Source organism: Lygodium microphyllum, chromosome 30, assembly GCF_053477565.2.
Source record: "Lygodium microphyllum isolate KBCC chromosome 30, Lygodium_microphyllum_v1.1.10, whole genome shotgun sequence".
Lineage (NCBI taxonomy): Eukaryota > Viridiplantae > Streptophyta > Polypodiopsida > Schizaeales > Lygodiaceae > Lygodium > Lygodium microphyllum.
This window is the reverse complement of record NC_141164.1, coordinates 7445653-7517741: the sequence shown is the minus strand read 5'-3', so window position 1 is coordinate 7517741 and position 72089 is coordinate 7445653. Positions and strand designations below refer to the sequence as shown.

General features: G+C 40.5%; 1 protein-coding gene across 2 annotated transcripts; it reads right to left on the bottom strand.

The window, feature by feature from the left end:
• Nucleotides 1-13682: 13682 nt before the first annotated feature.
• LOC148009527 (uncharacterized) lies at nucleotides 13683-66159 on the bottom strand. Of its 2 annotated transcripts, XM_087673242.1 has the most exons (3): nucleotides 65915-66159; nucleotides 18560-18610; nucleotides 17476-17612 (listed from the first exon to the last, which is right to left on the bottom strand). In XM_087673242.1, exons 1-2 carry the CDS (start codon nucleotides 66092-66094, stop codon nucleotides 18581-18583), a joined length of 210 nt encoding a protein of 69 aa, XP_087529368.1. In that variant the 5' UTR covers nucleotides 66095-66159; the 3' UTR covers nucleotides 17476-17612; nucleotides 18560-18580. The 2 variants fall into 2 exon arrangements, with proteins under 2 accessions (XP_087529367.1, XP_087529368.1); XM_087673241.1 differs by lacking the exon at nucleotides 18560-18610 and having other exon boundaries at nucleotides 13683-17612; nucleotides 65915-66150.
• Between the last annotated feature and the right edge of the window lie 5930 nt (nucleotides 66160-72089).

Sequence of the window (72089 nt, the reverse complement as noted above, 5' to 3'; positions counted from 1 at the left end):
TGCAATAGGTGACTGGCATGAAGGATATACTAATGATTCTACAACTGGACTATACCCACAAAGTCCACTCTTGGTTATGACACATTCATTGTGCCATCTCATCTATCCTTAGTGGGTTAACACTTAGTGACTGCATGTACATATGTTTTAGTATCACATATACACATATGTATATGCGGTCCCTATGCAAAAAAGGGGGGGGGGGGGGGGGGGGGGGGGGGGGGGGAGGGAGAGGGGATGAATATTGAGATGTTGAGCTCCACATGAGCTGGCATCATCCACTACATGCCTTGGTGATGTGGCAAGACTTTACCCACTCATGTGTTAGGCAAGTGATGTGGAGGATATGCCAATGATTCTATAATTTAGCACTTTGCTTTTATTATGTGGAAGAAAAGAAAGAAAAAGAAGAAGATTTCATCCCTACTTCTCTACGTACCCAAGTCTCCATTGTGTGTCTACTCTTGGTTGCTTCACTTATCTCTCCTCTTGTTTGTTTGCATGGTATTAGAGTAGTCCCACAATTGCACGAAGCTTAATTGAAGGTTGACATGAAGGCAAGGAAATGTGAAAGAATGCAAGCAAGAAAAGGGCAAGAAGCTCTTCCATTCTATTCGATTTTCCTTGGAATATAGTCATAAAATTCAACTTGTTAGAATGAGTTGTATCAGTAAAAGCACTATTGACCATAGCACTTGGACTACGAGCATAAAGTGGTGAGTAGGGTGGGTAGGTTGAGGGACTAGAATATACTTGGGGGTTTGCATCAATGTGCTGAGAACACTTGAAAAATGACTAGAGAATGAGAGAGAATAATGAAGAGAGAGAATTTAGAATTGTCACCAATATCTGATCAAATCAAATGTTGGTCTATCGTTAATATCTAATAGCCAACAAGCTAATGTAATTTGGAGCTCAAAATGCTATCACCAACTGCAATACTCTTCTACAATTGTCACCTAATCTCAAGGGGCTACAAAACACAATCATTAGTTGAGAAAATAGTGTTCTCTAGAAGAGATTGATCCTTGGACAATGGCCACTAGCAGCAACAATAAGCTCTTCCTCAACAACCCACAATTAAAAATCCACTTCTCTCGAGTCTCTTCTTCAACCCCAAACATCCTTCCCAACTTTTGCATCAAAAGTTTTGCCAAGTGGCAGCCTTCGCTATAAATTTTCTATTAAGTTCAAGCCTTATTAAATTTATTTTCAAAATATTAATTCTTAAAGTTAATTTAATTATTAATTTTTGTTCAAAAAATTAGTTAGACAAGTTAATAATAAATTGGCTAGGCGAATTTGTCTCCCAAGCATACTATAGTATTTTTTAGTCCCCCAAATGGGCATAAATAATTAATTAATGCCTAGTTTCTAATGTCACCACTAATTTAATACAACTTTATGCCAACATTTGACACCAAGTACCATCTATCGAGTACAACTTTATACAATTTTTTTCTTTTGCACCAACTAACTTTTTAGGGTCCTTGGCCCATCATTATGAAATAACTTTGCACAACCTTGTGATCTATCGAGTACAACTTTATACAATTTTTTTCTTTTGCACCAACTAACTTTTTAGGGTCCTTGGCCCATCATTATGAAATAACTTTGCACAACCTTGTGCATCACATGTACACTTCACGTTTGCACATAATTCACATTTAATCAAATGCTGAGAAAATCATCAAAATTCCACATCGTTGTGATATCTACCTCCTATCAAAGAGCTTTAGAAGTGTGGGAGAAGTTACAAATTGGGTACAAGGCTCTCTTTATGATTAGCTCCAACAATGAAGTTTGAGACAAAGGATATTGTTCAAACTTTTCTACTTCATGTTACATAGCATGGCACATGCAAACTACCTTTCTACAAGCTCATCTTGTGGGGGCTTTGTTGTATAAGATCTATTCAAAGTTTGATTGAGTAGCCAATGCTCTATTGGCCCAAACATCATCGACACCAGTTAGCTTTACTCTTATGTCCTCCATGCTACTTGAGCATGAGCTATCTTTGAGGTTATAAGGGAGGCTTCCAACTTGACATGGTGGCCATGTAGAGGCTTTTGCAACTTCAAAGACAGTTTGCTAGAAGAAGACAACAAATGCCAAATGCTATCACTATGTGAAGAAGGGGCACCTATGCAAGGGAAGAAGAAGAAGAAGAAGAAGAAGAAGAAGAAGAAGAAGAAGAAGAAGAAGAAGCAACAGCACTAGACAGCACTAGTAGCAGCAAGACAATATGGACTCTTCCAATGAGTTGACATCCTCATCACTCCTCTGACTCTGATTGAGATCCTCTTGCAATGGTGAAGGCCTAGGAGCAAAAGGGTTCCTCTTTTGTAGAGAAGGGGAAGGGTATAGCCATCCCTTCCTTTGTTTCCTTCTAGTGTTGGTGATATAGTCATCCCTCACAACACTCCAATGCAAGAGAGGAAGTGTGAGAGGATGGAAGAGTTAAGCCAGATGGGCTTCATCCATATGTTTCATACAAGTGCACAAAACCCAAGGAGGAGCTGATGTTACACATCAATGAAACTATGGCAAGTGCACAAGGCCCAAAGAGAAGCTTATGTTACACATCGATGAAACTCTAGAAATCTTTGAAATCTTGGATTTGGGATCAACTACCAAGTTCATGATGAGTTATTTCTTGTGAGAGAATGCAGTTTGCTCCTAATCCAAGCCCATATGAGGGGACACTTTAGTGGTCTAGCACAGGCGTGGAATCCATGGTCACATATGCTACTGTAAAGACATTTTTTGACAACCATAGAGAGTTGTTATGACTTGTTTCTATTTGAGAAGATGATATGATCAAGTTCTCTCTAAGGTACAAGCTTGATCACACACTACTTGGGTATCAATGGTCCATTTTGATAGTCATTATTGCATGTATAATCATGAATCACTATTATTGTGAATTGTATTGTACCATATTACCCATGGACTAAGTCTAGAGGATGTTAGTGAATTAATTAGTTCATGTGTGAGTCTAAGCATATATATATAGGCTAGGCATTCTATTTTTCATTTGTGATGTAGTCACCTAATTTATTGGAGACACATTGTGGCCAATTGTCATTGTTATGATGACTAGTCGACTTTATTTTTGGGGCCTCTAGATCTCGCTAATTGTTTCATGATTGTGGGCTATTTATTACCAAGCTCTCTTCTCAATCACTTCAACATATTTCATTACTTATAGGTCCTATTGGATAGAGGGAGCGAGTGCAAGTGCCTCCTCAACCAATGACTCACAATTGTATGTATGGTCTTGTTTATGGATTCCATTTCTCAAGTCTTATGGTCATCTATGAGTACCAGGGATGATATCCATGACTTTGCAAATTTGATTTCTATGGTGCTACTTGAGGGAAAAAACCTTGGCTTGGATTCCTATTCTTTTCAAAGTAAGAGTAAGTTTGAATAGTTATTTTACTCTATTAGCAGAGGTAGAGGTTGTCATCAAGGTCAAGGTGATGGTCATGTCAAAGTTATGGTGTACAACAAAATAGAGCAAGTTTAGGTTTTTAATAAATAGTAGGAGCAGAATTCTAGTGATAATAAGGAATGCTCACATTTATTGAGAAAGGCTATGTTTTTAGTAATTGCTTCTAAAATAAGGCTGAAATTAGAAATAGAAAAAAGTAGCAAGATAATTATGCTTCAATTAGCAAAAGCAATGATGACAAAAGTGAGAAGCTCTTTGTTATGTAGCATTTTATGGATACCATGATTGTTGATGGTTCATCTAAAGAATGATATATAATAGACTCAGTGCCTTTAACCATGTTCTCATGGAGAGTAGTTTAGAGAGATATATAGTATAGAAGTTATATGGAGATAGGGGATGATATAGCCCATTCCATTATTCATATGGGAAATGCTCCCTATAGTATACTAGATGGTAAAACAAAGTACGGTTAATATGTTGCATATACCAAACATGAGTAAGAACTTAATTTCCCTTGGTCACATGGTGGAATAGGGATTGTAGGTTCGATTCACATATAATGGTTGTTATGAAGAGGACCCTACAAATGGCTATAGGTTGCTTACAAAAGGTAAGCATGCTACTAGATTATTTGCTCTTGATGTAGGTCTACCTAAAATGGATATTGTTATCTTCACATAAGGTTTAGGTATTGTGGTTAACATTGAAATTTGGCATAAGTGGATTGATCATGTAACTGTGCAGTGTTGAAAAAATATGCAATCAAAATAGATTGTGGATGGCTTACCATAGTTCAAAGTTGATGGAATGCATAAAGTATGCACAACATATCAATTTAGAAAGTAGAAAAGGTATGCATTTTCACATGAAAACTAAAATAGGTGTCAATTGGATGGTGATACATCATGAGATTCATTGGATTTGGGTACAGCATGATTTTGGAGTGGCTTGTTTGCATAGTTTGCTTGATTGGAGCAACACTCCCTTTCGAAATGACCAAGGCATCTACAAATTGTGCATTGATGTTTGCCTTTGTTCTCACATTTCTTTTCTTCATGATTAGTTAATCCACAATGATTACATTTAAGCTTTGAATTTCTAGTAGTGATGAGAACATTGTCACGAGTAGTGGTTGAAGTACTCCTAGTGGATTTAATCTCTCTCTCTCTCTCTCTCTCTCTCTCTCTCTCTCTCTCTCTCTCTCTCTCTCTCTCTCTCTCTCTCTCTCTCTCTCTCTCTCTCTCTCTCTCTCTCTCTCTCTCTCTCAAGGATGCCTCAATGTCATATAGCTTCAAATAATCCATATTAGATAATGTTTCAGCTTAATTTTGATAACCATCTACATCATAGGTTGCTAATAAAATAGCTTTGGCCTCATCCTTATCTAGTGTTTTTTTCAAAATAGTCAATTGTTGTTGAATAACCTTATATTTATTTAGGTCAGTTTTGAGATCTTCTTTTGGGTTGAACTTCATATTATAGAGTTGCGTTAGTAGTTTAACCTTAGAATGCTTGGATTCAATGCCAAAAACTTTGTTGAGCTTCTCACATGCTATCTTTGCACTTAAAATACCATCAATGTGGTGTATGCATTTATCACCCAAGCGTGTTGCTATGTATCCCAATGCTTTCTTGTTGCTTTCTTCGTATTCCTCTCCTGAGCTTGTTGTGCCTCTCCTAATGATAATGCCCCATAAGTTCTTCCACATAAGTAGATAGATCATTTTGGATTTCCAAGTATGAAATCCGAACCCTTGAATTTATTAATGACATCTTGAGTTGACATTGTGGTTTTAATGGAGAGGTCATATTGGACTTATAGATGAATATCCAACAGTGTCTAACTTCATAAAAGGTATCCTTGGAATTTTATAATGAGAATTTGATCAAATTTTAATGAGTCGAATTTCTCATGGGAACAAAACTTTTAGAAGATGACCTAATTTACGTAGGTAACAATTTGAGGACTTCAAACTAAGTAGCTTCAAAAACTCGATGTGAACATAAGATATACTAAACCAAGTTGAAAGGAATAGTGTGAAAGTGGTTTTTTTGTTAATCTTAGTAACTAAGGTTTAAACAGAGATTGAAATAAAATATTATATGTGATGAAGAAAAATGGTGCTAGTTTGCCATCTCCAACACAATAGGATGACGGGATGTCTTTGCAAATAGTGACTTGGGCTAGAGTAGCCTTAGGCATCAGTGAATCAATTCGAGAGTACAAGGGCACTCTCTACTACAATCGTTAGCCTCTCTTTCTATTCCCTTATATGCTTCATGAAGAAGCAAGCCTTTTTCTTCTAAAGGAAGCAAGCCCTTAACTTGTGTTCTCAAGCTTTGCCTTAGAAAGCATGACCCTTATAGACACAAAATTTTGACCAATAGACCGTCCACAACTCTTATAATGGTTGCCTTCTATTTCTTCTTGATAATGAAGACCTTTAAAAGAATGACTTGAGATTGTTGATGGGCACAATGGAAGATCTATAACTCAAAGATGGTGACCTTCATGTCTTGAACTTGGACCTCATGTGCAACTATGGGTGCCTCCCATCCTCACACCTCGAGAACGTGGCTCTGATACCACATGAAGAGATCATGTAGGATATGTCATAGAGACATTCATTATAATAATGTATGCAAGAAAGAAAGATTCATGTTTCATGTTGAGCAAGTGCATAAATTTATAGCTTTCGAGCTTGAGACCCTCACTTCTCTTTGCTTATAGGATGCATTGCATACATTTCTATGTGACCTCTTTGGCTACCACCTCACCCATCCTTATCAGTCCACTCTCATAAACATCATTCACATGTCTATGCATCAAATATGCTAACAAAAGACTATGCTATTTCCTTGGTATAGAGATAATCATGACTGTAGAGGGTATGGTTATCACATAGAGATAGTATGCTTTGGATATACTGAAAAAGTATGATATGGATGATTGTAAGAAAATCTCTATACCTCTAAATATCAATGCTAAGCTTAGTGCACATGAGGATGATGTGATTGATAATATCACTATAGAAAGATTATGGACAAGATTATTTATTTGACAATCACTAGGCTAGATCTAAACTACACACTTGGGGGAGAGACAGTTTATGCAACTTCTATGAACACTATATTTAGACATACTGCAACACATACTACACTATGTCAAGTCTACACTTAACTATGCATTATTTTATGTTGCACATGTATACCATTGGACTTGCATGGTTACACAAATGTAGAATGGGCTAGTAGTATTTTAGATAAGAGGTCTACTAGTGGGTTTATGTTTTTCTTTGGGAGTGGTAGTCTTACTTCGAGTAGCAAGAAATAGCCTATAGTTGTGCTATCTAATATTGAGGTAGAGTACACGGATGTTACAATTACAGCATTTGAGGTAGTATGGTTACACAAGCTACTTGGTGATATACGGTTGTAGGTGGACAAGAAGATTGTCATATGTTGTGATAACCTTTAGCTAGACAAGAATCCTGTGTATCATGCAAGGACCAAACACAGAGATTAATTACTATATCATTCAAGATTGGGTTCTAGTAGGTAATATTCACTTGGTTTATATTGGTGCATAGAGTCAAGTTGTAGATATCTTCACCAAGGCCTTGGGACCTGAGAAGCTTTGCCACTTCAAGACTATGCTTGGAGTACATAAGCTCATATTGATCTCGAGGGGGAGTGTTGAGATGTCGAGATCCACATGAGTTGGCATCCACTATACACCTTGGTGATGTTGCTAGACTTTACTCACTAGTGTGTTAGGTGATGGGCATGGAGGATATGGCAATGACTCTATAGCTAAACTATACCCATGTAGTCCACACTTGGTTATTGCACATTCATTGTGGCATCTCATCTCCCCTTAGTGGGTTTCCACTTAGTGACCACATGTACATATATTCTAGTACTTTTATCTTCATCTTTTATCATATTGTAGACTAGGTGTTATTGTGTGGAAGAAAAAGAAAGAAGAAGAAGAAGAAGAAAACTTCAGCCCCACTTCTTTGTGTGCTCAAGTCTCCATTGTGTGTGTGTTAGTTGCTTCACCTCTCTCACCTATTATTGAGTTACAAAAATGAATGGGTGAATCATGAAATAAACATGAGCACATTTGCATAAAATCTTTTAGATTACTAAAAGAGCACAATAACACTAAGAACACTAGCACTGAAGATGTTATGCCAAATCTTGGAGTCCTCTCAAAGAAAAAACATGCTTCAATTTTTTTTTCACTCACTAGCTATCTTATACTTTCCATATTCATAAGCCACCTTCCACACAATCAAGCCACGTGAACCTCACCAATCTCTCTCTTACTTCACTTCAAAAGGGTCCAACAACCTATAATTGATCAAGAGTTGTGCTTTGGAACCTCCTATTAGAAAATATGGTATTTTAACTATTTTTTGCAAAATCCTATTTTAGTCATAACCCTTTCTAGATAGCCCCGTGTTACTCTACCAAAGGATTTCTCCACATCAAGTTAGAGAAATACATTGTTTTACTTATATGTCTTAGCCCAATCCACCACAATTATTGCATTCAATACATTTTCTACTAGTGAGTGGCTCTTGATGAATCCATACTAATGTTGGTTTATATGTCTTTGCAAGATGGAGAGAGCGTGTTGGCAATGGCCTTGTTGAGTATTTTATATGACATGTTTATTGAAGGGATTAGTCTCCAATGATTTAGCTTGGAGCAATGTCATTTATTCGGTATATGATTGACTATACATTTTTTCAATGATTCAGGGAGGCTACATTCATCCCAGTATACCATAATTAACCTTGTCACACTTCCCACTAGATCATGCTAGAAGTGACACATACATTCAACTAAGATCCCATCATACCGTAGTGACTTTTTCTTACCCATGCTTTCCAATGCTTTGTTGTGCTCCTCTTGTGAAGGGGGGTGCTAGGTGATCATTTTCCACTTCTAATATAACTCTACAAAACAAATAATACATTGCTTGGTTATTGGAATGCCCATCATTATAATATAGGCTTTGAAAATAACTATGCCACTCCTAACATAAACTACTTTGAGTTGTGATCCATGTACCTTGCTAAAGTGAAATTAGGCTTTCTTTAAGTATTTTTACTTTTTATGAACTCTGGAGAGGTGTAGTGAATGTCCATCGCTAACCTCTTGTTGAAAAGCATGTTCATTTTCTCAATTTTCCTCACTTGTGCCAAGTATTTGTGCTCATTGCATTAACATTTATTCTTCCCATTGATTGAGGCCCCTTCCTCTTGCTCTCATGGCAGTTTTTTCACATGCCCGTCTTAATTCATCTATTTCCACATTGTAGCCAAATACCCTGTAGAGAGATGCAATGTTGCATGGTCTTCACAAATGTTCTCCAATTCAATTAATATCTTCATCAAGTTTGTTAATTGCCCCCTTAACTATGTAATTGAATGTCATCTTCCTATAGTGTCTCTTGTTTGTTGCAAGCCATTTGTGGTCTCAATTTTGTAGGGACCTCGATTACCTTTAACTCCTATATGACTAACACATGATACATGATTTGACCTAAGACAACTCAAATCATTTTTCATCTTACCTATGTGTAGGAGCCATTCTTCCTCTCTTGTGTGGTATGATCTATCAAGCCTTGACCAATATCTGAGGTGGCTAGGTGAATTTTAGGTCATCCTAAGAATCTCCATTTGTATATAGGTTTTAAGGTCCACCAAGTCATGTTACTCTTGAGCATGATGCCAAGGTTCCTACTCCAAACCCTAGAGTGATGAAGTTGTAGTTGATGTGTCCTCCTTCGTGGTTACTATATTGAAGTCCCCAAAAATTAGGCCTTTATCTAGTTGCCCCTTGACCAATTCACTCCATGATTCCTCCCTGTGCCTACCATTGTTGCAGACATAAATGTTTGCCATGTCAATTTTATCATCTTCGTGCTCATTAGAAACAATGATAATTTTTATGTCATGTCCACCATAACTTATGCCTTGGCTCTCTACTAGTTCTTAATATTCTAAGACATCCAAATTCCTTTCCTTTCTCGCCTCCTCCTACCATAGAGGTGTATTCTCTATGCTAGAATCAAGCTCCACTCCATCCATCAACGTGTGTTATTGAACTACCACTACATCCAAATCCCATTTGGCAATCCATTTCCATAAGAGGCTCCTTTTAGCATTCCCATTGAGTCCGTTGACACTTAGGGTGGCAAGCTTAAGTTGATCCCTTAGCGTTTTCATTGCTATTATTTTGCTCATCGACCTTTTCATATCCTCTCTCTCTCTCTCTCTCTCTCTCTCTCTCTCTCTCTCTCTCTCTCTCTCTCTCTCTCTCTCTCTCTCTCTCTCTCTCTCTCTCTCTCTCTCTCTCTCTCTCTCTCTCTCTCTCTCTCTCTCTCTCTCTCTCTCTCTCTCTGTATTTATATATACACACACACAAAAGTTGGTCTGGCTAACTAGCGTTGTTCGCCATGCCCACTAATCATGCTTCACGCAGTTGGCAACAGTGCAAAGCTCACGAAGCTAGGCCTCACTCACTTCACATTTTACTAAGCAAAGAAAAGTAATCATGCCATCATGTGGTTGCTTCCCTTCACTGCACCACTTTGGAAACCAATCATATTTGAAAGAAAACATTGTGAATGTTTTTTCGAAATACATTTCAAACAACAAATTGCAAAAGAATCAAGAAGTTATTTATCAAGCAACATAGATGGATTGGAACTATTAAAAAGATATCATTTACTAAAACATGCAACCATAAGCAATTTGTAGAGCATCAACCAAGTATCACAACAAACACATGAAGGAAGATAAGACATCTAAAAAGTTTAATATTTCATAAATAAGCAATTCTCAGATAGCAATGGAGCATCATTAACATTGTGCAATGGCTAGTGTGCTTTTTTTTTCTTTGACCAAATAATTGCTAACATTGGTCTTTAAGAACTTTCTTTTAATATTAATCAAGAGATTTTTCATTTTTAAAAATAAAATGAAATAGAAAATCTACCTACATTCACCTAAATTAGAGGTAGGTGCACAAATGTCTATACCTTTGGTCACAATTACATCAAGGTGCAATTGATGCACCCTAGTTAAGCATGAAAAATCTATGAACTCATGATAGTCCCAATATTAAGGGATGCCCAAAGAATGGGTTTTTTAAATCATGAATGAATCTAAGGGGGGCAACACTTAAAAGCATTGGATATATCCCCCATACTAAACAAAATATTTGTGACATCTCATGAGATTGCTGAGAGCCACACAAATAGTAACAATGAAAATAAAAGGCAAATGCTTTGAATATGATACCAGCAGAACAAAGCAACTAAGGGGCATACAAACATTTTTTAAAGTGTATGAAAGAGGCTAGAAAGTAACTTGCCTTGTTATCTAACACAAAGAATGCATGGATGTGTGTGTGCGTGTGCGTGTGCGTGTGCGTGCGTGCGTGCGTGCGCGCGCGCGCGCGCGCGTGTGTGTGTGTGTGTGTGTGTGTGTGTGTGTGTGTGTGTGTGTGTGTGTGTGTGTGTGTGTGTGTGTGTGTGTGTGTGTGTGTGTGTGTGTGTGTGTGTGTGTGTGTGTGTGTGTGTGTGTGTGTGTGTGTGTGTGTGTGTGTGTGTGTGTGTGTGTGTGTGTGTGTGTGTGTGTGTGTGTGTGTGTGTGTGTGTGTGTGTGAAATCATGTAAAGAATTCATCGATAACCAACTTTCAAATATAATGGCAACAAAGTTGAGATTTGAGTAATCATGGTTACATTTCTTAATTGAATACATATGGAAGGATAATGAGCCATCCTTAGTAAAAGGAATAATCATTGGAGTTCTTAAACATAATGAAGATTGCCATATACCACATTTTTCACAACAAAAAATTTGAAGATTGCATTTTCCAAACCATAGTAATAAATACATGGTGAATAGGTGATCTTGTTACCTTCAAAACCAATTGGAGACACCATTTTAGTGAGGACTAAGAAGGTTGTAGGTGTCAAGGAACCACCCCGATTGTTATCCCCTTCACACCATGTGGATGGTACCCAGTTTGAAGCAAAAGAAGACATAAATCGTTGTGGTATACAAAGTTGCCTTTCTGACTCTTCATATGAACTAATCCAATTGTCTTTACGAATAATCCTGTAGTGTGAAAGATGCCATAGGTTGTGAGAAAAACTTCCACATGGTGTGCTTTCTTAAGATTTCATAGGATTGGAGGGTCTCCTTTGGATTCTAGTTATATTTATTGGGTAGAAGGATTAGTGGATGGTTAGGGTATAAATAAAGGAATAGAATTAGTGTAGCATAGGCTTTAGATGATATGCAATTATATTTATTGGGTAGATCATAAAAGAATTATTAAGACTCTTGGATGAGTAGGTTCATGGGTGTTTGATTAGTGGGTGGGTCAAAAGATTTATGAACTCATAGATGAGTAGGGTGGGTGTTTGTGGGTGTTTATACTAGGGTATATATTTAGGGGAATAAACCAAGACAATAAATTAGTGTAGTATTAGCTAGTAGAGTAGTAATTGCTTTCTTAGGATATATATGCTATAGTGTAAGTGGTCTAAATGTGTTTGTACTATTCGTGATAATCTCGTGATGAGTTCATGTGTTTTAGTATATATATTTGTGATAAACTAGGAATTAGTTCATGTGCGTGTACGTGTGCACGTGTGCCTGCTTGCTTTTGTATTTGCCTAATAAGTATATTTGGGTCTATTTGGTATGAGATTTTTTTTCCTTTTTGCATGCATATGTGCTTATATAGATTAGGAGCTTATATGTATGTATACTCAATTTTCAATGTATATTTATAAGGTTTTTGAGAAGGGAAATTGGCCCCTTCTACCCAAAAATAGATAAATAGAAAATCAACTACTACATGTAATCCAAGATTGATCATAAAATTAGCAATATTTATGATTTGCTCTTAAGTCCCACAAAAAAGTGTTCATTGCATCCATGGCAATTGCAACCTCCCCACCCACTACATGTTGCCCATCTAAGATAGTTGCATAATAACAATAATGATAATAGTAGCTTCATTATTCCATCAATTTTCGATCTTATATTCTTGTCACTTCATTGTCCCATATGCTTCAACTTGCTTCTTGATGGAAATTGTGTTAAACATAAACTTCATCATCCCATCTAGTCCAATTTGTGGATACATACTCTACATCACAATATCTGATGTAAGCAAACACACGGTATGATCTCAATGCCTAGGAATGGTAAGAGAGAGATTGTGATGGAAATCTAAATTTGTGGACAATCTTTAGAGGAAACCATTGAAACCACACTTCACAAGGTGCATGAGAGAGAGAGAGAGAGAGAGAAGCCAAATGTGGATATATTTTGTAGATCACTAACAAACATAAAATAGATGAAGAACCATATCACAAAAGCAAAGCTTATGTTCAAGTGTATACGGCATAATGGTTTGCAATCAAGGCATGTGTTTTCTTTCCAACTATCTTGAGACAAAAAACACCTAAGCAAAGACAAAGACTCATGCACACAAACAAATTTTTCTCATAAGGCTCATGCATCTCATCATAATCTACATGTTAGCAAGGGATTCTAACTATGTGAATACTCATAACCATTCCTAAATACTTGAGTCACATAGAGAAATCCTCAACGAGCACTCTCAATCCAAAAATTCTTAAAGTCAAGAGGCTCTCTCTCTCTCTCTCTCTCTCTCTCTCTCTCTCTCTCTCTCGTATGCAATGTGCATTAAGCAGTAATAAATCAATATAACAATATAACATAATGTAAAATATATTAACATTTTCAAGTGCATTGATACAAAATTGGATAATTATAATCAAGATTGTAATGAAATTGAATCAAGACCGCTACACAAATAAGGCGAATCAACATGTTGATCCTTTTTGAGTCATTTGAAAGTTATTAGATGTCCTTGCGCCCTCTCCTTGGCACACCTTCATCAATGGCTGCTTGCGTTGTTGCCTCAACAACCAGCTATGGCTGCTTTCAAACCGAGCTTGAGCATCTCTTCTCTAGAGCTCTCTTGTTGCAGCGAGCAGGGCAGCACAGGAGGGTGCAATGCATTTAACTGGGAGTAAATGCCACAAAGGTCTCAAATTGATCTTGGGAAGGGGCATCTGCAACTGCCTTCTCAGTGAAACCGGGTGAGAGAGAAACGACACCTACAAAAGCTGATTTGATGAATGTAGGGAAGAGGCTCGCACTAAGCATCCCATGGACGGCGCAGCCATTGGGGCCAGCAGATTGAGCCGGTGCAGGTTGGCTGTGGATAGGGTTAGTGTCTCCGAGCAGGTGTGCGTAGACAGCAACGTCCTTTTTAGTGAACTTGTGCTCCATTTTTTGAGACCAATCCCTCTTTGACATATGGGGATGAGGAGTACGGCCGCAACCATTGCTATTGCGATCGCCTCAGATAAGGATTGCCTTCAATTCCGACGATCCATGGTGTCTTCAAAGGCTCGCTTCTGATTCTGATAGTCGAATGATGAATTATTCTGGTCGAAGTGCTCGTAGTCCACATCGATGCTGTCAAGGCCGTGAGTGAGTACCAACGTTATTAGGGATGACATGGCCTTGGACAACAATGAGTTGAGCGAAGCAGCCTGGAAATGCATTGGGTTGCGCTGGACAGTGTCCCTATCCAGGCTCAGCATCATTGATGAACAGGCTGCCCTTCCTCCCTTCCCTCACCACCACCTCCTCAAGGACGATCACACGCTTTCTCCGAGGCGAGCTAAATCGAGGACAGCCGACGAGGTTCCAGCGCATGCAGTTGAATGCAGCTTCCTAAAGTCCTGGGATCTTTTGCTCTGAGAGAGAGAGAGTGACGCACACACACCCCTGGTATGCCATGGTAGAGAGAGAGAGGGAGTGCACCTGTGGTTGTCAAAGAAGCCATGGGGGGGGGGGGGGAGTAGACAGCGTGTGAATTCAATACGCCGATGCGAGTAATACAGAAGCAATCTCGTCCATGTTAAAGTGCAAGCATTTTCCGGATTTCCTTTTAGAAATTTTGGAAGGTTCAGGAGCATTGAACAGTTGCCATGTAGATCACAGACACACAAGCGCTCTGCGCTAGAATCCACGCAAAGTGCGGGTCTTTAAGGCACCTGTAAATCGATGGGCTCTCTCTCTCTCCCTCTAAAACACCTACTTCAGGATGTCCTCCATCTCCAAGCAGTCCCGTGCCCTCACCTCATCTCCTCACTCTTAGATGGCATCAAACAGCAAGATCATAGAGCTAGTGCCCCTTAAGGCTCCCTTTCATGCACACATGTATGAACACACCCAACAGCAACTGTCAAAATAAGTAGAGCCATGGCATACGCATCACATGCACAGTAGTGATACTTCAACATGTATGCTTTGTCTAACTAAGGCAAAAGCTACAAGTGTAAGTACAACATACAAAAAGCCTGACATCAATTGAATAAATCTCCTAAAGGCCATAACCATTGAAGGTATTGCACTACATCAGATTAAGGAGAAGATTGGGTGCCAAAACACTAATTTATCAACAAAGATGCCAATACCATCCGATAGAGATACAAATTGAAAGGAACCTCATTAGCCTCATGGCACACTTCATGAAGTCTTCCATCATCAGCTCTGCTAGCCAAAGTTGTGTCAGCACTTCTTAGGGTCTTCGAGCTTTTAGTGTTTTTACCAGTTTTTAACAGCTTTATAGAGCAGAGTATAGTAACCATTTTAAGCATTGGTCAACATTGTTAGATGCATCCATATTTATAGCATGATGCAAGAGAAGACCAACCTCCAATATCTTTAATTGGCAGAAGCATCATATCATCATTCAACCTTGGATTATTCTTTGTCCACACTCTTCTTAGATCTCAATTTAAGGGGTGTTCTTATGTCTCTTGGCGATTCATTGGTGCGAGAAAGTAAGCCTAAATCAATATTCATGTTTACAAAAAAGGGTCAAATTTTTACCCAAATAAATTAAGCACAAGGAACTAAACATGAATCCTCATCAACCTTGCCATTGCTCATAAATCTCAGAGCAAAGAGTGCCATCTCCCCATACATCACACCCAGCACTCGTAGTGGAGACTGAACACACCATGTTTTTATTATGTAGGCCAATTTCTAAATTTTATGAGCATTGAATTATGCCACCTCTCTACCATACATCACACCTGACACTCATAGTTGGGCATAGCCCCACCATCTTTTCATTCAAGCAACCCAATTTTTAAGCATGCTATATTGTACGAGTGTGTGACATAAGGACCACCAACACATCATATTAGGTATAGCTCCTCGAGCACTACCACAACAAAAGAGCAACTGATGTTAGTGGACAGCCCCTTCAGAAAAATTTTGCCTCGAATTGCTTCTCATAACCAAACTTGGCATCCTCCATTGAGTCTAAGTTCCCTTGCATGTAGAAATTGCCGCCAATTAGACAACTACTCACCAAGCATGACATATACTCAATGATTCTTTGAGACAACATTTTCACTCAACAATTTCTAGCCAATTGTATAAGACTGCAAGTCACCTTGTGTCAAGGAACATCGCTTGATCAATCTATTTGTTCATATGATTAGTGCATAAAGTTTCTTTCAAGGAATAGGAAATGATTATACAGCCTTATAACACGACCTCTTCAACTTGCAACCTCCAAGGATGATAGAAGCATGTGTACTTATGCTTAACATATGATTTCTCAAGCATCCAAAAGGCGAGTTCAGGATTTCTGAATGAGAAAACAATACTCGAGGTGCAGAACCTAACCTAGAGTTGTTAATACATATCATGCCATTTATATGTACAGCAACAAATAATCTTCAATTCAGAGTCCAAAATAACAATCTGAGTTTCTCTTCAAGACAATCCATACATAAGCACATGAACTTGACCCAATATCACTATAATCTGACACAGTAGATGATATTGAGTTCATTTTAAAGATTATTCAGATTTGCTTGAACCAAATGTATGTCATCTTACACTTGGCCCAAGTCGCCTTTGGCCTTACATCTCTATCATCCTACAAAGTAGGGGGCATTACTTAAGTTTTAGAAGAAATTTGGTCTATCATTCTTGTCACTCTTTTAACTTGGCTTTAGTTATCATTATTAGCTTGACCCAAGTAGTCTTCAATCCAACATCTCTAAAGTAGGGAACACTCATCAAGTTATTCGTTGCATTTGCTTGAACTCAAAGCTTAAACATGACAACTTTGCATAGCAATTCATGATGAAACAAATATTTACACGATGAAAAGGCATAACTGAGTGTGCATAGATGTCATATGCATGATGCCTCTTTAGCAATATGGCTACAACTAGGATGGTGGTAACAACCATAGGTTCCTCACCTTCTTTATGTAAGTTGTCAACATGATTTTCTTTTCTTGCAATACAATATATATTTTGTTAAAATATTTTCTTTTGTATGATAACCAGCCTAAAAAAAGTTAGTACTGTTATAATGAACATAGAAATTTTTATCTGCATTTTACAGATAGCCCAAAAAGATATGGCTGATACTCCTCAGATGTTCAATTCGAATTTTATTGAGAGTTCACTAAGTTTTCTTGATTTTATTTGGACATAAAAGGCATCATTCATAATAGGAAAAGGACCCTATCTCTCACCAAAACCCAAAAATTTGCCACAAAAATGTACCAAGGACATCAAACAGCCGAAGACTCCTTACATCACAAGTATATGGGAGTGGCATATGACAATATATCCTATGCTTCAAAAAAACCTAAAAATTTGCCACGAAAATGTACCAATGACATCAAAGGCATTGAAGAGTCCAACACTTTTTATATCATGAGTACATGGGAGTGGCATATGACAATATATCCTCTGTTTCACACCTTTATGAAGATACGCACAACTTTGGTATCAAAAAATGCCAAAGCAATATGAAAGCGACATGCCTTTTTGGATTCCATCCATGGCTTCAAAACATTAATTTTAGGTATACTATCTAACTACCTGTATCAAAGTAAACCGGGGCATATAAAAACTCCTTGTCTCCATGTGGGCCATTCAATTGCGCTAGATGATTGCATATCAATCTTACACGTTGTCTTTCTCTCATCCATTTCAAGACGAGCTTCATATGTCGTTTACTTTGAAACTTTGGTGGCTGCAACAAAGAAGTACATCAACAGGGCCATAAGTTTGGATGTGTATTACAAGATTTGGCTGAAATTATGTCAGATCCATTTGCATAGCAGCCATGCCTTCTATACGGTTAAACATAACTAAAATGCCTTACTCAAATAGACTAATTAACATCCTTAAAGATTATCCATAGTGTTCTAAGTTGTTCAATTTCCAAGACCTCTTCCATAGGAGAGATGCACTTGCAAGTTAACCATGGACACACAGAATTACCCTGCACATTCAAAAACTAATGGTTTAATTAAGCTTCGTTGACAAACTTTATCCTTCCGCAACATCCTTGTTCTTCGAAGGAAAGGCTGCATATGTGTAGTCCCATTGTCGTCCTTTCAATTAGTAGGCCTCACAAAACTTGCTACAGGAAATTTTCCATCTCCATGATAGAATTGCTCCACCCAATTGCCAGTCAGCCTATTGCTTGCATGTCAGCCCAGTGCCATAGCTAAAGCTAACATAACCTATAGCAACTGCCACAGAAGTAGCACTCCTGAAACACTTGGAATTGTAAAATTTGTGAAACACTTCCCACGCTGCTAATGGGACAAAATTCTGGAAAACCACTGAAGAAGTGACTATTGAGTGGATGAGATGTTGATTGATAAATTGATGCAATGTGAAGCAGGGGTAGATACAATATGGGAGGCATGCCAATGTTGAAGACAAAGAAGATGAGCCAAAACCTGAATGTACCAACTGGGGAAAGCAACTTATGGTGCCAAGGACTTGATTCTCAGAAGTGGGTGTGCCAATGGAAGCATAAGAGTCTGCTGTAATAGACTACACAACACAAGAGAAGAGAGAGACTGCAAAGAAAAGACAAACATTGCAAAAGAACTCTGAAGAAGAATGCTTGGGAAATGGAATCCATATAACAAGACGTGAGACAATACAGAGACAACAGTGAGTCACCTGGCTGAGTAGGTATTGGCACTAGTATTCGCTCCCTCTCACCAAAAGGACCTGCAAGTGATGAAGTATGCTGAAGATGTGTCTGAGGAGCGAGCCTTGACTATAAATAGCCCAACTTCATGAAAAAGCCGGCCAGCAGCTGAGGCCTCAAAACAACAAGGTCAGCCAGCCAATAAATGACCAGGCGGCCACAATCCAGCCCAAATAAACCAAGCAACTACATCATGACTGAAAAAGAGATGCCCAACCCACTGAATACAACTCAAACTCGCACATGAACTACCTAATCTCCTAATATCCTCTCAAATTGTGGGTAATCTGGTACAATAAAATAGACAACAATTGTCATGAGGACATGTATTTTTGAAACCTCACTTAACATGTGGATTAATTTTTAATCACATGGTTAAGTAAATGTTGCACATGTGAGGTGTAACTAGGGTTAGAGTAAATTTACGATTCTGAGACCCAAGGAAATCACGAGATGTCAAAGGAAAAAGTTTCTATAAGTTATGCCGCATAGGTACTTGGTGGTATCTAGTGCAAGTTGTTGGCCCAGGTCATTCATTTGGCCATAAGTGTCAGTTGGTGACACTAGAGAAGTGGCGTTTAATGGTATCTAACACCAATCTAATGGTCAAAGATGGCACAAAGACATTTGCGAATGGAAGTTTCCTAACAATTTAATTATTGGTAGTCATTATTTTTTAGGGCACCAAAATAATTATTAGATTAATTTTTAATATTTAAAGACTAAAAAGTAATATTTAATTATGGGTAATGCTGGAAAAACCATTTGGAAAGGCTACCACTTATCAAAACTGCCCATGCAAGACTGAAAAACGTCTTTAGAGTCTAGAGAGAGGCATTTTGGTGTATTCAGTATACAAGAGAGGGAGATGTTATTGGTCCGATCTGCAACCATTCGAGGACCTTCTGAGGCAGCCAGGGGCAAGAGAAGAGCAATCAACAGCAGATGACAACATCTATAGGCTTTTGAGACAGGACAGCAGCAGTAAATGACTGATTTTCTTCAATTATTTACATCTACAAGCTGTTGAGACAAGGGCAACAGCAATAAATGACAGATTTTCTTTAGTTCTTCGCGAAGAAAGTCTAAATTTTCTTTCTCCTTAGCATTCTCTCTCATCTCTCAGCCTTGCTCCATTACAGCATTGAGATCACCAAAGGCTGAGAAATTTCAGATTTCTCTACTGTGAATCCTAATCTGCAGGCATAAATTAGGGTTTAGCAGCAGCCACGAGAAACATACAAAAAATTGAAAGCTCCAAGACTTATATTCAATGGGGCTAAAGTTGTTTTTAGTCAAACTCAAGTGGAGGAACCAGCAAATCAATGAATTTGGGGCATTTTCCATCTCCATCAAAGTGATGAAGGCCAATTGACTACCCGAATCAAGGGACAAATCGAATTAAAGACTTACTGGTCATTTTGAACAGCAAGGGGAGTTGGAATATCGAAAGGGATTGGGAGAATCCCATTGTACATCAACTTCTTCTTCAATTAAGTTAAATAAATACCGAAAGAGACACCAGTTTTGGGGACACCAAGGTATCCATTGTCCAAGACTGTAAGTTAATTTGCATTTCTCAATTTTGTAATAAATGTTACTGCTATAACTAAGTTGTAATTAGGGAATTACCACCCATCCACGAAAGGAAGGTTGGTTTCAACGATAATGACTTATCATAGTACAAACAACAATGACCATCAAAATAAACCATGGTCAAAGTGTCCCCTTGTGAGAGCTTGGGCTAGGAGCAAATCCCACTCTCTACTGTCAAAAAATAGCCCATCATGAACTTGGACGTAGATCCCAGCTCCAAGATTTCAAAACCAACCAAATTTCTATGGATGTAGAAGGGAAGCTTTAAGCCCCTCTCTAGGTCCTTCGCACTTATATATAAAGTATAGATGAGGCTCAACTATCCCACCTCCACCACCCTCTCATGCTCCCTCTCTAGCATCGGGAAGTCATAAAGATGATTGCATCACCAATTCTAGAGAGCAGTAGAGAAAGGGGTTGCTATGCTCTTCCCCTTCTCTGCAAAAGATAAACCCTTCCATACCTTCACCTTCGCCTTTGCCGAAGGACCCAAATCAGAGTCAAAGGAGGATGAGCATGACAACTCATCAGAAGTGTCCACGTCTTGCTTCTTCTTCTTCTCCTTCTTCCGTGATGCCACTAGTTCCTTGCAAGCCTTGCAAAGAGGCCCTTCATATCATATTGATAACACTAGGCCTTCATCTTCTTCTTCTTGTTACCTCTCTTTGAAGTTACAAAAGCCTCCTCATAGCCACCATGATGGAAGCCTTTCTTGTAATCTCAAAGACACCTCATGCTCAAGTAGCATGGAGGACATGTATGTAAAGCTAATTGATATCAATGACATCTAGGCCCATAGAACATTAGCTAGTCCATCAAACTCTGGCGGAAGCTTATAGAGTACAATCCCCACAAGATGAGCCATTGAAAGGGCATGAAGCTAATCCTACACCCGTATAACACGGAGTAGAAAAGACTAAATAGTTTTCTTTGGCTCGAGCTTCATTTGTTGCAGCTAACTATAGACGATCGCAACTCACATGGTCAATGGAACCTCGTACAGCATCTGTAACTTCTTCCACACTTTTCAATTTGTCCTGCAAGAGATAACCACTACAAGGATCTCTTTAAGGATGCACTGAAGCGGCATAGAATCAACACAAGTATCATCTCTATCCCAAGTAAGAACCACTTCCTCAAAAGTTGTTGCAGTCCCAATCATCTAGACGAGGATCTGGAATCCAAGGATGTACAATAGCACTTGAAACCAGGTATCATAGGCACTCGTGCACAAACCAAGCTTTCATGAGAGCACTCCAAGTGAGATAATTAGGACCATGAAGCTTATCATCAATGGAACAAGGGGGTGCCATTGGAGATGAAGAAAAGAAGAGATGTAGAGAGCGAGTACATCCAAAACACAGCACAAATTACACTTGGCAAGAGCTCACCATGTGACACAATGGAGATGATAGCTCATCACAAAACGATTGTTGTAAAGAGGTAAAAGTAGGTTAGACAAGGGAAAATCATGCAAAATCAGCCAAATAAGGACCAAATACAGTAAAATCAGCCTGAAAATATTATCGCCCGCCTAGCAGATGATGCAAAATCTGAAAATGCAGATGTTGGGAATCAAAACACAGGCAGTTAATGCTTTAAATGCAGTCAACACAACCTGGGAACTAGTCACCATAGCAAAACACAAGATTTGAGGCAATGAACATGCCGAATACAACAGACAAGGGACATATAAGCCGCAAATAGTTCACAACAGTCCAAGAAGATCAACCACAACAGTAAGTAGAAAACAGCACCACAAGACCTACCACAAACATCTAATACCATGTCAAAAGTGGGTGCAGCGATGGAAGCATAAGAATCTGTTGCAATCATTTGCACAACACAAGAGAGAAGAGAGAGATTGCAAAGAAAAGATCAACACTGCAAAAGAACTCAAAAGAAGAATGCTTGGGAAATGGAATCCATATACCAAAACATGAGATTATACAAACATAACAAAGTCACCGGCTGAGTAGGCACTAGTTCCCTCTCTGCAGCAAGACCTGCAAGTAATGGAGTATGCTGAAGATGTGTCCGAGGAGGAGAAAGCCTTGGCTATAAATAGCCCAACATCGTAGAAAAGTCAGCCAACAGCTGAGACCTCAAAATAACCACATTGTCAGGCCAATAAATGACCAATCGGCCCCAAATAAACCAGGTGACTGCATCCCAACTGGAAAAGAAGTGCCCATCCCATTGAATACAACTTGTACTCACACATGAACTACCTAATTTGCTAACACCGATGTAGAAGTTGATAAAATAGAAACACCTCAATTGGAAGAGTTGTGTCAAAGAAGCATCCGTTGTGGTAGCATCAAGGTATGCCTAAAGCTTAGCCTCAAGGGGAAGCAACCATGCTAGTATTCAAGACCAGCATGTAACTCATAGAAGTGGGAAATCTGAGGAAACGAGCTCGAAACGCGTTTCTCCTAGCAAAACGTTTCCCCTTTGGAAGCCATGTGGCATTCCCCAAAGGGAAAACATTTCGGACTGACTCGTTTTGCAACATAGCCAAACTGTTTTTTATTAAAAGTTTAAAGGTCTTGTTTATGTGATGTTTTCCATTTTTTGCCATTCTAAATATGCTTGTTGTTTATGTTTCATCTAAATGTTTATTTTAAATGTTTCGTTTTAGTGTCTCTCGACTCACCTAAACGTTTTTTTACAGTAAACATTTTTTATGTTTTGTTTTTAATAGGGAAACATTTTTAATGTTTCGTTTCAAATAATGTTGTGTTTAAACTTTCCACGGGACTTTGTGGGGTGCATGGCATGACCCAACTCCACACGGAGAGATCAAATTCAAAGATGTCTACAACTCGATTAGTCACTTCTTTTTTGCATTATGCACTTTTTAGAATTGTTCCTTCTTTGCAATTAGCATATGAATTATGTTTCAAAATCCTTGTATTTGAGCTTATGCCTTTGTAGAACTCTTTCAAAACTTGGAAATTAGAAAGCCTTGATTTTGAGTATGAAGCTCGTAATCTATGCTATAACTTCTAAGCACCTGGGGCTCTAAGATTGTTCTCGATGATGATGATAATGATGATGGTGATGATGATGATGATGTGTTTCTATTTCCCCTCCTCGAAAATTGCCGTTTCCATTTCCATTTCCCCGTTTCCCTTGACTATGATGTAACTACTAGAAGAGGGACCAGAATATGCACACTAGCATATTGAGATACTTTGGTGCTAATCTGAAAATGCAAAGCTAAGCTAAGAGAGAATGTGCAACGAAAGATAAAAGAAAAGAAGAAGTTCTAAAGGTACTTAGCCTAAGGACAATTAGCCTATGGGCTCAACTTGATTCATTAGTGGTCAAATCATTTCCACTCTCTCCGTGTCCATCTCCTAGTTGTGAGTGTCTCAATCTGAGTCAAACGAGGACATTTGGAGCTCTGTTGTTGTTCATGCCCATCATTCCTTTGCTTGTTTGGACAGTGTCCATCCCCACCACATTAGATGAAGACACATCATTTCGATGGGCATCCTGTTGCACCCTCATTAGGCATCCAGATCTGCATTTCAGTGGTCCAGCTGAAGCCCAAGGGGATCATGACTCGTGATAATGGGTGACAATGCACAAACCAGAGATGCATTGTGAGTCTCTTTAAGGGTGACCAAATGGCCCTCGGGATTAAACTCCATCTCAAGTGGTCTGCAAGACTAATCAAGCATGCCTTAAAGTCATGAAAGCCAATGACTAAGAGAGTGTCCATAAGCCACATTACTAGTGGGTCACCATTGGGTCATATGGGTACTAAGAAGAATAGAAAGAATGGAGCAACTATGAACAGAAAACCCTCTAGGCTCGACTACCTAAGAGTATGCTCAAGGTTTGATGGGCATGGCGAGGAGACTTAGGAGAATCACCCTAAGTGTCAAAATGACACGACACCGATCATCCACATGGCTCAAGCATTGGTAGTGAGTGCAAGACCTATAGTTTTTTGGAATGAGCTAGTGAGCTGATCTATAATTTTTGGTTGTGACTAGTCATCAAAGAAAGGGAGTCACACTTTCTAGGACTTGCCTTCTATCCTTCAGATTTCTCATCACCCCCAATTCCCTCTCAAAGGAGCCTACTATAAAGATAACAGCAAAGAAGAGGTCTTATTGTGGACTTGGTCATGTAGGCGAGCATAATATGTTAGCTAACATTCCAACTCATAGAAGGCCAACATTGTGAGGAATAGATTGGGAGAGGGGGAATAGAATAGGACCTAAAGAAGAGGATGCAAGTGTACGATCTGAATCAAAGTTGCTAAAAGCACAAAGAAGAGAACATAAGGGTAAGAGTGATGAGGAGGGACGGATGGGACTTGAGAATGAGTAACAACAAAAACATGTTCATGTAAAATAGAGGGTAGAGTTAAAGGTGTACCTGTTTTTTTCCTACATCTAAAACTTCCTCAGTTTGTGTTTACACCAGTCTAGGTCTACAATCAATTCCTGCATAACAAAAGGAGCAGCAAAGGGCTGGTTCTAGTTGAGGTCAAAACATAGAATCGCCAATCATCTCAAAAGAGACTTGTCCCCCCTAGTTGAGAGGTGGCCAATCTCACCAAAAGCTGAATGCTGCGAATGATACACACCTCCCTCCAATGTGCCACTGACAAGTCAAACAATGGTAGCCTATGCCGAAATAGAGACAAATACGTTAAGGATAGTAGTTGGGCCACCTCCTTTGCATGTATTCAATGTATTTCAAATCTATCATCCACCTAAACTCTAGATATGTCTTAGGAGGAGGAGAAGAAGGTTTCTTCTCCATGATAAGAGAATATGACCACCTCAAAGGCCTCCAAAGAAAGAGAGGCTTGAGTTGACACTCTCTGCTCCCAAGCTGAAGGGCAGCTAAGTCATCATGAGTTGGATGTGTGCCACCCATGCAAACCTAGTTATCATGATAGTTGCACACCATACTCTTTAGAAGAACACTGTGTAAGGATACACTAGGCTTTGCAGAGAACCACTGAGAGTGTACGAAGTTCGAACACGACTAACACAATGAATTCAGATGAGAATGCAAATGAAGATAATGATGATGAATGAATGCTGAATGAATAATGAAAGAGTGAGAAAGAAATACAACTATGGGCTGAAGAAGTAGAGGCTGTCCAACAGGCTACAACCACTCTCTCTTATTGAAATAGACTGAGGGGAGTGTCAAACAGTGTCAACCTTGAAGAATAGATCCTAGGTGTAGCAAACCACCAATATCGATGCAAAAATCTAATGCAAACTACCATGGCAGCTGTTAGCTTGCCTATTTTAGTCTCTCAGTCTGTCACCTCCTGGTTTTGAGCTCCATTAAAGTTTGACAGAGACATAGGAGCTCTGGCTGTGTTCTTCTTAGGTTTAAAAGGCAGTTTTGAGTTTGTGCAGCCTTTGCACATTAGTTTCTAGCCCCTGCCATCTTCCGACTGCTCCACAAGTGCCACATCAGCATGATCGCTACCACATCAGCATTTTCTGACTGTTCAGCTACTGCCAACTGCATTTAATGCAGGTCAGCCAGATTTTTTAGGCCTCCAAACAGCTGGTGGGCCCAGTTCTCATGGTTTTCAGCTATTTATAGCTGAGTTAGTGGCTGGGCAGATCACTTCTTCATTTGCTTTCCAGGTGCTCTATCAGGTGGCTGCAGTCTCCTCGGTCTCCGGCATGGACAGCAAGCTGCATACTCTCTATCTCCATCACTGTCAATGGTGTTGTCATCATTTCAGCCTAATTTGGTGCCTTCACTGATGCCTTGGGCTGCATGCAGGGAATGATCAGTCCAATCCTTTGTATGCAGCATTCTTCTTCAATCAATGCAGATTTCTTTCCTTCATCTCTTGCTATCTTTCTCTCTGTGTTCGTGGTTCTCTTCCGTTGCGCACTCTCACATGGTATCATAGCCCAAGTGAGTACACAGAGTTACCCCATCGAGGGGTAAACCCCCCCCCTCCCCCTCCCCGGGGGGCTGGAAACACAGATTTTCTCCCATCTGCTCCTTGCTGAAAACGCAAATTTTCTGCGTTCTACTGATCCATTCAACAAAAGCAAGACATCTACAACCTTTTGTTTGCAAGGTGTAGCTGATTTCCACCATTCAGGACCATCTACAACAAACCGCAATTTTTGTGGGTGTTTGCAAGTGTTGAAGACATCTTATCACCCGTTCAATGGATTTTATGACTCCGACAAGGAAATTTCTCATCACTCCTCTAACAAGTGGCGTGATCATCGTGAAGAATGGAGGTCTTTGAGCTTTCTTGTGCAGTCTCACCATTTGGATCACCATTCCCCTTCTCCTCCTCCCTCTCTCCATGTTTTCCATAGAACCTATTCTACTGGCTTTGAATTGCCTCACATGGCACCACTAGTTCAAATGCATGTTCTCCCTTCGTTATCCAAAGAGGACCAGCTAGATGGTTCCAACCATTCGCTTTGGCCCTATAAGGTGGAATGCATACTTGACACCTTCGATTTTTGGGAGCTTGTTACCCTACCTATTCCCCATCCCATGTAGGATCTCCATGTGGGTACAACAATGGATCATGCAGCACTTTGTGATCGGCTCGACTCTAGAGCCCAATCCTTCCTTTTCATAAGCTTATAGGATTCTATCCTAGTGCGTGTTTGTAGGTTGAAGATACCACGGGAAATTTGGTCAAAACTTGCAACTTTGTATCATAAAAATATGTTTGGCCACCGGATTTCTCTTGAGAAGAAACTTTGGATACTCACTGTTGACAACTCCCCTTCCATTAAGGATCACATCAACAAATTAGAGGATATGAGGAATGAGTCTGCATCCCTCAGGAGGTCTATCTCTTCAAAGGACATGGCAATGATTATTTTGACTCAATTGTCATTTCCGAAGTTCAATGTGTTCTACACCAACCTTCTAACATGAAGAACTTGAGAGACTCATCTTTGAGAGGAGCTTGCCCCACTAGTCTTGGAGCATGATGAGTGGCTCAAAAAGGTTGGTGCCAGTGGATCCAACTCCATGAAGGCTTTCACAACAAGTTCCGAAGAAGGGAAGTACAAGGCGAAGCCAAAGGCAAAGAAACAAAAGGACAAGAAGGAGGACACACCCCAAGTGCCCACATTGGGAGAAGGGTACTCATCCGAAGGAGAAGTGTTGGCAAAAATACCCTCGTTTGAAGCCCAAGGAGGGGTCTAAGGATTCAAAAGCCATCCCATCCTACCACTGAGTCCATCTTCATACACTTGTTCGAGGAGGATACCACTCTTGCTTCTTCTAAGGAGGAGAAGCCTTGGCTCATGGACAATGGGGATTCTTGTTAGGTTTGGAACTCGCGTGTGACCAACAAGCTATGGTGGATGGAACTCCATGGGGGAGCGAGAGAGAGAGAGAGAGAGAGAGAGAGAGAACTCTTGCAAGTATCACACAAACTGAAAGATAGATTGATAATGATAGATGAGATATGTGTAATGATAGTAGAAGTGATAGGACTTGAATATATAGGCTGAGGTATCCACCCATACCTTTGATCATTATTTAATGCTAAGTGGTGCAAAAGATGTTCACACCTAAATATGCACTTTTACACACAATAATGTGTTTTCACACACAAGGAAAATAAAGCTTACAAACCCCCCTTCGAGTCATGGATGACTGAACCCGTAACACAAAACATATGAAAGAGAAAAGGAAGGGTCTTACCTCGAATAGGTAGTGTCCAATCCCATACAATGATTCTAGAACAAAAGATACATAAGTAAGAGAGATACAACACAAGGTAGGTCATTCCATGGTCTATCAACAAGCTCAAGGACCCAATGCAAGACATGGTTCAAAGGGGCGTGTACAATGGCTCAAAGGCTAATCAAAAGCCAACATGGCTCACAAGCACTGGCCACATGACAAAGGTCAAATACGTAAGTATAGCTTTCGGGCCCAACTCAAAGGTCACACGTGAGGTGGTTACAATTCCCCTTTAAAATATAGCTCATTTGTGAATCGAAAGAAAATAAAATAAAAAGAAATACAACTCATTTTGGATTAAAATCCGGACAGAGGACCCTACACAAGTATTTAATAAGTGATAGAAAGGTCTTAGCACATGCGTTAGCATGGCCAGTGTCTAATTCCAACCACATTTTATATTTTACTTTTTTAAGTTTATGTTTTTTTTTTTTACTTTTTAAAAATTTTATCATGATAAAAATCCCCCCTTGATGTTGATTTCAAAGATATCATGATCAATGTCCATCACTTGCGACAACGTTGCTAGACATTGGATGCTTGGCGGGTTCATTTTTTGACCGATGTTGAAGGCGCGAGCACTCAGGCAGTCCTCAACGTGTCGTCGAAGGCCCCAATTTGATGCAAATAGGCGCGAATGTAAAAAGCCCCAAAGTTCGCAAAAGAAATTTTAAGAATTAGGGCTTAGACTGAAAAAGCCCCAAATTTTATTCATGAAATTTGAAGAATTTTCAATCATAGTTGAAAACCCCCAAAATTTTTTGTGAAGAAATTTGAGAAATTTCAATAGAATTTGAAATGTCCCAATTTGCAAATGAACTATCCCATTAAAAATTAAGCCTTTATGATTAAAAGTTGAGGAGAAAAGACTGATCAAACTACCGAATAATGATGTGTCTGGTCAATGAACTGGAGGCGACATGCACGTGGCTAAGAAACAACTCCACGCACGCAATTGGAAAGGGTGCAATGGAGATGTGACTACTGGTACCGGTCGATGTTGACATGGTCGTCAAGACAGAGTGAGGATCTGAGTTGTGGGACATAACACATGGCAGGGATGGTGCAGTCAGAGGAATGTGATAGGCAGAGATGGGCAGGATAGGCTAATCAAGACAGAGGTGACATTGGTGGACATCCGAGCTAGCACGACAGACATGCTATAGATGATGCAGGCAGATCTGTTTACAAGCACACATTAGGAGTTGAGGCAAACCGTCCTCCTAGTCTTCTTATTCTTCTAATACCGGAATTACCAGGCAGCAGATTGAGCACGCATGGTGGCAAGATGCCGCCTCAAGCAGCAGTTAGCACGCACATGGGCTGAGCTACCAAGGCAGCTTAGGTGGCAACATAGGAGACTGCTCGGATACCACTACTAGGTATGGAGCTCACATGTAACCAGCAAGCTGTGGCATATGGAGCTCCATGGAGGGGTGAGAGAGAGAGAGAGAGAGAGAGAGAGAGAGAGAGAGAGAGAACTCTTGCCACACAAACTGAAAGATAGATTGATAACGATAGATGAGATATGTGTGATTAAGGTATAAGTGATAGGGGCTAAATATATAGGCTGAGGCATCCACCTATACATTTGACCCTTATTTAATACTAAGTGGTATAAAAGGTGTTCACACCTAAATACACACTTTTACGCACAAATGCATGTTCACATATAATGATAAATAAAGCTAACACTTCTTCCCATATGACTTTCCACCAGGATTGGCTTCAAGACATGCATTCCAAAGGGAGATCCACCACCATTGGTAACAGCTCTTCCGTACCCATTTGTGGAGTAGGGACCCTTCCCCTATTGCCAAATTGGCAGCACTCTTCCGCCAAAGTTCTCTGTGTCCCAAATTTGCACTTTAACCTATTGTATGTTCATGGTCTTATGAAACCGGTCTATGACTCACATAAAGCAGTAGTTCCTTCAGAGACCACTCCCTCGCTCAACACCAAATTGGCCCTGAAGACCGGCCCCCCTCTCGGTATTTCTTTATCAATTAAAAGATGGAAAATTACAAAAATGATAATGGTTCAAAATACATAACCTGTGAACAATTGGTTTTCATCTCTTCTTAGTAAATCCTAGCGGCATAAGAACAGTGAATTCAAGGATCTACAAACTGTTATTCTGCACACGAATCATTGAGTTTTAGTCACATGCTGAACAGTAAGAATAGTGAATTCTGCACATGCTGGACAGTAAGAACAGTGTGCTCGACAGTAAAAACAGTGAATTCAGGGATCTGCGGATTGTAATTCTGCACACGAATCATTGAGTTTTGGTCACATACTGAACAGTAAGAACAGTGAATTTTGCACATGCTAGACAGTAAGAACAGTGTGCTGGACAATAAGAACAGTGAATTCAGGGATCTACAGACTGACCCCCAAAACTCTCTTGGAATAAGCCAAGATCTTTGCATGGCCAGAAGAGGCAGCCATTGGGACAAATTGGACTAATGGTTTGTCTGAGCCTTAGGACCGATTCCATATTGAATGGGCACTGAAGAATAGAATGCCCGTGGTTTGGGACTGTGTGCTTAGCCACTAGAGATGGTGCAGAACAATGAGCCTGGCCAAGACAGAAGATGCACATGTGAGAATGCTCACGGAATAAAAGTCACTGTAACTAAGCCACATTACACTTTTTGATGTGGTCACAACGATAAAAGTTGCTTAGAACAACTTAAGGAATGCAGGGGTCACCATCCGTAAAATTTAGGGAGTTACTATTTTTGGACCCCAAAATCTGCTCACGTCATTATCTTCGTTTTTGCACAAGGATTAATTCTCTGGTCTGTGCTGAGGTCAAATTTTGCACTGATCATGGAGAATTTTAGACTAGAAGGTTTAAACGTGAAAATTGTTACATATATGCCATGTGGCACAAATTCCCAAAAGAGAGAGAGAGAGCATTAAAAAAAACGTAATAGGCATAAGGGACAGATGGGAGAATGAAGTTTTGAGGAGCTGAGGACAGATTGCTGCAAGAAAATCAGTCATGGAGAGTACTTCTACGTCTTTGACTCAAGTACGGAGGTAGAGCTTGCTCCCTCTGATCAACTCTCTCTCTATTCTCAGAGAAAATGCTTCGCATGAATGGCTGATTCCATCGAAGGTACAATTCTGTGTTTTCTCTAAAATTCTGCACATGAATCATTGAGCTTTGGTCAAAAAAATGCTTTCCTAAAAGGGATGTTGATCTAGACATGTTGTACTGTTCTTATGCAATTGGGATTTACTCAGAAGATATGAAAACCAATTGTTCACAGGTTATGTAATTTGGAACATTATCATTTTTGTAATTTTCCATCTTTTAATTGATAAAGAAATATTGAGAGGAGAGCCGGTCTTCGAGGCCAATCTGGTGTTGAGTGAGGGAGTGAGGTCTCTGTTTATGTGTGTGTGTGTAAAGACCACGTGTTAATTGAAGAAACTACCGCTTTATGTGAGTCATAGACCGGTTTCATGGTTCCATCTCCAGGATTTGAATTCTTTTCTGAAAGAATTTAAGCAGGATCGATTCTTCTTACAACGTGGCTTCCATCAATCAAATCATGACCCCAATCTTTATTACAAGATTCTAATTAACAAGTGTGTCTTGGTCATTTTGTATCTTGATGACCTTATTATCGCAAGGAGTGACTCACAAGAGATTGATCGGACTCCAGAGATCTTGAGACAGAAGTTCGGCATGGCAAATCTTTGGATCCTACACTTCTTCCTTGGTTTGGAGATTTGTCAGATGGCATAGAGTATCTTCATATATTAGCATAGGTACATCTCCGAGTTACTTTCGGAGTTTGGCATGGCTGAGTATCAGCCCATTTCTTGCCCCATGGACCCAAAGTCCAAGTTGTTGGCAGGTGGTGATCCCCTTCCAAATGCTACTCAATACAAGTGCCTTGTTGGCTCATTGATCTCGCCTATTCACACTCAACCAAATATTTCCTTTGTGGTGGCATTATTGTCATCTTTTATGAAGACTCCTACTCAAGCATACTCGAGAGTCACTTTGTGCATTCTACATTATTTACAGGGGACTTCATCCTTTGAGATCATGTATGAAGAAAGGGCTACTCTCTCTGGATGGAATGACTCAAATTGGGCATGTGATGTGGATTCGCAATGATCCAATATAGGTTATGCTTTCTCCCGTGGATCAGGAGCTATCTCGTGGAGCAATAAGAGGCAACTTACTATGGCCCTTTCTTCTACAGAGATTTGAGTATCATGCTCTTTGTTCCACATCTATGGAGGTAGTTTGGCTCCACCAAATGTTGGCAGAGATTAGCTTTCACAGGCTCCATTCAGCAATATGTAGATAACAAAAGTGCCTTAGCTCTTGCCAAGAACCCTATGTTTCATGCTCATACAAAGCACATTGAAGTTCAATATCATTATATATAGGAGTGGATCGTGATTCTAAGTTAGCAATGGTCTACTGTCCTACGCTACAATGCGGTAGATCTCTTCACAAAACCTTTGCCCAAGGCTTTTATGCTTCATCACATGCAATTGTTGGGTTTTCAAACTCTCCGAAGTGTTGAGCTAAAACACACTTTACAGCTGATTAGCATTTTTAAACAGCCCCAAAACACACTTAATTAATGAAAAACGTGAGTTTGGTGCGTGGTTCGAGAGAGTTTCAATGGTCCCCCAAAACCCTAATTTTTTGGGACACCCTTCAACATCTATAAATAGACAGCCTTCCCACCATTCAGCCTCGTCCTTTTGTGCAGGTTTCTCACTCTACCATGAAGATTTCAGCCATCAGCCACATACCATCTCTTATTCAACCAGCACTGATTGCAGCCCATCACTATCCAACCCTAGGCAACCTATTTTCAGCCATGGCCCTACTCTTTGGAGGTCTCCATCTGCTGCGCCATCATAGCACCTAATCAGCCTGTGTTTTCAACATTTGATACCAGGTAGCAAGCTGTTGTCATCCCTCGCACCAGGCAATTGCTGCAGTACCTACGTTTTTATTGTCCAGCAAGCGTGGTATGTTATTGTGTTTACTAGATTTTAGCCTTCCACTCTTGTGTTTTGGTGACTAGCCTGCTACCCTTCATTATGCGACACTCTCTCACTCTGATGGTGGTCACTGCACTTGGGATTCATCTCCAATGGACGTCACTTTCTGACACTACATTGCTCTGCCCTTGGGCATTTTGTACACTCTTACGTTCATTTACAATATTTATTCACTTCAGAGTTTCTTCTTTGTGTTTGTCTCAGTGTTTGAGTTTTGAGTTTTTGCATTTTACGTTTTGCATTTTGTGTTTAGGGCTTGAGTTTTGTTTGTCTCTATCTGAGTCTTTGTGTTTCCATCTTGGTCATACATGCTATGTTTTCTCAGTGCAATCTCAGTGCAAACCCTAGCATATATTCACATGGTATCAAGGCCGGTGCTCTTCTAAAGAGTATCTTGCGGTGATTATGGAGGCTAGTCCTTATGCGAGACTCACACACAACTGGATTCTAACTCATAATGTCTTAGGCATCTTCTTCTAGGGATCCTATGACACCCTATCAGGTTTCTCCATCATTGGAGGCTTTGGGAAGGCATTATGGTCTCGAGGAGGAGTTAGACACATCTTCACCTTTACCATCTTCTTCTCGTTTTGGTCATCTTGCAAATGAAGAGTTAGAGAGAAGTACTTACGCATCACCTACAGTTTGGCTTACACTCCTCCAACGAGTGCTACTACTCCATCTAGACAGATTGGTGAGACTTGCCATCTCTATAATCTTGGAGGGACCACGACATTCGGCACGTCTAGTGATCCATCACCTTTATCTCCACCATGCCTTGTGTCACATTCATATAGCCCTTTTCAGTCATATGAGCCAAACCCCTCTCTTGTTTTTTCCTTTGTTGTGCAGGATCCAGATGATTTTCAATATGTTAACTTTAATAGAGAAGGCTCTCGAAGCAGATTCTCTTCACCAAGTATATCTCTACTATCTGCTTCATTTGAGCAAGTAAACAACGCTTCTCAACTCCCTCCCATCCCACCACTATCTTCCCCACATTTTGATTTACTCACATCCTCGTTCCAAATTCTTGGATTATATTCTACTTCCTTTCCTTGCCCACATTTGGATTCGTTATGCACACTTCTCAAATGCATGGTAGGCACTTTGAGATTCCTTCCCAAATGTACGCTGCTACCCCACCCTATCCCCCCTATTCACCCTACTACCATTACATACCTTCTCCATCTCCTAATACTACCACTCCTGTTGCAATGGCCTAAAATGCCTTTGCGAATAAGACTCATTTTAATGGTTCCAATTTCACCACTTGGTCGTAACTTCATGCAACAAGTGATTGAATCTCAAGGACTTTGGGGCCTCATCATTGGTACCAAGCCTATGTCAAACCCTCAATTAGCTCACCCTAATCACATCCGTCAATGGAGAGCCCGCAACGCCACAACCGATCTTGAGTTAATACAGGGGTTGCTTTTTAAGTTTCGCTCTCAACTACAGCACTTTCCCCTCCCATCTAAGCATTGGAGTCATCTCATTGACCGTTATGCGGCACAAGATCACACTCGACATATCAATCTCAATTGAGCTTCAAGAGTTTTTCATTAAGGAAGGGAATGATCTAAAAGTCAAGTTGGCCGAGTATCAATATTTACTAGCCAACTTTGCCACTACTAGCTTCCCAAAGTCAAGGTCATGTTCTTCTTAAACAAGTTGCCCGACAAATACTTTCATTTTTTCCAGCACATTATCTCACTACCTAGATCGCCAACCTTCTACGAGTTCGAGTGTCAATTCTTTCATTACGCGAAGCTACACAATCAAGTCTACAAGAAGTCCTCCATACATATCCATTTAGAGGAGCGAGGGTTGATTCCTGAGAGAGAGAGAGAGAGAGAGAGAGAGAGAGAGAGAGAGAGAGAAAACCAACAATGATAAGAACTTGCAAGATGCAAAGGCAAGCTAAAACAAGAGTGACACCACTTCCTTCAACGGAACCAAAGAAACACGACCCCTTTGGTAGCAAATTTCTAAGAAAAATAGGTTTTGCACACACTGCTAGAGATCGAGCCATGTGGACTAGGAGTGTTATCATGAAGATATGTATTTTTGAAATGTCACTTAACATGTGGATTAATTTTTAATCACATGATTAAGTAAATGATGCACATGTGAGGTGCAACTGGGATTAAAGTAAATTTACGAGCCCGGGACCCAAAGAAATCACGGGATGTCGAAGACAAAAGTTGCTATAAGTTATGCTGCAGAAGTACTTGGTGGTATCCGGTGCCGGTTGTTGGCCTAGGTCATCCATTTGGCCATAAGTGTCAGTTGGTGATACTAGAGAAGTAGTGTTTAATGATACCTAACGCCAATCTCATGGTCAAAGATGGCGCAAAGACACTCGAAAATGGAAGTTGCCTAGCCAATTTAAATAATGGCTAGTCAAATTATTTTTCAAGGCACCGAAATAATTATTAGATTAATTTTCAGTATTTTAAGACTGAAAATTAATATTTAATTATAAAAAATATTGGAAAAACCATTTCGGAAGGCTGCCACTTGTGAAAAATGCCCATGCAAGACTGAAAAACGTCTTTAGAGATTGGAGAGAAGCATTTCTATAAATTTAGCTTGCAAGAAAGAGGGAGCGAAGGCTACTGGTCTGATTTGCAATCATTGGAGGACCTTCTGAGGCAGCCAAGGGCAAAAGAAGACCAATCAACAGCAAGAGACAACATCTACAGGCTGTTGAGGCAGGACACCAACAGTAAATGACTGCTTTTCTTCAATTCTTTGCATCTACATGTTGTTGTGGCAGGGCTACAGCTGCACTTGACTGATTTTCAGTCATTCTTCATGACAAAACTTTGAATTTTCTCTCTCTACACCTTTCCCTCTCATCTCCCAACCATTTCACAGCCTTGCTCTGAAGATCTCAGCATTTGGACCCTTGGAGGCTGAGAAATTACAAATTTATCTGCTGTAAACCCTAATTTACAGCAGAAATTAGGGTTTAGCAACAACCTTGGGAAGCGTGCCAGAAATTGGAAGCTCCAAGGCTTGGATTCAACAAGGCTAAAGGTGAATTTCAACTGAATTCAGGTGGAGGACTAGCCAGCCATTGAATTTGGGGCATTTCCATCGTCTATGAAGTGGATGAAGGCCAATTGAGTACCCAAATCAAGAGGCAAAATAGATTGAAGACTTGCTGGTCACTTTGGACAGCAAGGGGAGTTAAAATACCGAAAGGGATTGGAAGAATCCCATTGTAAGTCAACTTTTTCTTCAATAAAGCTAAAGAAATACCAAAAGGACCATCCTATCCAAGGAGAAAGACTGGTTTCAAGTATCGTATCAAGGCCCAAGGTCTTCCACCTAGAAAACCACCGCACAATGTTGCAACTGCCTCCACTCCGACTAGCTAGTTCAGTGGGGGTATGCTTCCCTTGCTGCATCATCTGCTCCGTCTGCACCAACAGCTTCTGGATATGTGGCACGCGGACAATCTTAACAACCTATCTCCTTCACTACTCCTGAAAGATTAGCTGATTGGTGGAACTAGCCTTCCTTTCATGAATGGATGGTAATTCCCTAATTATAACTTAGTTACAGCAACAACATTTATTACAAAACTGAGAAATGCAAATTAACTTACAATCTTGGACAATGGACACCCTATTGGCCCCAAAACAGATATCCCTTTCGGTATTTCTTTAACTTAATTGAAAAAGAAGTTGACGTATAATGCGATTCTCCCAATCCCTTTCGGTATTCCGACTCCGCTTGCTATCCAAAATGACTAGCAAGTCTTCAATCTAATTTGCCCCTTGATTTAGGCAGTCAATTGGCCTTCACTCGCTTTGATGGAGATGAAAAATACCCCAAATTCATTGATTTGCTGGTCCCTCCACCTAAATTTGATTGAAAACAGCTTCAACCCTGTTGAGTCCAAGTCTTAGAGCTTTCAATTTCTGGCACGCTTCCCAAGGCTACTACTGCTAAACCCTAATTTCTACTGCACATTAGGGTTTACAACAGAGAAATCTGAAATTTCTTAGTCTCTCATGATCTCAAAGCTGTAATCTTTGGAGCAAGGCTGGGAGATGAGAGAGAATGTTGAGGAGAGAGAAATTTTAAAATTTCTTTGCGAAGAACTAAAGAAAATCTGTCATTTACTGCTGCTGCCCTATCTCAGAAAATCAATTATTCACTACTATTGCCTTGTCTCAATAGCTTGTAGATGCTGCCACCTATTGTTGATTGGTCTTCTCCTATCCCTAGCTGCCTCAGAAGGTTCTCCAATGGCTGCAAATCAGACCAGCAATATCTTCTCCCTCTCTCTCGCAAGTTGAGTGCACTAAAATGCCTCTCTCCAGCCTCTAAAGACGTTTTTCAGTCTTGCATAGGCATTTTTTACAAGAAGCAACCTTCCAAAATGCTTTTTCCAGCATTATTCATAATTAAGTATTAATTTTCAAACTTTGAATACTGAAAATTAATCTAACAATTATTTCGATGTCCAAAAAAATAATCTGACTAGCCAATAATTAAATTGGCTAGGCAACGTCCATTCCCGAGTATCTCTACGTCATCTTTGACCATCAAATTAGCATTAGGTACCATTAAACGCCACTTCTCTAGTATCACCAACTGACACTTATGGCCAAATAAATGACCTAGGCCAACAATTGTCACCAAGTATCTGTGCAACATAACTTATAGCAACTTTTGCCCAATCCCAAGCTCGAAAATTTACTCTAGCCCCAATATCACCTCACATATGTAACATTTACTTAACCATGTGATTAATAACTAATCCACATGTTAAGTGAGGTTTCAAAATACATGTCCTCATGATAGGTATTGTGTTTTTGTGTTTAGAGCATCTCATCAAATTCATTGTCTACATAACTCTAATTGGGCAACGGAAGCTTTTCAAAGATGGGTATGACAAGCTCTGCACAACCATCACATGCCATATGAATCTCTCTAATAGGACCTAACTTGAAACGCCCACCTAGAATCCAACTTGCACATGAGAGATAGCACAAGCCATATCCATGAATATAAAGGGATTGGACATCAAACTTGCCTCCCAACCATCGAGCCAAACTAGCTCGTTCCCAAGCCTAGAAGCCTACAATACTCAAGTTACGACCATGTGAAACCAACCTTCCTTCTTGGATAGGGTGGTAAAAACTTAATTAAGCACTAATTACAAGAATTATAAAATTCGCATAAACTAAAAAAATACAAATTTACCACTGAATCTTTAACAATGAACAACCTATTGGCCCCAAAACTAGCATCCCTTACGGTGTTTCTTTATCTTGTATTACAATCTAGATGAAATACACTAAGATTTCCAAAAATCTCTTTCACTCTCTAATTGCCTCTTGCTGCCACAAATGACCAACAAGCCTTCAAACCAATTTGCCCCTTGGTTTGCTCAAGGAATTGACCTTCACTATGCTCCTTGTGTGGCTAATTCAGCCCGAAATCACTATTGCCTAATTAGCCTCTTGAATCTCTTGAAATCTCCCAATTGCAATGATTGACATTCGAATCTCTAGACCTTCAAAATTGAGCACATTCCCCAAGGTGGCTATCAAACCCTAATTTCTGCTCTAAAATCACGACAAAGAAATATCAAAATGTCCACCTCTAATGGCTGAATCTGCTGGAATTGACTGAGGAAATCTAAGATTGTGTTGGGGGATGAGAGAGAATGCTAAGGAGAGAAATTTCTGAGTTTTATCACGAGAACTGAACAAAACTCAGTTACTGCCCTACTGTACCAGCCCAAAGAGCAATCACCTACTATCCTATTGCTGTCGCCCGGCTTAGTTGCTGCCCTACTGTAAACGCCTTGAAACAACGTAGTATGCTTAACAATTATGATATTCGCTTGTTTTCGAGATTTAATATAAAAGAGAATGAACACTTAAAGCTGAAAATGAAAATTACTCACAAAATTACAGCCATGAAAATGTAAAAGTAATGGAGACAAGATTGAGGGTTGAAGATGGGCAAACCCTCCCCCCCCCTCCCCCCCGCCCGAAGGAATGTATTTCTGCTCAACCCAAGTCCCTTAGAGAAGAGCTCAATTACAATCAACCTGAGAGTGAGAAGAAGTAATTCTCACTCTCACAAGATCATGCAAAGATGTACAAACACACATGCATTATCTATTATGCAATGATAAGAACTGATTTCTTTACAATATGAGAAAAGAAAGAGGGGAAATCAACCTTTCTCCATTGTTGATCAGCAATACATAGATAGGGCTTGCTTCTTGTTGCTAAAATGGAAGAAAGAGCTCGAGAAGGAGGTGCTGTAATGAATTTACAGGCTTGCTGTTCTGTAAAACAGCAGTGATAGAAGAGGGAATATGGAGGAATTTGATAATGGAGAAGTGGGGGATGATGATGGGGATGGATGGGGCCAGTTTCTGGCTATTTGTGGGTACTGTACATGAGTTTACAGCAAAGAAAAATGATGCTGAATGAAGAAAAACGAGCTCTTATTTATAGGAGAGGGAAGAGCTAGTACAAAAGGGGAAAGTGGAGTAGCACAAGACAAGTGTCCAGCCACATGTCATGAGACGTGACAAGTGGTGGAACACTTGGAAACTTGTGTGACAAGTGTCTTGACACTTGTCTCTTCTTTATGGCCTTCCTTTTTGGGCTGAATACTGTCAAGAATAGAAACAACCAAATTTAGTAAGCACAGTCAAAGTATAGAATTTACTATTTTTAGAATGACATCCCTATTTTTTTAGGACTAGCATTTTTAGGCTAATTCGAGGCTCCTAAAATTTAGGGACCTCCTAAAATTTAGGACCCCCCAATATGGGTGTCATATGAAAGCTTTTTCCATGTACATCGCAAAAACGGTATCAGAATCTTCATGTGACTTTCCTATGCAAAGAAACGTGAATTTCAAGCTTTCAGCCCACACATGCACATTGTACAAGCATTTCATGATCATGCCATCTTGTTGATTGTAATTGTTTGTTCTGGCGGATCTAGCTCATACTTCAAGGCATCAATCCTTTCTGTGTGCGAGTCTAACCCTGATATGCGTGAGTTCTGATCATAGGCGCCCAATCGGGCCATATAGGTGGAAGTGTGAACTATCTTTTCTCTAACCCACCGCGTGGGTCCTCCATAACCTGTGACCACTCATCAGTGGCCAGCTCCAATACACTTTTCTTTATATCTAATTAGTGCAAAGAAAACAAATTTAATAAATCATTATATAGACAAATTAATGAAAAAGGATACAAATTCTGTTTCTATAGAGTTGTGACAGCCCTCTGGCTTTTATTCAGCTGTCCTCAGCTGAAAAGCTTCTTGATATGGCTGAAGAATGTCTGGGTAATCCTTCATGAATTTTTCATCTACCCACTGTGCATCTGTTGTGGGTAGATTCTTGAATTTTAGTAAGAATTTTCGTGTCACAAGGCCACTTCTCGTGGTTCGATCCTTGTGAAACAAAATCTGTTCAGGTTCCAAGAGTTGCTCTGTTTCTTCAACTTCTAGGGGATCTTCAGTAATGGGTTCCTTTGGTTCTGATCCTATGTAAGATTTTAGGAAACTTATATGAAAAGCATTGTGTATTTTCCAATGAGCAAGAAGCTCAAGTCAATAAGAAACTTCATTTATTTTCTCAATCACTTTGAAGGGTCCAAAGTATCTACTGGAGAGCTTTGGAAAAGATGAATTTTGACCGGAACCTTGTTTGAGCCTGCTTTTATCAAACTTTAGCAAGACATATTGAACTTTTTCAAAAGCCAAAGGTCTTTTTCATTTATCTGCTTGCTTCTTTTGTCGCTCTTGGGCAACTTTGATAGTGGCTCAAACTTGATCCATTGCTGTTTTTAAATCTGAAGCAAACTCATCAGCAACAAAAATCTTATCTTTAGTGCGAATAATTGGAGGAGAAATCACTTTACCCTGTACTATTTCATTTGGAGCTTTCCCTGTGAATGAGTGCACTGTATTGTTATAAGCAAACTCCAATAATGGAAGATATTTCTCCCATTGTGACTTATGTTCACTAACATAAGCTTTCAACATATCCAAAAGAGTGAGATTCATCACCTCTGTTTAGCCGTCAATTTGAGGATGAAAAGCTGAGGAGAACTTTAAAGTGGTTCCCAAATTCTCAAATAAAGCACGCCAAAAGTTACTTGTGAATTTGGAGTCTCTATCTGATATGATCTCAGAAGGCATACCATGTAATTTGAAGATATGTTGAATGAAAAGTCTTGCAGTTTGTGCGGATTTCAATGTTTTATGACATGGAATAAAATGTGATTGCTTGCTGAATCGATCAATTATGACCCAAATCATATCATGACCTTGAGGTATTCTTGGAATACCTAAGATAAAATCCATTGTGATAGATTCCCATGGATCTTTGGGCACTGGAAGAGGTTGCAATAATCCTAGAGTCTTCTGCCTATCATACTTGGATTTTTGGCATACTAGACAAGCCTCAATGAAGTTATGTGTATCTCTTCGTAATGTTGGCCAACAAAAGTAGCGCTCAATTGCACTTAGAGTGGCTGCCCTCCCTCTATGCCCTGCATAAGGGGGTTCATGACTTTCTCTAAGGCACCTTTTGTCGAACAGGAAGAGTGACACAAAGGCGATTGTTCATGAGAAGGTAACCGTCTTTAATGGAATAATCTGGATGAGAACCTCCTTGCTGTAAATTTGACCAAATTGCTACAAAATTAGTATCTTCATCATAAGTATTCTTCATCGTTTGAAAATTTTCATGATGAGCCACTGTAATAGTTGCAATGCGAGGCACTCTAGAAAGTGCATCAGCAACTACATTTTGTTTCCTTGGAGTGCACATAATTTGAAAATGAAACATAGACAAGAAATTTTTCCATCTTGTATGTTTCTCTTGAAAATGCTTTTGAGTCTTGAAATACTTCAAGCTCTAATGATCAGTTTTAATAAGGAATTCATTGCCTAAAAGATAATGTTTCCATATCTTCAAAGCATGAACCACTGCTAAGAGCTCCTTTTCATAAATGTCATACATTTTCTCCACATCATTTAGACGGCGGCTTTCAAAGGCTACGACATGGCCTTATTGATTTAGCACTGCACCAATACAATCACCGCAAGCATCTGCTTTCACCACAAATGGTTTTACTAAATCTGGAATGATAAGAACAGGTCTAGAAGTAAGAGCTGTTTTCAGCCTTGTGAAGGCTGCCTTCTCTTTTTCCTTCCATTGGAAAGAGGTCTTCTTCTTTGTAAGGTCATGAAGTGGAGAAGCCATATGTGCAAAATGCTTGATGAAGCGGCGGTAATAAGAGCATAAGCCAAGAAACGATCGCTCCTCATGTACATCATGAAGATGAGGCCATTCTTGGATTATCTTGATCTTTTCAGGATCCATCTGAATCCCTTCAGAAGAGATGACATGTCCAAGGTAATTTATTTTATGCATGAAAAATTCACTCTTTTTACCATTTACCAAGAGTTGATTTTGTTGAAGTAATTGTAGAACAATCTCCAAGTGCTGATGATGCTCCTCTTCATTCTTGCTAAAGACAAGAATATCATCAAAGAAAGTACCGACATATTGTCGATGCTCTCTAAAGATGAGCTCCATCATTCGATTAAAGGTGGCTGGTGCATTGGTTAATCCAAAAGGAACCACCAAGAATTCATAAAGATCGTATGAAGTGCGGAAAGCAGTTTTGAGTACATCTTGTGATATTACCCTAATTTGATGATAACCACTCTTTAGATCAATGCGACTAAAAACCTTTGAGCCTCCTAGACGATCCAAAATGTCGTCAATTCTGGGAATAGGAAACCGATTCTTCACTGATTTTGTTGAGGGCTCGATAATCAATACGCATCCTGAATGTGCCATCTTTCTTTTGAACAAGAAGAACCGGTGAACAAAATGGTGAGCTACTTGGCCTAACTAGCCCACGGTTGAGTAGGTCTTCGCCTTGCTTTCTGATTTCTTCTTATTGAGGACGGCTCACACGGTATGGTGCTATATTAGGAGGAGAACTGCCCGGAATAATATCAATATGATGGTCTTCTGGCCTTTCTGGGAAAAGCTGATAAGGAAGATCTTCCAAAAAACAATCTTTATACTTTTCCAAGAGCTGAAGTTGCTCTTGGTTTTCAGCATTCATATTATCTTTTACATCAGTGACATAAAGCAAACAACATTGAACACAATCCTTAATTGCTCTAGAGACTTGCATAAGGCTTACCATAGGTATGGTGTCTCCAGAAACTCCAGCTTGGATCTTGTACTTCTTGCCTTTGTTGGTGAGTTTTACCTTCTTTTTCTGTGAGAAGATGGTTGAATCTACTCTATGATTCCAGGGCATGCCAAGAATCACATCGCAACCATCAAGGTCTCCGATACAAAAGGTATCTTCGTCACTGTAGCCTTGAATTTGAAACTTGAGCTTCCCAATGTAGGGTGTCATAGTCTTCACTGTGTCACCTTCATCGGCATTTAAAGCTTGGCGAACTTCTGCCGGAGTATCCATCTCTTCATTCTTTAATCCAAGCTCTTTAGCTAATTGCAAGGAAATGACATTTTCATTCGCCCCAAGATCTATCAAGAATAGTGCTTGCTTACCTTGCAACTGTCCCCAAGCTTTTAATAATTTGCGCATCTCTGGAGTGTGAGTTGTGTTTGCAACTATATCACTGATAGCATTGATTTTCACTGGCGACTTAGGCTTGTTGTCAGAAACCTTGCTTTGTCCTTTGTTTGGACATTGCTTCGCTATGTGGCATGTTTGTCCACATTTAAAGCACTTCCCTTCTTTCATGAAGCGCTGCTTTTCTTCTTCAGAAAGTTGCTTTGCTTGTGGATATAGATTGGAGCGAAATTGAGAAGCATTAGGAGGTGCATAGGGCTTCATCTTTTGATTTGATGGCTGCTTTTGCCGTTGTTTTTGTCCTTCATTTGGGGCTGAATACTCCTCATCATCAGCTACTCTCTTGTTATCATTCTTTTGGAATGATTTGTTGCCATTGTCCTCCATTTCCTATGTCTCAGCATGGTCAATGAGTTCCCAATGATAATGATTAAGAGCAGTACGAAGTTTAAAATGAAAACCTCCTTGAAACTTCCTAAGTTTTTCCGAATTGCTGATCTTCTTGAAATGTTGGACCTTCAAAAGTAGCTCCCAAAATCTCTTGGTATAGTCACCAAGTGACTCATTTTTCCTTTGCCAAAGCCGATCCCATTCCATTTTTACATCTCTTTTGAAATGAACAAGAAGAAATTGGCTTTATATCATGCGAACAAAGGACCGCCATGATTTTGGGACAGCATGATCATATTCCAACCCCGTCCACCAAGTATGGGCTAAGTCGGTCAAATGTAAAGCTGCAAACTTAATCTTTTCTTTTTCTTTATACTTGTCATGACCATACAAAATTTGAAATTGACGAATAAACTTCAGAAGAAGATCACGATTTCGGGAACCATCATACATACTGAACTTGATCTTCTTTTCAAGTTGAGATAGTGACTTATTCTTCTTCTTCTTCTTATGCCTTCGTCCATGCCCGCATCTTGAGGTTGAAGATGATGAAGTGCTTGATGGGAATGAAGATGGAGACGAGGGTGAAGAATGTCGACGCCTTTGACGATGATGAGGACTTCCACGAGAAGGGTGTGACTCTTCGTCACTAGAAGAGGGTCCATCAGAGTAGGCGCCAGATGACTTTGAAGAAGAGGATGAGCTTCAACGCGATCTCTTTCTTTGTCTTGAAGTAGAATGGGACTGCCTCTTAGAAATAGTTAGACTTCTTGATCGGCTCCTTTCATTGGTATGGCTTTGTCTCCTTGAAGCAGATGGGCTTCTTTCCTTGAATTCTTTGGGATTCTCAACTTTTTCTAGTTTGAGAAGTTGCTCACGAATTTGTTGATTCTCCTCTCTAAGACTTTGAATGGCTTGAAGAATAGCACTCGACTGATCCATTGAGACTCTAAGAAAAATATGCTCAAGCACTCAATGCAAGGGCTGAAAACAAACAAACTTATAATTGTAAGCACTACCAATGTTGGGGTGAGGACCGAGCCAAAGCTCTGATACCACTGTAAATGCCCCGAAACAACGTAATATGCTTAACAATTATGATATTCGCTTGTTTTCGAGATTTAATATAAAAGAGAAATAAACACTTAAAGCTGAAAATGAAAATTACTCACAAAATTACAGCCATGAAAATGTAAAAGTAATGGAGACAAGATTGAGGGTTGAAGATGGGCAAACCCTCCCCCCCCCCCCCCCCCCCCGAATGAATGTATTTCTGCCCAATCCAAGTTCCTTAGAGAAGAGCTTAGTTACAATCAACCTGAGAGTGAGGAGAAGTAATTCTCACTCTCACAAGATCATGCAAAGATGTACAAACACACATGCATTATCTATTATGCAATGATAAGAACTGATTTCTTTACAGTATGAGAAAAGAAAGAGGGGAAATCAGCCTTTCTCCATCGTTGATCAGTAGTACATGAATAGGGCTTGCTTCTTATTGCTAAAATGGAAGAAAGAGCTTGAGAAGGAGGTGTTGTAATGAATTTACAGACTTGCTGTTCTGTAAAACAGCAATGATAGAAGAGGGAATATGGAGGAATTTGATAATGGAGAAGTGGGGGATGATGATGGGGATGGATGGGGCCAATTTCTCGCTATCTATGGGTGTTGTACATGAGTTTACAGCAAAGAAAAATAATGCTGAATGAAGAAAAACGAGTTGTACAAGCATTTCATGATCATGCCATCTTGTTGATTGTAACTATTTGTTCTAGCGGATCTAGCCCACACTTCAAGGCATCAATCCTTTCTGTGTGCGAGTCTAACCCTGATATGCGTGAGTTCTGGTCACAGGCGCCCAATCGGGCCATATAGGTGGATGTGTGAACTATCTTTTCTCTAACCCACCGCGTGGGTCCTCCATAACCTGTGACCACTCATCAGTGGCCAGCTCCAATGCACTTTTCTTTATATCTAATTAGTGCAAAGGAAACAAATTTAATAAATCATTATATAGACAAATTAATGAAAAAGGATACAAATTCTGTTTCTATAGAGTTGTGACACCTACTGTACCAGCCCAAACAGCAGTCACCTACTGTCCTATTGCTATTGCCCGCTAGCTGTTGTGACTGGTGCTTGGCAACTCCCTGATGGCTGAAAACTGCTCCTAATCCATAGGCGCTTGCCACTACAGCCTCATCCCAACCTAATCCCACTCAAAATCCTCCCCACCTCTCTCTCTCTCTCACTCACCTCCAATCAACCTTCCCTCACTTGCATGGTCAAGTTTTGCTAAATGGCAGCCTTGCTAAGTAGAACATCCTCAATAGCTAGGATCTTGTTGATCAAAATTGTATCAAAGGTTTTGTTTTAACATTAACATTTAATGTTAAGGTGTGATAATGTGTGAATTGATTTCAATGTTAATATAACATTTGATGATACTGTAAAATTGATATTTTGGTGTTACTATTTTTGTGAATTTTAATGTTATGGTCACATTAACCTTTGATGTTAATCTTCATGTTACCATTAATTTCAATGTTATTTAACATTAATAGATTGTGGTAGTTCTAATGTCAAGGAGAGAAAGAATATGATATTGAGAATAGACAAAGAATATGATGTCGAGGAGAGAAAACAATGCAGAGGCGAAGCGGAAGCAAATAAAGAGTGAGAGCTATGAGTTGGCACAATAATCGAGGAGTTTTAGGACTTAGAGCTGGAGTGTTTGACAGTGATAGAGTGAGAGTGAGTCGTTGAATGGGTGTGTACTAGTGTGGTACACACAAAGAATAAAAGAATGTATTTATACTTAGGGTACGGTACACTTACACCCGTTAGGGTGGATTCATATGTGTGAAGCAATATATACACGGGAGAGCACGTAAAGGGCCTTTATACCCAACAACCTCCCACGTAAAGGTCCTAAGCGTTAACCAACTCCCACAAGTCTAATGCAATGCTCATATGGAGCCTTTGCAAGACTTTTAGTGAGAACATCTGCAGGGTTATCTTGTGATTTGATCTTAGTCAGAGTGACTAGACCATCATCCAGAACGTGTCTAATAAAATGATACCGAACATCAATATGTTTGGAACATGCATGAAACATGGCATTCTTAGCCAGGCATACAACGCTCTGGCTATCACAACTAAGTACATGTGTTTTGGTGGGCAGCCCAAAATCCTTGACCAAACGACCAAGCCAAACTGCTTCTTTTGAAGCTTCAATGGCTGAAACATATTCAGCCTCAGTGGTAGAGAGTGCTACTATTTTTTGCAATCTAGAGCACCAAGAAACCGCCCCACCCGTCAAGGTAAACAGATACCCGCTAGTAGATTTGCGAGTATCCAAGTCACTTGCCATGTCTGCATCACAATACCCTTGCAGATCCGACGTACCCTTGCCATAGCAAATACATTTTCTTTGTGTGCCCTTAAGGTATCGTAAGATACATTTCACTGCTTCCCAATGCGCTTTGCCAGGATTTGACATGAACCTGCTTACAACTCCCACTGCATAAGCAATGTAAAGTCTAGTAGCAACCATAGCATACATGAGTGAACCACAAGCTGAAGCATAAGGAACACCCTTCATGGTATTGGCTGCCTTGTCATCTTTTGGGCAATCTGCTTTGCTAAGCTTAAGATAGGGTGGAAAAGGTATACCAAGAGACTTAGCATTAGACATAGAAAAACGATCAAGTACTTTGCTGATGTACTTTTCTTGTGAGAGAAATAAGAGTTATTGCTCTCTATCTCGTGTGACACGCATGCCCAAAATATGATCAGCTACACCCAAATCCTTCATAGAAAAGGCTGAATTCAGCTACCTTTTCAATGCATTAATCTGGCTTTTATGCTTACCAGCAATAAGCATATCATCCACATAAAGCACAAGTATAATAAGGCTTCCATCATCAGCCTTCTTAATATATAAGCAGTGATCTGCACTACTTCTTTTAAAACCATGTGAGAGCATGAAGGCATCAAACTTTTTACACCATTGTCTAGGAGCCTGTTTCAAACCATACAAGCTTCTTAAGCTTACATACCAAATGCTCATTTCCATGTATAACAAAGCCTTCGGGCTGTTTCACGTACAGCTCTTCTTCCAGATCACCATGCAAAAATGTAGTCCTAACATCCATCTGATCAAGCTCAAGATCCATAGATGCTACAATGGCAAATAACACTCGAAGAATGGTCATTTTGACAACAGGAGAAAACACTTCCTGAAAATCAATGCCCTTCTTTTGTGTATAGCCCTTAGCCACAAGTTTGGCTTTGTATTTCGGTTTACCATCCACACATTTGATTTTATAGACCCATTTGTTAGGAATGGCTTTTCTATCCTTGGGTAATGTAACCAAATCCCAAGTATCATTCTGATACAATGACTTCATTTCTTCCTGCATAGCTAGCTTCCACTTTTTCTTTAACTCACATGATAAAGCCTCTTTATACGTAAGAGACTCACCTTCATCTGTGAGCAAAATGCAGTCCAAAGAAGGATCAAACCTTTCTATAGGTCTTCTAACACGTGTAGACCTTACCCAATGATCTGTGTTATCAGGTAGTGGATCCACATCCAAGGGAATGTCAATGACCTCATTGTTTGGCTATTGAACTGCATGTTCAGGTTGCTGTAATACAATTTTAGGCTACTGTAATTCATTTTCAGCATGCTGATTTTGGTGCTCAAGCTGATGTTTAGCCTCCCCTTGCTGCCCATTTTCATCTGGCTCAATGATAATACACTGATTGTCACAATCAGCATCAAAAGAAGCTGAATTTTCAGTGGCTGATGGCTGCTCTAGTAACTGATCATGCTGAAATTTAACTTTCTTTTTGTCTAAGTCATTAGATGTGACATTTTTCAGCAACTTTGACTCATTGAACATCACATCCCGGGTGCGTAGCACCTTTTTTATGCTTGGAACCCAAACTCGATAGCCCATTTCACCTTCATCTCCATAACCCATGAAGATGCCTCTATGAGATTTCACGTCAAGTTTGGTTCTGCTATCAACATGTACATGTACATAGCATTCACAGTCAAAGACTCTTAAGTGGTCATATGAAGCGGGTTTGCCAAACCGAACCTCTTCAGGAATGCCACTGTCAAGTGCACGATGTGGAGATCAGTTGCAAATATGCACCGCAGTTTTAAGTGCCTCTCCCCAAAACGATTGCAAGAGATTAGCTATGGACAACATGCACCAAATCTTCTCACAGAACGTGCGATTCATTCGCTCAGCCACACCATTAGATGATGGATTGTAAGGAGCTGTAAGCTCTCGTTTAATCCCATTGTCATCACAAAACTTATTGAATTCTTTAGATACATACTCTTCCCCATTATCTCTTCTTATGCATTTTAACTTTAGGCCTTTTTGAATATTAACCAATGCATAAAACCTTTTAAAAGCATCCAATGCCTCACTTTTCTACTTAAGCAAGTAGACCCATAGCTTCCTAGAGTGGTCATCAATAAAAGACACAAAATAACGGAAACCACTATGAGTTTTTATTGGCATGGTGCAAACATCAAAATGGACTAAATCCAAGATACATGCCTTCCTAGAGGCTCCATGAGAGTATTGACTCTTTACATGTTTACCAAAAATACAAACATCACAAAAGTCAAGCTTTGAGCTTTTCACATCAACTCTTCCAAGTGAAAAGAGTGCTTGCAAACCCTTTCGGCTCATATGTCCAAGACGCTTGTGCCATAACCCCATGTGTGACTGTACTTCAACAACTGCAACAAACTTTCCAGAAAGTGCCTTCCAATAGATATAATACAGAGTCCCCTTTTTACCACCTCTAGTAACTAGCATAGATCCTTTCTGTATTTTCCACATGCCACCACCAAAAGTAATGAAGAAACCTTTGTTGTCTAGCTGGCCAACAGAAAGCAAGCTCTTTTGATGCCAGGAACATACCTAACATCATGAAGAATCAATTCCTGACCATTTTCTAGAGCCAGATGTACGGTGTCCATTTCTTTAATATCATATGCATGATTGTTGCCAAGGTAGACTTTTCCAAGGTTACCTTCTGCATAAGTAGAAAAACACTCCAGAGATGGAGTTACATGAAAAGAAGCACCGCTGTCAACAATCCACGATGTGACAAACCATCATGAGCTGACAACAAGGTATCTATCACATCTGTTTTAGTGATATACATGTCCTCCACTATCATAGCAAGCACATCTAAAAATGCAACTAGCAAATCAACATCTTTATCATCTTCTATCTCCTCAATAACAACACTAGATACCACATTTGCTTTTTCTATCTCTTTAGGGGTAGAGCTGCCATCCTTATCATTCTTTTTGCCTTTTGCATTAGTCTGCTTCTTACATTCTTGTTCCTTTTTAAAGTACCTGCAATCGGGCTTTTTATGCCCTTTGCGACCACATTGATAACAAGTTACATCTTGCTGTTTTTCCTTGCTTTTGCTGCGATTTTTGTTTTTATTTGCAGCATTATACCTTTTTTCAGGTCTTCCTCTTACATTATAGGTTGATCCACTGTTTTCCCCACTTGCCTTGCGTCTAATCTCTTCATTTAGAATAGAATCATGCACACCATCAAATGTCAAGTTGGGGTTATTGCTCAATGACACAACCAACGCTTCCCATGAATCGGGCAAAGTCATAAGCAAGAAGATAGCCTTCAATTTAGGATCAAAAGCTGGCAAACCAACATCTTGTAACTGACTCAAAATACCAGTGAAAGCATTCAAATGCTCTTAAGCAGGTTTGGACTCATCAAGCTTCAAGTTAACCAACTTCCACATGAGATGTACCTGATTGACAGGAGTTGTATTCTCATAAGTAGCCTTAAGCTTTTCCCAAACTACATAGGCAGTATCAAGCCCCTTTATATCAACCAAGATGTGATCTGTGACAGCCATTTTAAAGTAAGTAATGGCCTTTTTATTCATTTTAGCCCATTCCTCATCTAACAAAGCAACAGGCTTATGTTCTTCTAAAGCATCATCACAATCCTTTAGAAAAAGTATACCCTGCATACGATCTTTCCAAAGATCAAAACCATTTCTGTCAAATTTACGAATCTCAAAGAGATTCTTCGTGTCAGATGCAGATGCACTGCCAGCCATTTTCAACAACACACTACTGCAATAATGGGCTGAATGCTTTCAGTCAATAGCAAGGTTTCTGAATTATAACAGCAAGTACACACTCTTGTACTTCCAAAGTGTCCAAGAGGCAGATGTTTAGCTGCAAATTTCAGCTTCAAGTACTGATTACAGCATGTGCACGAATCAAATATGATACATTTGCATTAAGGATAGCTCCCACTTCAGTACTACATCACCAAAATTCCCAAATGCAATGACCCAAATGCTGTATTTACCACTGTTTCACTACATAATGAGTATTCAGCAATGCATGTACCAAGAGAAACTGCCCTTTTTCAACATTTGAAGCATCCAAAACTCTAAAGACTCGCACTCAGCGGTGAATCTGCTGCAAATTTCACTGTCTAGTCTCAAAACGACTCAAAAATACATCACCAATGTGAAAAGCCCCAAAATTTCTGCAGTGAATCTGCTCCAATTGCATAAATACATCTTCCCGAATATCAAGTACGGACTAATGTCGCAGAAATTTCTCGATTTCTGCAAATAGCCCCAAATTTCGAGGTCCAACAGTGCACAATTTCCAAGAAATTGGCTCATCCAAGCAAAAAATTTCATTTGCATTTGAGAATCCCCAAAATTTTTCTGAGGCCTGTGCACTCAATGTCTGCAATTTATGGTCCAAAGATCACTGCAATGTGTCAATCACCAAATTTGGGAAAAGCCCCAATTTTAAGACACAGATTTGCACAGATTTGCACTCCGTGCTTGTATGTGTGAACATTCGGTAGAGAGGGGAAAGTAAACTTTTTTTTTAAAACATGTTTTTTTTTCTGAACGTTGACATGTCCGTCCCATCTGCCGCCTGGCCCCGTCGGCCCGTCACGCGTTGCCCATCTAACGTTGTCATGTGGCCTGAACCTGTTGACTCCACGTGCGTCTGACGCACTGTGCTGCTTATGTCGTGCGCTAGTTCTAGGAGCTGATCCGGGTCGTGTGAAGATCGCGAGAGTGTCTTTTGCCCCGATGACAGCCTGTCGCCTGTCGCGCTCATGTCAGCCCGTCTAGTTCTGACGACTGTCTTTGCTTACCTGTCGTCTGCCTTCGCCTGTTACATGTTGCCCGTGTTGGGATGTAAAGGTCCTTTATTCACCTCCGTGTATTTTACACGTGTATTATGTTGTACATGTGAATGCACCCTTACGGGCCCCAAGTATAAATACATTTTATTCTTTGTGTACCAACATATTGTTAGTACACCCAAATCAGTTCGTCACTCGTACTCTCACTCTCACTCACCTGCTCACTTCCTCTACTGCAAATCTTCACGCTTCCGCTACCCGCGCGCTCCAACAACTGGTATTAGAGTTGAGGTTAAGGTGCTCGCGCTCCTCGAAGTCCGCGTGAGACATCACCAGCTCTTCACTCGTGAGAAATCAGTAAGTCGTCACTCATACAGGTCAGGTCGTCACTGTTTCCAGGCACGTGTATGTGCTGGACAGTCAGGCGACAGTGTTGCAGGTCACGTTTTGTGCAAGCGACAGCCTGATAGACAGGCGACAGGTCAATTTTGACCAGGCAGGCAGTCAAACAGGTCAACGCAGGTCACGAGCAGCCAGGCGCAGGCTGCATAGGTCACACAATGCAGTTTCGTCATGTTTTTTGAGCAGGCGACATCAAACGCAGGACACGCGACAGTCAACGGCTGGTGACGGGGTGATTCGTCATATTTTGCAGCAAATTCGTCACTTTTTTCAGGCATTTTTCCTTCATTTTTTTTTTTATTTCCTACAAGCAGCCCCTTACTGACGGGGGTTCGCGCGTGGAAGCACAGTTTTCAGATTTGTGAAAATTTGAGCCTGGAAATTTGGGGCTTTTCCCAGATTTGATGTTGTTTATGCTTGACAGTGACATCTATGTCAGAAATTGCAGACATTGTGCGCATTGACCTCAATTAATTTGGGGATTTTTCCAAATTTGTTGAAATTTTGCTCATCCAAGTAAAATTTCTTGGCATTGGACCAAGAAAAATTGGGGTTTTTCATGTATTGATGTAATTTTGCTCAGCTGAGTCAGTTTGGCTGACATTTGCGCACATTTGGACCTGAAAATTTGGAATTTTGTGCAGAATTTGATAAATTTCTGCATTATTTGCCTGTGCAGTGGCTGGTTTATGTCAAAACAGCATAGGATTATTGCTGGTTATGCAAGAACAGCAGTGTATTTGCTGATTTAGCTTGTGCTCTTGCAGTTCACTGCTTTTACACTTGTACTTGTGATAAAATGGCTGCAACTTCTTCCAGTTCTAACATTAAAAGTTTGATGAAAATCAAGCGATTTGACGGTCAGGGTTTTGGTCTTTGGAAAGATCGTATGCAGGGCATACTGTTCTTAAAGGATTGTGAGGATGCTTTGCAAATGGATAAACCCGCACAAATGTCTGAGGCGGATTGGGCCAAAGTCAATAAAAGGGTTGTGGCTTATATAAAGATGGGTGTCACTGATGACATTTTGACTGACATTAAGGGTTTAGACACTGGTCATGCAATATGGGAGAAGTTGAAAACTACCTATGAGATCACCACACCTGTTAATCAGGTGCATTTAATGCGCAAGTTGGTGAATATGTGGCTCGATGAGTCCAAGCCTGCAGCTGAGCACTTGAGTGCATTTACTGGCATTTTAAATCAGCTCAAGGATGCAAGTTTGGATTTTGATGATAAGTTGAGGGCAATCTTTTTTATCATGACATTGCCTGACTCTTGGGAGACTTTGGTTGTTTCTCTCAGTAATAACCCCAATCTCACATATGATGGTGTGAGGGGTTCGATCTTGAATGAAGAAATTAGATGTAAGTCTAGTGGAGAAGGCAGTAACTCAGCTTATAATGTTAGAGGCAGGGCTGAAAAGAAAAATGCAAATGCTGGACAGAGAAGCAGGAGCAAGAGCAAAGGAAAAGAAAAGAGTGATGTTACATGCTATCAATGTGGTCGGAAGGGCCACAAGAAGCCTGATTGCAGGTATTACAAGAAGGAACAAGAGAGAGAAGAATGCAGGAGACAAAAAGAAGAAAGAGGAAAAGACAGATGCATCTGAGGCAGGTAAAGGCAAGGAAAAGGCCAATGTGGCCTCTAGTGTTGTCATAGAGGAGCTCTCAGATGCAGAGGCTGATGTATTATGTGCAGTGGATTATGATGCCCTTGTATGTCACATGCAGGATATGCAGATCACCAAGGCTGATGTGATTGATGCACTTTTGTCAGTTGATGATTGTGTCACTCAGACTTGGATTGTAGACTCTGGTGCCTCTTTCCATGTGACTCCATGCTTGGAGTGTTTTGCTACTTTTGATGCAGGCTGTTATGGCAAGGTTTACCTTGGAAATAATCATGCTTGCAGCATTGATGGGATTGGCACCATACACTTGTCTTTGGATAATGGGCAAGAACTTGTGTTGAAAGATGTCAGATATGTGCCTGGCATCAAGAAGACTTTACTATCTATTGGACAGCTTGACTTGCATGGTTACACCACATTGTTTGGTGGTGGTTTGTGGAAATTAAAAAGGGATTCCATGCTGATTGCTAAAGGAACCAAGAAGGGCACTCTGTATTGTCTGCACTGTAAAGCTTTGAATGGCAAGTTTCTTGCAGTTGCTGAAATTGGCTGTCATTTGGAGTTATGGCATAAGAGATTAGGCCATATGAGCCAGAAAGGTCTTGATATCCTTACCTCTTTGAAGAGGGTTGATGGAAAAGGCTCTAAACTTGATTTTTGTAATGATTGTCAGTTTGGAAAGCAAATAAAAATTTCCTTTTACTTTGGTGTCTCCCGTAAGTCAAATGTATTGGACTTAGTGCATTCTGATGTATGCATGCCTTTGAAATCATTGGGTGGTGCTGCATACTTTGCCTCTTTTATTGATGATTGTTCCAGGAAGATTTGGGTTTATTTGTTGAAAAAGAAAAGTGACGTGTTTGCTGTTTTTAAAACTTTTATGCATTCGTGACCACTCAGACAGGTAGAAAGTTGAAATGCTTGAGAACTGATAATGAGGGTGAGTTCACGTCAAATGAATTTAAATCCTTTTGTGACTTGCCTGGGATCAAGAGGGAGCTTACAGCCCCTTACGGCCCTTCTTCAAATGGTGTGGCTGAAAGATACAATAGGACTCTATGTGAGAGAGTGCGGTGCATGTTGTCCACTGCTAATCTCCCTCATGAATTTTGGGGAGAGGCACTTAAAACCGTGGTTCACATTTGCAACTGCTCTCCAAACAGGTCCGTAAATAATGGCATCCCTGAGGAGGTTTGGTCTGGCAAACCGGCCTCATATGACATTTACGAATATTTGGCTGTGATGCTTTTGTGCATGTTAGAAATGAGCTGAGGAATAAACTTGACCCGAAATCCACCAAAGGCATTTTCATGGGCTATGGTGATGAGGGTGAATTTGGCTATAGAGTGTGGCTACCTCAGTCCAAGAAAATTGTTCGCAGCCGTAATGTTGTGTTTAATGAGGCAAAGTTGCTGAAAAGTACTTTAGCCTCTAATGAAGACATGAAAAAGGTCAAATTTCAGAATTCGCAGCCACCTATTACTTCAAATGATGAGCCTCATGGTGCTGTACCACAGGCTGAAACTGATGATCAGCCGTATCTTTGAGCCAGATGATGATGGATAGCAAATAGAAGCACAGGGAGGTCATGGACAGCAAGATAGACTTGCTGATTATGAAAATGCAGGTGCTGGAAATGAAAATGAAGGTGCTGTACAGCATGAACAACATGCTGAAAATGGCTTACAGCAGCCAATAAATGCTGAAAATAGCATGCCTCCAGATGTAGATCCGATTCCTGAGAATGTAGATCATTGGGTACGCAGGTCTACACACCCAAGAAGGCAGCCACATAGGTATGACCCCTCTTTGCATTATGTGACGCTTACTAATGAGGGTGAGCCTCTGACATATAAAGAGGCTAAGTCATGCAAATTCAACAATAAGTGGGAGCTAGCTATGCAGGAAGAGATTAAATCTCTGTATGCTAATGATACTTGGGATCTTGTGTCGTTGCCCAAAGGAAGAAAGCCTCTTCCAAACAAATGGGTTTACAAAGTAAAGACAGTTGTTGATGGGAAACCCAAGTACAAGGCAAGATTGGTTGCCAAAGCAAAAGGAAGGGATTGACTTCCAGCAGGTCTTCTCACCTGTCGTGAAGATGACCACACTACGTGTGCTTTTTGCTCTCACTGCTGTATTGGATTTAGAGCTGTACCAAATGGATGTGAAAACAGCTTTTCTGCATGGTGACATTGATGAGGAGATCTACATGAAACAGCCCGAGGGTTTTGTAGTTCCTGGAAAAGAGCAGTTGGTGTGTAAACTAAAACGCAGCTTATATGGGCTGAAACAAGCACCACGGCAGTGGTACAAAAAGTTTGACACTTTTATGCTCTCTCATGGGTTTACGCGCAGCCATGCAGATCATTGTTTGTATATGAAAAAGGATACAGATGGCAGCCCTATCATACTTGTTTTGTATGTGGATGATATGTTGCTAGCTGGGAAGAGAAAGACTAGCTTGGATGCTCTCAAAGATCAGCTGAAATCAGCCTTTTCCATGAAAGATTTGGGGAATGCAAAGCATATATTGGGCATGAGGATTCGTAGGGATAGAATGCAGAAATTGTTGTTCTTATCTCAAGAAAAGTACATTGAAAAGGTACTGGACAGATTTAACATGGCTGAAGCTAAGCCTCTCGGAGTACCCTTACCTCCATACCTTAAGCTTAGTAAAGCCAACAGCCCAAAAGATGACATGGAAGCCAATGCTATGAAGGGAGTCCCTTATGCATCAGCTTGTGGCTCTCTTATGTATGCTATGGTGGCTACTCGTCCAGACATTGCTCATGCAGTGGGAGTTGTCAGCAGGTTTATGTCAAATCCTGGCAAACCACATTGGGAGGCTGTCAAGAGTATTCTTAGATATCTGAAGGGTACACAAAGAAAGTGTATTTGCTATGGGCAGGGTGCACTTATTCTGCAGGGTTATTGTGATGCAGACATGGCAGGTGACTTAGACACTCGCAGGTCCACTAGCGGGTATGTCTTTACAGTTGTTGGGGGGCCGTCTCTTGGTGCTCCAGGTTGCAGAACATCGTAGCACTGAGTACTATTGAAGCTGAATACATATCAGCTACTGAAGCTTCTAAGGAAGCTATATGGTTGAGCAGACTCGTAGAGGATCTCGGCATGTCTATGAGTACTCCAATGTTGGGATGTGATAGCCAGAGTGCTATGTATCTGGCTAAAAATGCCATGTATCATTCACGCACAAAGCATATTGATGTGCGATATCACTTTATCAGACAGATTCTGGAGGATGGTCTAATCACATTGACCAAGATCAAAACACAGGACAACCCTGCAGATGTTCTCACTAAAAGTCTAGGCAAGGCTCAGCATGAGCATTGCATACGACTAGTGGGAGTTGGTTAAAGGTTCACTCCGGACCTTTAAGTAGGAGGTTGTTGGGATGTAAAGGTCCTTTATTCACCTCCGTGTATTTTACACGTGTATTATGTTATACATGTGAATGCACCCTTACGGGCCCTAAGTATAAATACATTTTATTCTTTGTGTACCAACATATTGTTGGTACACCCAAATCAGTTCGTCACTCTTACTCTCACTCTCACTCACCTACTCACTTCCTCTGCTGCGAATCTTCACGCTTCCGCTACCCGCGCGCTCCAAGATGTAAAGGTCCTTTATTCACCTCCGTGTATTTTACACCTGTATTATGTTGTACATGTGAATCCACCCTTACGGGCCCTAAGTATAAATACATTTTATTCTTTGTATACCAACATCTTGTTGGTACACCCAAATCAGTTCGTCACTCTTACTCTCACTCTCACTCACCTGCTCACTTCCTCTGCTGCAAATCTTCACGCTTTTGCTACCCGCACGCTCCAACAGCCCGCAACCCGCCAATCTATTACGTCTACAGCAAGCATTATCACAGATACCGCCTATTGATCCCAACGATGACGACTGCAATGTCTGCAGTGACTGCCAGCCTGCACCGTCGTGCTCTGATACCAGTTTGCAAAGGCGAAGCGAAAGCAGATAGAGAGTGAGCTATGAGTTGGCACAGTAATCGAGGAGTTTTAGGACTCAGAGCTAAAGAGTGTTTGACAGTGGAGTGAGAGTGAGTCGTCGAATGGGTGTGTACTAGTGTGGAACACACAAAGAATAAAAGAACGTATTTATACTTAGGGTATGGTACACTTGCACCCATTAGGGTGGATTCACATGTGTGAAGTAATATATACACGGGAGAGCGCGTAAAGGGCCTTTACACCCAACAAACAAATGTGATGATGAGGAGAGAGACTAAGGCAATTATAGTTGTCAGCACGCAACACTTGATGAACATGGCAAGTAGATCCAAGGGGGGGAGAAGAAACAAACAAAGCCTTGGTAGTTCAATTTGGTAAGTCAATAAGACTACCGAATAAGGGCTGCACTATTGTAGTCCAACAGGACTATCCTGGCTAATGGCCGCAGTGACTTGGTATAAGGTTTTTTTTTTTTTTTTTTTTTTTGTTCTAGCCCAACTCCCAAGGGAGCCAACCTATTAGAGGCACATCGAGAAGTGCATGTCTACTACAAGTGCCATCACTTCACACCTAAGGCATTGGTTTTGATGTTACTCAAGAAAATATAGATGTGAAGTCCTTATGTGGGAGTACAAGGCTATGTTTTATCCAAACTACTTACAAAATATGTGCGGGGGCTATGTTTTTTCCAAACTACTTACAAAATATGTGCAAAAGGCTTCAAATTTGTCGAACCTTCAATATGCTTGTTTCCAATACAAAAGGTTGCAAAAAGACAACTCAAATATATGATAATCCTACTACTACTCTTTGAGGACAAGCTAAGCCACAGTCTTTCCAACTCATGTGAATTATATAAGATCTACGAATGATGAGCAGCCCTAGCACTTCCCCTTTGAACACCTTAGCATTGACTCTCTTCATGAGTTTGTTAGCAGTCATGTTTGTCATGCCTTATCATCTCCTGCTTGTGAGCCTCAATCTAAGTCAAACGAGGACTTTAGGAGCTCTGACTTGTCTATCACTTGTTTTAGCGGAGGAGGTAGCTCATTCTAGAGCACTCGGTTTATTGCATTTCAGTGCATTTTCTCCTCTAGTCGGAATTTTATGTGTGTTTCCCAAGGCAATTTCTACATTTTTCAGCCTGCCTCATCTACCGGACATTGCCCACCCTTTCTGGGATTTTTTTAAGCATTTCTGGCATTTTTACCAACATTAAATGCTGGTCGTTTTGGCCTTAAATTTCAGGTGGGCCAGTTTTTGGGTTTTTTGGCTATTTATAGCCATTTCCCACTTGGTAGTCAATTAGATTATCATTTTCCCTCCTTCCTTGGCAGGTGCATACTCCGACTTCATCATCTTCCTCCGTCTTTGGTGCTGCCATCATCATCAGCCTAATCTCGTGCCCTCGCTGACGCTGTGAGGTATGTGCAGGGACTGATCATTCCTTTTGTATTCAGCATTCATTTCAGTCAGTGCAGTATTTCTTCCTTCATCTCTCTCTCTCTCTCTCTCTCTCTCTCTCTCTGTGTGTTCGTGTTCCTTCTTCTGTTGCGCACTCTCACATGGTATCATCCCCTAATTGAGAGCACAGAGCAGATCTTCCATTGCAGGGGAGAACACCATCAAGTGCAGCCCTTCTTCTATCCTTTCCATCCCCTGGCGGTGCTGTCCAAGCTGAAACGCAGCCTTCCATAACTGCGTTTTGCTGTTTTGCAGCATCAAGAGTAGGCGACAGTTTTCTAGATGTTTGCAGCCTGCATTTGCATCAAATGCAGCCAACAAGAGGTCGTCCACATCAATAGAGGAGGAGGCATCATCATCTGGAGGATGGGCGACAAATTTCTCTCTAGGCGGCAGCATTTTCTCTCCCCTCTTGCAGGCGACAGCATCTTCTGGGTCTTTTCTGACATCTTGACCGTATGTTGGTTCCAGATTGTTTGATGATTGCAGATATATACGAAGATGTCTTATCATCAATTATTTGCTGACTCAGAGAATGAGGTCTCTATTCCTTCCTCTAAGAGATGGAGAGACTTTCATGCTAATTCACGCGACGACCGGAGGTCACCTACCCCATTTGTATGAGATCCCTCTATTCCCCATTCTCTCCATGTTTCACACAAGGCTCGTTCTCCATGCCTTCATATGCCTTCCATGTCACCCTCTATATAGGTGCCCGTACTCCCTTCTTTGCCCAAAGAAGACCGGTTTGATGGTTCCAACTACTCGCTTTGGTTGTGTAAGGTGGAGTGTATCCTTGATACCTTCGATCTTTGGGAGTTTGTTACCCACCCTATTCCCTGTCCAATGGAGGATCCCACCGTTGGGTCATCGATGGATCGTGCGGCCTTATGGCATCGGCTCAACTCGAGAGCTCGATCTTTCCTCTTTATGAGCTTACAAGATTTTGTCCTAGTGTATGTACGCAGTTGCGGAAAGCGGCAGAAGTGTGGACAAAGCTTGCTTCTTTGTACCATCAAAAGACATTTTCCCGTCTCTCGATAAGAAATTACGGATGCTCGTTGTTGATGATTCTTCTTTCATGAAGGATCGTATCAACAGGTTGGAGGACATGAGGGATGAGCTTGCGTCCCTTGGCCGGATGATCTCTTTTGAGGATATGGCCATGATTCTTTTGACTCAGCTGCCATCTCCCCGATTTGATGTCTTCTACACCAGCCTTCTTACATCGAGGACCCATGAGAAGCTTCTATGGGAGGAGCTTACCCCACTTGTTTTGGAGCATGACGAGCGCACCAAAGAGGTAGCCAGTGGATCCACCTCCACTAAAGCTTTTGTTGCAGGTTCAGGAGGGGGGACACAGAAGAAAGGGAAGTCACAGGCTAACACACAGGAGAGTTCTTCAGCTTCTGACTCCGACTCGAAGAAGCCTAAATGCCCATACTATGGGAAGGGGACACACCCTCACCTTCGTCCAAGAGCGAAGGATGAAGCTAAAACATACGAGCCTTCTACCTCTACTCCAACAGTTACCCATGAGTTAGTGTCCCTTCATCTTGTTGACTTGGAGGAGCCTTCTTCAGTGGTTGCCTCATCTTTTGAGAGGCCTTGGCTGGTTGATAGTGGAGCTTCTAGTCATATGACTCCACCAAGTGATTTGTTGCAGGATCTATGCCCTTCTAAGGGTTCAGTCTCACTGTTGATGACATTGTTTTGGTGCCTATTTGTGGTGTTGGCACTTTGCCTTTATTTCCCAACCACGCGTCAAGCTCCCTTTCACAAGCTCTTTATGTTCCAGACTTGGGCTTTCCACTCCTCTCAATCTATGGCCTTACTAGGCTAGGTACCCGGGTTGTCTCACCGAGCCGTTTGTATTGAGGATTCTTCTACAGGGGTTGTTATCGCGATAGGTTGGTAAGAGAGTGGGCTTTACAGGCTCCATTCCCCTTCTCTTATGCAGGGTCCTCCGAGGCAATTGTCTATTGCTACACCCGTTCCTACTTGTGCACCCTCTTTTCCACAAGTTCCTTCCCATTCCTCACCCTCTCCTCCGGTGGTTCCCTCGTATCCCCCATCCCTTTCAGAGGGGGACGATCTTGGTGATGCGGCTGTGGATTTCCTGGCCCCTAGTGTTTTAGAGGGGATTTTCCAAGATCGTGAGGAGCTTCTTCATCAACAATCTTCATTAACAGACTTCAACAACATTGGCATTCCCCTTGCCACCCTAGGATCCGTTTCTCCCTTGACATTCCACCACATCCAGGATCTGAGAGGGGGGTGTTAGCAGTCATGTTTGTCATGCCTTGTCATCTCCTGCTGCCTGTGAGCCTCAGTCTGAGTCAGACGAGGACTTTAAGAGCTATGACTTGTCTATCACTCGTTTTAACGGAGGAGGTAGCTCATTCTAGAGCACTCAGTTTATTGCATTTCAGTGCATTTTCTCCTCCAATCGTGATTTTATGTGCATTTCCCGAGGCAGTTTCTGCATTCTTTAGCCTGCCTCACCTACCGAACATTGTCTACCCTTTCCGGGATTTTTCTGAGCATTTTTGGCATTTTTACTAGCACTTAATGCTGGTTGGACATATTTTTGGCCTCAAATTTCAGGTCGGCCAGTTTTTGGGTTTTTTGGCTATTTATAGCCATTTCCCACTTGGCAGCCAATTAGATTATCATCTTTCCTCCTTCCTTGGCAGGTGCACACTCCGACTTCGTAATCTTCCTCTGTCTTTGGTGCTGCCGTCATCATCAGCCTGATCTAGTACCCTCACTGATGCTGTGGATTGTGTGCAAGGACTGATCAGCCCTTTTGTATTCAGCATTCATTTCAGTCAGTGTAGTATTTCTTCCTTCATTCTCTCTCTCTCTCTCTCTCTCTCTCTCTCTCTCTCTCTCTCTCTCTCTCTCTCTCTCTCTCTCTCTCTCTGTTTTTTTACAAAAATGATACATATCATTACACATGACCGAGTAATGATTTTACAAGGACGATGCAGCTTTAGAGTATCGTTCACTCTTGGAACTAAAGCATATCAATAAAAACTTAGTTGCGTCGTGAGCCCAATTGACTCCCTCTCTCTCTCTCTCTCTCTCTCTCTCTCTCTCTCTCTCTCTCTCTGTGTGTGTGTTCGTGTTCCTTCTTCTGTTGCTCACTCACAGAGTCATCACACCATAAGATGGTTGAGGGCCTTCCAAAGAGAAAGCTATAACACAAAGAAGAAGGAAAAAAGAAATCTGCACTAGCCGAAATAAATGCTGAATACAAATGGAAGGACTGATCAATCCTTGCACCAAGCCTTAGGTGTCAATGAGGGCACCAAACGAAGGAGAATGCCCAAAGTCGAAGGAGCAACCTATAAAAGATGATGGCCAAAGTGAGCAAAGACCAATTGTGAATAATTGAAGTCCACTAATTCTGGCCGAATGGCCAAAAAACTAGCCCACCTGTTGGACATGACCATGGGGCTGCAATAAATGCAGTCCAAATGCATATGAAAATGCCACAAATAATGACATGGCATCCTGGTCAGTCTGGAAGCAAGTAGGCACTGGCTGGAGGTGTAAACCGACTGTTCTAACAAACATAGGAAAAGGGCCTCAAACAAAAAGAAATGCATACAAAAATGCCAGAGCTCCCATGTCTCTATCAGACTCCGACAAGAGCTCACAACTGAGAGATGACAGACTGACTACACTAAAATAGGTAGGCTTACACCCCCTCCCAAATCTTGGGAGTGTCTATAGACCCAACAACTTCATGTGATGAAGCATAGAAGCCTTGGGCAAAGGCTTCATGAAGAGATCCACTACATTGTCCTCCGTGGGACAATGGGCCACCGCCAACTCAAAATCCATGATCTACTCTCAAACATAGTGGTATTGTCTCTCAATGTGCTTCGTGGGAGCATGAAACACTGGGTTCTTTGCCAAAGCGAGGGCACTCTAGTTGTCCATCCATAGCTCCTTAGGTCATGTCTATGGTGGGAGCTAAGTCAATAGAATCATGACCATAACCTAGGAGACATAGTCCGTTCGAGAGATGCAAGTTCATCTCTCATGTCCTCCAATTTGTTAATGTAGTCCTTCATGGAAGAAGAATCATCAACACTAAGCATCTAAAGTTTCTTCTCAAGGGATATATGATAAGCAAACGTCTTCTAATGGTAGAGAGATGTAAGCTTCTTCCAAACCTCCGCAACAGTCTGCAATCTGCAAACATGAACTAGGACAAAATAGAAATGATTTAGCTCAAGAGTTAAGTCGATTCCACAAGGAAGCACCCGACAACACGATCCTCCACAAGACGTGGTATGGGATGAGAAACAAACTCCCAAAGGTCAAAGATGTCGAGGATACAGTCCACCTTACATGACCACAAAGAATAGTTGGAACCATCCAAGCAGTCCTCCTTGGGCAAGGAAGGAAGCACCAACACCTATACAAAGATTGCCATCAAGGGCATCTCAAGACCATGGTGTCGAGTCTTGTGAGAACCATGAAGAGAGGGAATAGGAGAATGACTCCCATACAAATGGGCTTGGTAACCTCCATTCTTCTTGATCTTCACACGAACTAGCACGATAATCTCTCAACGAAATGATGAGAGACCTCATCCTCTAAGTCATCAAAGTAGAAAAACTAGTGATTAGACATTTTCAATAACTTGCAAAAGAACCAAAAAACCTGTGTTTACAATAGACAACTCCTCGTGAGGTGAAAACAACTACAAATTCAAGGAGGAAATGGTGTAGAAGGTCCACTAGGAGGAGAAAACCTATTGCCAACAGAAAATCACCATGTGGATAGCAAAAATGCTGATCAAGGACATTCCATGAGCACCTATGGGGCTGCATTTGCAGCAAAACATGGGCTGATGGGTGTCACCTAGCTCAACATAACGAAGCTAGGGAAGGCTTTTGTAGCAGTTCGAGAAGTCTCCTTAATTGTAATAAGTTTCATGTTCTCTCTTTTAGGGATGATACCATGTGAGAGTGCGCAACGGAAGAAGGAACGCGAACACACACACAGAGAGAGAGAGAGAGAGAGAGAGAGAGAGAGAGAGAGAGAGCGATAACACAAAGAAGAAGGAAAAAAGAAATTTGCACTAATTGAAATAAATCATGAATACAACTGGAAGGACTAACTAGTCCCTACACCTAGCCCAAGACATCAATGAGGGCACTAGATCAGGCTGGAAATGATGACAGTAGTAGCAGCACTAGAGACGAAGGAGAATGCCAAAAGACAAAGGAGCAACTTGTAAAAGATGATGGCCAAAGTGAGGAGAGACCAACTGTAAATAACTGAAGTCCACCAAATCTGGCTGACCTGCCATAAATGACCAAAAAACTTGCCAACCTGCTAGAAATGACCATAGGGCTGCAATAAATGGAGTCCAACTACATAGGAGAATGCAACAAATAATGGCATGGCATCTTGGACAATCTAGAAGCAGGTAGGCATTGGTTGGAGGTGTAAAACAACTAACAAACATAGGAAAAGGGCCTAAACAATAGAAATGTACACTAAAATGCCCAAGCTCCCATGTCTCTGTCAAACTCTGACAAGAGCTCACAACCGGGAGCTAACAAATTGACCACACTACTAAAAAAGGCAGGCTAACACTGTTGAGGCATCATACACATTCAATTCATCATCAATGTTGTTTAATAAGAGATCTTTCAATTTGCAGCCCACATCACCACCCCCTACTTATGTGGAGATTAAAGACCAAAAGATATGAGATTATTGAAGGGACTTTGCCATGCTTGGAAGCTTGTATGCTAATATGATCTTACTTTGGTTAAAGCAATCCACAAGGAGTCATATACCAGTCATTGCCACTCTTTTGGTGTGTGTGCAAGCCTTCTAGGCCACAATATCTCTATCCCAAGTCAGATTTATAGATATGCCGATGGTATAATACACATAGTGACTACATTATCGTCTCAATTTTGTTTCCTAGCCACCATCTAATCAAATTGCGCCATTTGCCCTTAAATTGTAGTGTCTCTCTTTTGTCTGTATCTCTTAACAACAAAGTACCATTCGACTTAACCACACATCGTAGTACACTATCGTCGTAACTACAGATTCATAGACCTAGATGACTGTGAGATGCGTCAAAAAGGCCGAGACTAAGGGTATTTTCCGTCAGTCCAATTAGAGATAAAGCATACATTTGAAATGGAAGCACCAGGCAACGATCATTGTGGACAAACCTGCGTGTTTGCGTGAGTCCAGCATTGTTCGACGGTGAGAGGCCCGTTCTGCTTGAGTATGTTGTGGAGGATGCCGGAAAGCCGCTCCGCTTCTTCGTTCGAGGCTGGTTTTGCAAAGAGAGGCTGCTTCTTGTGGGGATGCTGGCCCCTCCTAAACAAGCGAATTGCTGTGGTGAACATGTCCACAACTTTAAGCACGCCTCGTCATTTCAGCGCTTACAAACTCGTTGGACTTGCGGGTTAAGGGTCGGATCACACTAGGGTCTTGGCTAGACTTTTGAAATTAAATAATTAAAGGTAGCCATATTTTTACCAAGTAAGAAGGCAAAAGAGCATACACACCATGTTCACTTTACTTGCAAGACTCCCACATCCTAAAGCTAACTCTTAGGCATCTCGAGATGAAGTTTAATCTATGTACTAGTGTTCCTTGACCTTGTTGTTGGCTCTAAATGACTCGAAAGTTTAACTAAATACACCGAATCTTCTTCTTAACACAATTTTTCTTCCACTTCTAACATCCTCGTCCATCTCACTCTTTCTCCTGCTTCGTGTTTCACATGTTATAATTAAGACACACATATGAACTATGATATTGGCATGTGCCTATACATATAGATAGTGTTGATGTATGGGAGACTAAATATGGATGCACCACTTGCCTACATGTATAAACATGTGTTCATTTGGTTCTACCCTTTAGGTTTTTTTGAATGTATACTAGTTTTCCGAGATGAAGTTTAATCTATACATAAGTGTTCCTTGAGTTGGGGCTAAAAGACAGTACTTTGACTAAATAAACCAATATTCTCCTCAACACAATTTTTCTTCTACAGTTACTCACATCATCATCCATCTCATAGGCTCCACATGTTACATTTAAGATGTATATGAACTATGATATTGGCATGTCCATACATGTAATACACGGTGTCAATGTGCAAGAGATGAAATGTGGATGTGCCACTTCCCTATATACATGAATATGTGTTTGTATAGTCTAATCATTGCATATTTCAATGTATGTGCACACATGTGCATACTTATATATGCAATAATCTCTCTCTCTCTCTCTCTCTCTCTCTCTCTCTCTCTCTCTCTCTCTCTCTCTCTCTCTCTCTCTCTCTCTCTCTCTCTCTCTCTCTCTCTCTCTCTCTCTCTCAAATAGCATCTACACATGGGAGAGAGGGGGACTCAAATATGTTATCGAGAAAAAAATGCAAAATTTTGCACCATGTAATATTTTTCTTACCGAAACTTTTATCACACTTCACATACATCTATGCTATATTCTTATTGAAAATTTTACACATACAAAAACAACCCCTACATGGCTTTTGTATGGTTCTCAAACCTCTAAAATCTTAAAGAAATGTGTGTGTGTGTGTGTGTGTGTGGGGGGGGGGGGGGGGGGGGGGGGGAGGGGGTATTTAGCACACATTCAAGGTATCACCAAAGGATACCAATGATACTAATGCTCTATCTTGACACTTCAGCCTACATGGGTCTATCCATGTTGGATAGAACCATGAGAGATATCTTGCAATGTTTGAAAATCTTGCAATACACAATGGCCTAATAGTGAAGAGCTTAGTAGGCTTTATCAAAGTTTCTTGAGGCATCAATTGCCTCTTCTCTCACTAGCTAGGCTTCCAATCATCCAAGATCTCTAATTTATAAAATGAGAGAAAAATGTTGCCGACTTTCATGCGAGGCCCACAATGCTCTATTGTGACCATGCCTTGTTTGTAGCTTTGCAATCTTCCTATCATCACTAAATGAAAATGCTCACCTTTGTAAAATTTGCAACAATGGGATAGTACCTTGATAAGCCTTATGCTAACAAAACTACATTCATCTATTTATGAATTCTTGACTATAGAGTTTGCACACATATGAATCATAAATTTCATATGGCTACAAAGTCTTTCACAATTGGCCTTGCATCATATCATTGACTCCATATACTATGAAGAGCTACAAGATTGAAGATACCCTTGAAACTACTTTGAAGAGCTATACTATTAAAGATACCCTTGAGACTATTATGAAGAGCTACAAGATTGGTGATACCCTTGAAATTAAGAATTACACATGGACTATCACATTGGAGTGATGGTTCATGTGTTTCAAGCTCAACTATGCAAATACCACCCGATGACCCACATGTTTAGAAGGTCTTGCTTAGCACCGTGTAAGATGAGTTTCACAAAGTAGACATATGCTCAAACTAATAGCCTCGTGTATCTTCTTTAAATGTTTTGTTTTAATTGGAAGATGTCTTGTTAGGTCTCAAGAATTACGCCCAAGCCTACTAATGCTTAGCTCTGTGCATGATCGCTTGGAAATTTACCAAATAGCATAATTGCTTGGGAATTGACCAAAGAGGATTTCTTACCTTGTTTTCCTTAAATGACAATTTATTATTATATAGTTGTGAAAATAAGTGTTATTTATTTATTTATTTTGTTAATTATCATTAATTTATCTGTCATAAAATAATGACTTCTTGCATGTCGTGTTGTGTCCAATGCTAGTTGCATTGTGCATGGTGGATAGATGGCAAGGAATTAATGTGTTTTGTGTTTTTGATTGGCAAACTATTAGATAGAGCTATGTAGATGAATTACTTTTATATTTAGAGGAGCACATTTGGATGTAAGGGATGGTGGGCAAATCATTAGATGGAGTTATGTATATAAATTACTTTTATATTTAGAGGAGCACCTTTTGATGCAAGAGAATAATTTTTGCTTTTGGATGCTCCTATTGCTATAATTTATTATGCACCCATATACGAATTCATTTATTATTGGTATAACCTTTGTAATGAGGCTTAAGGGCAAGATAAATACTCTTATAACATTAGATTTATTAGAGAAGAGTTAGAGAAAATTATAGTCAAAAGCATGACATTCATGCAATGAAGCAAAAAGTTCAAAATGGTGCTTTGCATGAATTTGAGCACAAATGCTAGGAATACAAATCCATGAATACATGCACGAGAGAAGTGTTTACTCGTGCATGAGGGGTGATTATCCCCATTCACTTATCTTCCACTATTGCATTTATTTTCTCTCTCGTGTGATTTATGTTCTGTCAAATTTTAGTTAATAATTGGTTATTATATAGTGAAAGCTACAACATTAGTATCAGTGTGCAAGGTTATTGGAAAGCCCATGAATATCAAGGAAGGCCTCATCCCATGTATAGGAGACATTATCAACATCATTATCAAGTTTTATCATTTTGTTCATTGGTAAGAGATAATGTAGTGATTGTTATATTTCAAGTACTCAAAATCACCCCCTTTTAAGCATTGAATAGCATGTCTACACCTTCCAAGAAACATTAAAAAGCCCTTGACATGAAATAGTGAACATATTAACTATCTAGGGAACACTAGCTGCGTCGTTCACCATCTCTCTCTCCATCCATTTCATATATATATATATATATATATATATATATATATATATATATATATATATATATATATATATATAAGGCAAGATAGACCGAATATACTTATAAGAGAGAGAGAGAGAGAGAGAGAGAGAGAGAGAGAGAGAGAGAGATTGAAGAGTCTCTCTCCTCTCTCCATTTCTTTGAATTTTCTCTCTCCCTTGTGAAGGGGATGCAATGGCAGTGGAAGGAGAAGAGGAAGATGCGGGAGAGAAGAGCACACACAATGTAAGTGTTTTCAATAATGATATGACAGCCTTATTGCACTTTCATATTATATATGAATAAAGAATGGGAAGTCAATGTACATGGGTAGGCCCAATGTCCTTTTACCCCAACAATCTCCCACTAAAAGGCCAATGGGCCAGGGAGTGAAAAAACAAAGAAAAAGGAAAAGAGACAAGGTGAGGAATCATGACATTTCACCCAATGCCCAATCGGAAAGCGAGTTGTGCAACAAGCATAAAAAACTCTGTAAAAGAGTGAAGCATCCCCAAGTCCATGACATCCAAGAGACAAGCGATCCCACAACTCCATACAGCAAAGCAATCCAAGAATGCTTCTCATGAAGCAAGCACAACTCATGATTGTAAGGTTGTAATGCATAAGCATCAGAGTAGCGCATAGCATCAATGTGGGGCATATGAGACAACTGAGAGCACATAGACTCTCTAAAGTCAATCATAGAAGAAGGGCCAGCATCCCGGACACATGTCAGACGGGGTCCCAAGATAGTATGCGGCCTCAATGAAGTGGAAGATTGACATACGGTTGCAGCATCAACCATAAAGCACACTCAACGTGCATCAAGAGGCTTGAGAGATGTTTGTGTCTCATAAAAGACAGCATGACGGCTACACATAACCTACTGGGCATCCAAATCCCATAACTTGTAAGCCTGAAAGTCACCATCTCCATAACCAAGGAGGATACATCTTCATGACATAGGCATATCTGGCATATATACAAATGTGTGGTAGCCAAACATCCTCAAGTAATCATAGGAGGGTCTCATGCCACGTGGTGTAATACCATCCAAAGTCAAACACGGCATCCTATTAAGCAAGTAGTCTGCCGTCATAAGCACCTCAGTCCAAATGCCATAAGATAACCTAGATGTGGTAAGCATAGAAGCAACCTTTGTCTGTAGAGTCACGCACATGCCATGAGCAATCTCATAATACCGTGGGGATAGGAAATCAATGCCAAACTACTGACAATAGGACTGAAAGCTAGGAGAGATAGCATGACTCTCATAATCCATTTGTAAGCACCTAGGCTTGCAACCAACAGAATCCATAAACCTATCAAGCATAATTGCAGCATCCTCAATCCATACCAAGGGAAAAGCCCAAACACAATGAGCATGATCCACAAAGGTCATAAAGTACAATGCTCCACCAAGTGATTGGGAAGGCATAGGTCCATATACTGCACAATCGACAAGATCTAGAGGATCATGCCTCTCATGATCGCCATGAGCCAAAGGAGCTTTGCAAGGACCATAAGTGCAATCAGGGCAAGCATCAAGATCTACATGTGACAAATGAGGCAGCATGGAGTTTGAATGAGACAAGATCTCCATCTCTTAGTGGTACATATGGCCTAGGTGATAATGCCATAACAATGCATGTGGTATCCAGATAACTGCAACCATAGAATCTCCCACATGAGAGACATGCACTGGGTAATGAGAACCAACTCTAGAACCTCTGGACAAAACCAAGCAACCACGACAGATCTTCCATGACCTATCCTGAAGAGAAACAGAGTAACCTGCATCATGCAACTGACTGATAGAAATCAAGCTCTTACTGAGCATGGGAACATGTAGAACATCCCTAAGCATAAGAGAAGTCCCATTAGGCAAAGCTAGGTGTATCTCCCCTGTACCAAAAATAGCATAAGTCTCCTCAAGCCCCAAGTCAATACATTCATCAACCTCCCTATAAGAAGAGAACCATGCTCTATGAGGGGTAACATGACAAGATGCCATAGAGTTCAAAAGCCAATCAAAGGCATAGGCTTGATCAATGAGCAAGTAAGTTGTAGGGAAACAAGATGACAAGAGTACATGCTCTACTTCATCATCATGAGTAACCACATGTACCTCACCACTAGAAAGAGTGGTAACACTTGCTGCATCATTGACTCTCTGCTCACTCATGTCGAGTTCGTCTCTGTCTTTGCTGCTCTCTAATCCGTCTAAAACATTTTCTTTTAACATGCCCAAGCTTTCCACAATGGAAGCATACAACATCTATAAACTGAAGAACCTGTAGAAGACGACAAGGAATCCAAGTCATCATGAATAGGGCTATCCATAGCATCCACGGAGCTTAAGGAGTCGAGGGTTGTCCCAACAAAGGGAACCTTCTCATAAAGACAATCATCTGCAAGTACATCAGTGGTAGAAGCATGCTGCAAAGACTCATGAAACCTCAACGGATGAGAGGACATAAAGGCATCAACTAAGGATGCAAAAGCTCCCACATAAACAAGAGTCGTAGCCAATCGCATGACATAACCAACCACAGTACGATAAAGCATAAGACATCTGTCATAAGAACATATGGAAGAAAAGACCGTGACAAGTGGCAAAGCATCCTGCAAGAGTGAAGCTCCAGGAGAAGCCCAAACATTTATACAACAACATCCAAATAAGCAGCTATGTAAGGTACAAGATAGTAGACAAAGTGGATAGTTGGGT

Bases quoted from the DNA above. Each gene is read 5' to 3' on its own strand.
- LOC148009527 (XM_087673241.1), bottom strand. From the start codon at position 66,094: ATGTTCACCACAGCAATTCGCTTGTTTAGGAGGGGCCAGCATCCCCAC. The intron at 17,613-65,914 runs GTTTGTCCACAA...TCTTTGTTGCAG, and splicing joins GGACTCACGCAAACACGCAG to CCACCAAAGTTTCAAAGTAA.